Raw genomic sequence first — 60,948 nt, forward strand, 5'->3', positions numbered from 1 at the left:
ACCTCCCTGCAGGGAGTTGCAGACAGCAATGAGCTCTGCCCTGAGCCTCCTCTTCTGCAGGCTGCACACCCCCAGCTCCCTCAGCCTCTCCTCACAGGGCTCTGCTCCAGGCCCCTCCCCAGCCTTGCTGCCCTTCTCTGGGCACCTTCCAGCACCTCAACATCTCTCTTGAATTGAGGAGCCCAGACCTGGACACAGCACTCCAGGGGTGGCCTGAGCAGTGCTGAGCACAGGAGCAGAATAACCTCCCTTGTCCTGCTGCCCACACTGCTCCTGAGCCAGCCCAGGATGCCATTGGCTCTCTCTTCAGAGGAGTTGGCCTAGATGACTCCAAAGGTCCTTTCCAACCACAACAGGTCTGTGACTCTGTGGTTACATTTTTAAGAGGTTGCAAACTTCTTCAGAAAGCAGAGCCAGGACAACTTGAGCCTCTGAAAATATGCTGGTCACATCTTCAAGAAACTGTAATCTCTGTGTCTCTTATCCATATACAAGGCCAGCAGGAGCTTTGCTTCATCAGAAGCTGCACATGAATTGCTCCTGAGTGGCTACTCATCAGGGCAAATCCCTGGGACCTCTCTTTCTTGTTTCTTTTCTTGCCCTGGACAGCTTTTTTTCTAGCTCCCAGTCTCCAAGTGGATGACTTGAATTATTTCTAATGAGTCAAGGCAAACGATTTTAGACCTTCTAATGATTGTTGCTACCTACTGTATGTGGTGGAGGGCCACACAGGCCCAAATAGGCTTACATATGCCTGTGCTTGCCTGGCCATGCCTTCCACCCAGCCATGTGTTCTGCCCAAACCAGAGGCAAACACTGAACGGACACAAGGGGCACAGTAGCCCTGGTGCCACAGACTCTGGCCTGCCCAAGGCTATAGGATGTGGCTGCAAACAGGCTGCACAAGCCCACGGCTTAGCGTGTGCCCACCCATGCTCTCCCCATATCTGGGGGTACAGACGTGTGCACCCTTCCTGATGTGGTGTGTTTGGGCTGGCTGCCAGCAGCCTGTTGGACAATACTGTGGCCCAAGGACCATCCATCCCGGCCCACATCCCATAAACAGGGCGATCCAGGCACACGAGGGGCTCTTGCCGCCTCCTCCGCTGCCCTCTCCCTGCCTGCTGCCTGGGGCCACTACCTCTGCTCGCTGCCCGCGGCCCTTTGCTCCAGGGCACTCTGCGCTGAGCCCGCGGGCGATGGCAGGAGGCGCTCCCGGCCGCCGCCGCTCCAGCTCGCCGCAGCAGCCCCATCGTGCCCTGGCACCTGCTCGGGCAGCCTGCCCCAGCTCCAACTCAGCTATCAGCTCCAACTCAGCTATCAGCTCCAACTCAGCTATCAGCTCCACGGGAAGCAACCGCCTGGCGTTCGCTGTGTGTGTTTTGGGGAGCACAGATGCTGAGACTGCCAATCAGTGACCATTGGAGCTCTCTTCATCCGAGTTGCTAAGGAATTTCATTGACTTTACCATGGCACTTTATGCCACAAGACTCTGGCCAGGACATTTCTAAACCTCTACCCAGTTGCTTCATTGGGCTGTAAGCAGACATTCTGTAAAACAGTTTCACCAACCCTGTACAAAGAGTTTGTGTGGGTTGGCTGTACAGAAGTCGGGGGGAAATCACAGTATCACAGTGTCACAGTATCATCAGGGTTGGAAGAGACCTCACAGATCATCAAGTCCAACCCTTTACCACAGAGCTCAAGGCCAGACCATGGCACCAAGTGCCACGTCCAGTCCTGCCTTGAACAGCCCCAAGGACGGCGACTCCACCACCTCCCCGGGCAGCCCATTCCAGTGTCCAATGACTCTCTCAGGGAAGAACTTTCTCCTCACCTCCAGCCTAAATCTCCCCTGGCACAAGCCTGAGGCTGTGTCCTCTTGTTCTGGTGCTGGCCACCTGAGGGAAGAGAGCAACCTCCTCCTGGCCACAACCACCCCTCAGGTAGTTGTAGACAGCAATGAGGTCTGCCCTGAGCCTCCTCTTCTCCAGGCTAACCAACCCCAGCTCCCTCAGCCTCTCCTCGTAGGGCTGTGCTCAAGGCCTCTCCCCAGCCTCGTTGCCCTTCTCTGGACACGCTCAAGCATCTCAATGTCCCTCCTAAACTGGGGGGCCCAGAACTGAACACAGCACTCAAGGTGTGGTCTAACCAGTGCAGAGTACAGGGGCAGAATGACCTCCCTGCTCCTGCTGGCCACACAAATTCTCTTTGTATATATTAATAAATTGTTTAGTAACCTTCAAATCAGCCTCATCCCTCACCCCAAACATAGCCTCAAACCCCTCTATAGCACTGTACCATAGAATTCATCCATGTACCCCCTTTTTGGTCTGCTGCCAGTCAACCAGCGTTAAAGCACTGCCATATGGGTGTGGGATTCTTTGTCACCCTTAAAATAGGATCAATGACATTAAGGTTCGTCATGTAAATAGTAGAAATAAAGCAAAAAGACTTAAAAGCTATTTCTGGGCTGAGGATGACATCTGTAAGGTGGGTGGTAGTGGAATGAGAAGTAGAGAATTTCAGAGCTCTCCACAGCTGAATGAATTGCTTGAGCATCTATTTTTCAGTAGGTTAAGAAGCATTAATTCCCCAAAAGTCATGCATACGCTCTATGGACTAAGGATAAATCTGTGAACTGGCTGCACTGACCTGAGCCCACTTCACTGCTGCTTTTCCAGTCTCTCCCTTCTCTCTCTGGGCTTCTCTTTAGCAGACTTTTTGTTGAAACCTCTATTAAGAGAGCCAATGGCTGACTCAGGAGCAGTGTGGCCAGCGGGACAAGGGAGGTTCTTCTGCCCCTGTGCTCAGCACTGCTTAGGCCACCCCTTGAGTGCTGTGTCCAGTTCTGGGCCCCTCAATTTAAGAGAGATGTTGAGGTGCTGGAAGGTGTCCAGGGAAGGGCAAGGAAGCTGGGGAGGGGCCTGGAGCACAAACCCTACAAGGAAAGGCTGAGGGAGCTGGGGGTGTTTAGCCTAGAGAAGAGGAGGCTCAAGGGTTACCTCATTGCTGTCTACAACTACCTGAAGGGGCATTGTAGCCAGGTGGGCAGTGGCCTCTTCTGCCAGGTAACCAGCAATAGAACAAGGGGACACTTAGTGCCATGGTCTAGTTGACTGGATAGGGCTGGGGGATAGGTTGGACTGGATGAGCTTGGAGGTCTCTCCCAACCTGGTTGATTGTATGATTCTATGATTATTTGAGAAACCATCAGCTGATGAGTTAGCAGCTCACAGCAAAATGTTGCTCTTAGAATCATAGAATCATAGAATCAACCAGGTTGGAAGAAACCTCCAAGATCATCCAGTCCAACCTATCATAGAATCATAGGATGGTTTAGGTTGGAAGAGACCTCAGAGCTCATCCAGTTCCAACCCTCCCACCATAGGCAGGGACACCTCCCACTAGAACAGGTTGCTCAAGGCCTCATCCAACCTGGCCTTGAACACCTCCAGGGAGGGAGCAGCCACAGCCTCCCTGGACAACTCTTCTCAGGCTGCTCTGTGCTAGCTGAGCCTCTGCAGAGACTGAACAACCCTAATGGCCAGGATAACCTGCACTGGCAGTGCCCAGCTCCCTACCACAAATAAACAGAGAGGAAAGAGAAATACCCTCAGTCTGTTGCATTCCTGATGAGCATTTGCCAGCAGTGACTCACACTGGCATAGCACAGTGATAAGCACTGAGCAAACAGCAAGCTGCAGCTTCAGGAACGATGGCAGGAGGTTTCATGCATATGAAGTGTCACTGAGAAGCTGTCAAGAGGCAAGATGGAGAAGTACCATTCATTCACCTTCTGCTTCAAACAGGGTAAAGAACCTTGGGAAAAGAAAAAAAAAAGAGTGGATGTGGTGCTTGAGGCTGTGGCCTGGTGATGAAGGGTGCTGGAATGAAGGTTGGGCTGGATGATGCTGGTGGTCCTTTCCAACCATAGAGGTTGTGCTGAGGGATTTGGTTTAGTCAGGGACTTGTCAGTGTGAAACTAATGTCTTAGCATCAACAAGTTTGCAGATGACACCAAGCTAGGAGCAGCTGTGGAGCTGTTGGAAGGTAGGAGAGCCCTGCAGAGGGACCTGGCCAGGCTGGATGGGTGGGCAGAGGCCAATGGGATGAGACTGAACAAGGCCACCTGCAGGGTTCTGCACTTTGGCCACAACAACCCCAAGCAGCACTACAGGCTGGGGCAAGAGTGGCTGAGAGCAGCCAGGCAGAGAGGGAGCTGGGGGTGCTGGGAGAGAGGAGCTGAAGATGAGGCAGCAGTGTGCCCAGGTGGGCAGCAGAGCCAATGGCATCCTGGGCTGGCTCAGGAGCAGTGTGGGCAGCAGGACAAGGGAGATTCTTCTGCCCCTGTGCTCAGCACTGCTCAGGCCACCCCTTGAGTGCTGTGTCCAGTTCTGGGCTCCTCAATTGCAGAGAGATGTTGAGGTGCTGGAAGGTGTCCAGAGAAGGGCAGCAAGGCTCTGAGGAGGGTCCTGGAGCAGAGCCCTGTGAGGAGAGGCTGAGGGAGCTGGGGGTGTGCAGCTTGCAGCAGAGGAGGCTCAGGGCAGAGCTCATTGCTGTCTGCAGCTACCTGAAGGGAGGCTGTAGCCAGGTGGGGTTGGTCTCTTCTGCCAGGCAAGCAGCAACAGAACAAGGGGACAGAGTCTGAAGTTGTGCCAGGACAGATCTAGGCTGGATGTTGTTAGGAAGTTGTTGTCAGAGAGAGTGATTGGCATTGGAATGGGCTGCCCAGGGAGGTGGTGGAGTCACTGTGCCTGGAGGTGTTGAAGCCAAGCCTGGCTGGGGCACTTAGTGCCATGGTCTGGTTGATTATGTAGGCTGGGTGCTAGGTTGGACTGGCTGAGCTTGGAGGTCTCTCCCAACCTGGTTGATTCTATGATTCTATGATTGAACTTGATGGGCTTGAAGGGCTTTTCCAGTCTAGGAAATTCTGTGATCCTGTGATTCTTGGGTAAGTATGCAGGGCACAGACGGCATTTGGAAGTGAGGCCTGTCCTGGTGTTATAAACTGCTGCCCAGCACTTTTCCTCCAGAACAAAATATGATTAATCTCAGCAGCTCCTTTCCAGCACAGAATCCCAGAATCCCAGCACGGTGGTGTCCTAATTTCCAAAACACTGAAGCAGCCAGGGTATGGTATAGCCTACAAATAACCAGCAGGACTGAGAGCACCTCTAGGAATTTCACAGTAGATGTGCATGCAATTGGAGTGTCCAAGTGATATGGTGCAGAATAATTATTTAAATGACATGCTAATCATTGCTGGAAATTAGCAATACCATTTCAAGCAATGCAAATCACAAGCAATTACATAGCATTATCTGGTTACTTACACTGCAAACAGAAAAGTTAATTATTCCTACCCAAGACAGCAGCCACAGCTTCAGCAGGGCTTGGGCAGATTCACTGTGATAGGGGTCAAGAACTGTCTGGAGGGCTGAGCCCAGAGAGTGGTGGTGAATGGTGCCACATCCAGTTTATAGCTGCCACCAGTGGTGTGCCCCAGAGATCAGTACTGGGCCCAGTCCTGTTCAACATCTTTATTGATGATCTGGAGCAGGGGATTGAGTCCAGCATCAGTAAGTTTGCAGATGACACCAAGCTAGGAGCAGCTGTGGAGCTGTTGGAGGGTAGCAGAGCCCTGCAGAGGGACCTGGCCAGGCTGGATGGGTGGGCAGAGGCCAATGGGATGAGACTGAACAAGGCCAAGTGCAGGGTTCTGCACTTTGGCCACAACAACCCCAAGCAGCACTGCAGGCTGGGGCCAGAGTGGCTGAGAGCAGCCAGGCAGAGAGGGAGCTGGGGGTGCTGGGAGAGAGGAGCTGAAGATGAGGCAGCAGTGTGCCCAGGTGGGCAGCAGAGCCAATGGCATCCTGGGCTGGCTCAGGAGCAGTGTGGGCAGCAGGACAAGGGAGATTCTTCTGCCCCTGTGCTCAGCACTGCTCAGGCCACCCCTTGAGTGCTGTGTCCAGTTCTGGGCTCCTCAATTGCAGAGAGATGTTGAGGTGCTGGAAGGTGCCCAGAGAAGGGCAGCAAGGCTGAGGAGGGGCCTGGAGCAGAGCCCTGTGAGGAGAGGCTGAGGGACCTGGGGGTGTGCAGCCTGCAGCAGAGGAGGCTCAGGGCAGAGCTCATTGCTGTCTGCAGCTACCCGAAGGGAGGCTGTAGCCAGGTGGGGTTGGGCTCTGCTGCCAGGCAACCAGCAACAGAACAAGGGGACACAGTCTGAAGCTGTGGCAGGGGAGGTCTAGGCTGGGTGTTAGGAGGAAGTTGTTGTCAGAGAGAGTGATTGGCATTGGAATGGGCTGCCCAGGGAGGTGGTGGAGTTGCTGTCCCTGTAGGTGTTCAAGAAGAGACTGGATGAGGCACTTAGTGCCATGGTCTGGTTGATTGGCCAGGGCTGGGTGCTAGGTTGGACTGGCTGAGCTTGGAGCTCTCTTTTGATCCTACCTGATTCTATGAATCTATGATATCCCCTTGCTTGCTGTTTTTTGGGGGTTCCTTCATCTTTTGAAGCTCTAAAATTTACTTTACTTTTGTATTTACAGCCTTAAAATATGACCACATATGATAGGGATTCTATAATAAAATCATGTGAGAATTATAAAATCATGTCTCTGCAATTCCACTTTTCCCTCATGGATCTACAATTCCATTTTTGCCCATGGAAAAAAAGGTCATGGGAGTAGAGGAGCAGTTATGTCCTATGAAAATGATCAAAAGCCATCACTGAATTTTCCTCTCTGGAAGGTATTTTCTTCTCTGTCCACCTGGGCATTGAGATCCTGAAGAGTCTGCTCTGGGTCACCCTGCTTGAGCAGGAGGATTGGACTAGATGATGTCCAGAGGCCCCTTCCAACTGCAACCATCCTGTAATTCTGTGATTCTGTGTGTCCTAAACTGAACTGTTTTTCACTCCAGAAACTGCTCTATACTAGGAACATGACTTCACAAATCCCTTCATTTTCCTTAGCCAAGATGTTCTGTGATTGTCTGATTTTCCTTAGCAAAAAAAGGTCACATACTTCTCTCATCAGCTTGTGCATCACTTAGAATTGCTAATACTGAAGCACCTTTCCTCTCCAGGTGTTCCTACAGATCCCTTCTGCTGCATATTGAGCCAGCAGTGTGCCCAGGTGGCCAAGAGAGCCAGTGGCATCCTGGCCTGCATCAGGAATGGTGTGGCCAGCAGGAGCAGGGAGGTCATTCTGCCCCTGTACTCTGCACTGCTTAGACCACACCTTGAGTGCTGTGTTCAGTTCTGGGCCCCCCAGTTTAGGAGGGACATTGAGATGCTTGAGCGTGTCCAGAGAAGGGCGACGAGGCTGGGGAGAGGCCTTGAGCACAGCCCTACGAGGAGAGGCTGAGGGAGCTGGGATTGGTTAGCCTGGAGAAGAGGAGGCTCAGGGGAGACCTCATTGCTGTCTGCAACTACCTGAGGGGTGGCTGTGGCCAGGAGGAGGTTGCTCTCTTCTCTCATGTGGCCACCACCAGAACGAGAGGACACAGCCTCAGGCTGTGCCAGGGGAGATTTAGGCTGGAGGTGAGGAGAAAGTTCTTCCCTGAGAGAGTCATTGGACACTGGAATGGGCTGCCCGGGGAGGTGGTGGAGTCGCCGTCCCTGGAGCTGTTCAAGGCAGGACTGGACGTGGCACTTGGTGCCATGGTCTGGCCTTGAGCTCTGTGGTAAAGGGTTGGACTTGATGATCTGTGAGGTCTCTTCCATCCCTGATGATACAGTGTGTGATACTGTGTGATATTTGCAAGCACCTTCAACTCCAACCTAATTAGAGTCAGCTCATGGCTAAGCTAAAGAGGACAGGCACTGTCCTTTCCACACATAACTTTGCTTTGAAGAGGCGAAAGGTCACTGAAGTCTTGACTGAAGGGGTTCTGGGAGTGCCCTCAGATCTGGCACACTTCGAACCTGGCTTTGTTTTTGGGTTGTCCATGGGGTTGTTTTGATTTCTTTGGTTGGTTGATTTGGTTTTTTTTTTTAGTTTTTCTTTCTTCCTTTTTTTTTTTTCTTTTTTCCCCCTTTTCCCCTTTCCCTTTTTCCTTTTTTCTCTTTTCCTTTTCCCTTTTTCCTTTCAATGACACTGCAATTCTGGCTTTTCTTTTTGTCCCTTTCCACAGTGCTTTCTACCTGCCTGCTGAAGCCCTTGTAAGGAGGCTTGCTTATTCTGCTGTTCCCCCATTCATGTAGCAGCAGGGAGGTCTCAGATTTGGCTTTTGTCTTGGTCTGAGTATGAACAGAACTCATTCTGCTCAGAGATTTGACTTCTCAGCTCGATCTCTTCTCAGTGATGACACTTTCTGAAGTTCCCAGCATGTTCTCACAGACAGAGGCTGCTTCTAGCAGTGAGAATGCTGATGTTGAGAGGTGCTGCCAAGGGGTGGGGTGCAGAGAGGCTCTTGCTTATCCTTACTCTTGTGCAGACAAAGGTCACTGCTAAATCTTATGCTCCACGTTGGGCTGCATTAAGGAAGATTTGGCACCTGCAGGGAGGAGAGGACAGGATATGTGACCCCAAAATGACCAACAAGGAATTCTATTCCATGGATATCATATTCAATACAAAGCTGAGGGATCACCAGGGTCAAGCCCCTCCTTCAATGGGCAGTGTCCAGGCAAGACTGTCTGTTTTGCCTTCAATCCCAATCCATGCATTCCTGAATCCAGTTTCAATGTCCAGCTCCGTAATCCAGTTTCCATTTGCTGCTGAGTCTATTCTGGGATTTCCCCAACGGCTGCCCACAGCAGCAGTGGTGGCAGGGACATCATTGCCATCAGGAATTGTGTTGGGTATTGGTCTGGATCTATTTTGTGTCATTGTTGTTATTCCCATTAAAGCTGGTTTAGTTTCTTTCCCAACCCATCAGTCTCTCTCCCTTGCTCCCTTTCTCTCTGAGCAGGGAGAGGGGTTCATGCAGAGCATCTGCCACTTGTCTAGTGGCCAGCTCAGCCCTAACCCTTGACATGAATAAAGGAAATATGGGGATAACACTTCCCACAGTTTTCTGTGCATAAGTTCCTCTGCTAAAGCCACCCTACTATTGCAATCTGAAGTGACAGCTTCATTAACCTGCTGTCAACAAAATGGCATGTACATTTGCAAAGGCACATTGGCTCCCCACACTCCTTGGCTCTCTTGGAAGCCTTAGTTGGATAAAGACAACCCAAGAGCTGGAGCACTCAGGGACATGGACGAGGCAGATTAAAACTAACAATAGGTAGAAACTGCCCCCTGCTCTCTCTCATTTTTGTTCATTTTGGAGTCCCTGTTAAGTTTAGACTAAGTCTGGCAAAAAAGTTCTTTGTCATCCAGAGCTCTCATCAGCTGGATGCTGACATCCTCATTCAGGCACACTCCCACTAACCCAAGTGTTTGCCCAAAATAGGACCAGGTAGAAGCTGGCTATGAATTGTTGGTTCTATTTTAATACTTGGGCATCATTTTAATGACAAAGGGGAGACAGGTATGTGGGTAGATCAAATAAATATTGGCTTGTGGTTGACAAGATGTTTAAAAATACCTGCAGAGTGCTGGCCCTGGCTGTGCACTTTCGTTCCTGCTCTCCTGCTTTCTCCTGTGTCTCTGGATGAGATCCTATCTTGCTGGCACCAGCCCCAACACTCCCAGCAGCACTTGGAGTTAAAAACTCTTATGTCAGTCATCATGTAAGTGGAGAGAATAAAACTGAAAACATTTTGAAGGCTCTTTCTGTAACTCAGAGAAAATAACCATGAAGGAACTGTTGACCCAGCTCGTGCAGCTCTACTGAAGTCAGCCTGCATAGAGGGAATGAAGCAATATAAATGCAGTTTTTAATCAAAATCCCACACTTCTGAATGTCTCACTTATCAGAGAAACAAGAAAAAGAAGAGGAAAGCTACCCAGATATTTATGAGTGCACCTAATGGATTATACAGCCATTAAAAACCAAAACCAGAGTAAACCGTGAGTAATTCCTGCAAGTGAAAATACAGACACATAATGAAGGTGGAACAGGCAGCTTTGCTCCTCAGCCCACATGAACTGGTTCTGCCAACAAGCAAGCTGCAGCTCTGTCATCGCAGCCACGGATGAGTGTGTGAGCTCACTAGAAACATGATGTCACCTGGAGCTGTGGTTGGGCAAACCTTGAGGGATAGAAGATTACATTTCAAGAAGATAGAAGAAAGTGAATCACATAATACAATTACATGAGGTCTGTGGTGCCTGCTCTGAAATCAGGATGGGAGTGAAGCAGTCCTGTCCCTGTAGCTCCTGACAGAGGCTGTGCTGCCCATGGTCATGGAGGCAGCTTAGCTCGTGCTGAGGCTGGGTGGTGAGGTGACCCTGCCATCCCAAGAGAGCTGACCCTTGCAGAGGCTGGGTGGTGAGGTGACCCTGCCATCCCAAGAGAGCTGACCCTTGCAGAGGCTGGGTGGTGAGGTGACCCTGCCATCCCAAGAGAGCTGACCCTTGCAGAGGCTGGGTGGTGAGGTGACCCTGCCATCCCAAGAGAGATGACCCTTGCAGAGGCTGGGTGGTGAGGTGACCCTGCCGTCCCAAGAGAGCTGACCCTTGCAGAGGCTGGGTGGTGAGGTGACCCTGCCATCCCAAGAGAGCTGACCCTTGCAGAGGCTGGGTGGTGAGGTGACCCTGCCATCCCAAGAGAGCTGACCCTTGCAGAGGCTGGGTGGTGAGGTGACCCTGCCATCCCAAGAGAGATGACCCTTGCAGAGGCTGGGTGGTGAGGTGACCCTGCCGTCCCAAGAGAGCTGACCCTTGCAGAGGCTGGGTGGTGAGGTGACCCTGCCATCCCAAGAGAGCTGACCCTTGCAGAGGCTGGGTGGTGAGGTGACCCTGCCATCCCAAGAGAGATGACCCTTGCAGAGGCTGGGTGGTGAGGTGACCCTGCCGTCCCAAGAGAGCTGACCCTTGCAGAGGCTGGGTGGTGAGGTGACCCTGCCATCCCAAGAGAGCTGACCCTTGCAGAGGCTGGGTGGTGAGGTGACCCTGCCATCCCAAGAGAGCTGACCCTTGCAGAGGCTGGGTGGTGAGGTGACCCTGCCATCCCAAGAGAGCTGACCCTTGCAGAGGCTGGGTGGTGAGGTGACCCTGCCATCCCAAGAGAGCTGACCCTTGCAGAGGCTGGGTGGTGAGATGACCCTGCCATCCCAAGAGAGCTGACCCTTGCAGAGGCTGGGTGGTGAGGTGACCCTGCCATCCCAAGAGAGCTGACACTTGCAGAGTGTGAGCATCTCCCAGACAGTGTCACAGAGACAAACTGGCTTCCTAAAAAGTGGGGGCAGCACACCAAGGGGGTTCTGCCCATCTGCTACACTCTGTTGAGAGCTCACCTGCGTGGCTGTGTCCAGCTCTGGAGTCCATAGCACACAAGAGACATAGACTTGTTGGAGCGAGTCCAGCAGAGGCCACAAAACTGATCCGTGTCCTCACGCCTGCTGTGAGGACAGGCTGATAGAGTTTGGGTTATTCAGCCTGGAGAAGGCTCTGGGAAGACCTTATTGTGGCTTTTCAGAGTGTTAAAGAGGCCTCTCAGAAAAGATGGGGACAGACTTTTTGTCAGGACCTGTTGTGACAGGACAAGGGGTGATGGTTTTGAACTACAAGAGAGGAGCTCTAGACTAGATGTAAGAAGCTGAGGGTGGTGAAACAGTGTCCCAGGTTTCCCAGAGAGGTGGTAGATGCTGCATCCCTAGAAACGTTCCAGGTCAGGTTGCCTGGGGCTCTGAGCAATCTGATGTAGCTGAAGGTGTCTCCCTTAGCGCAGCGGATTGGACTAGACGGCCATTAAAAGGTCTCTTCCAAACCAAGCCAGTCTATGCATGAGCTTTTCAACGAGCGTTACCGCGGTGGGCAAGGTGGCCAGGGCCGGGGGCTTGCTGAGCGCTCTCTTGCCGCGGTGAGCAGCGGCCGCACCCCGAGCCGAACACCGAGGGGGCGCACGGCCCAGCCGGCAGGGGGCGCCCTCGGGCGGGACCCCGCACCTGTGCGGGGCGGGGCCGGGGGCGGGGCCCACCTGTGCGGGGCGGGGCCGGGGCGCACCTGCCCGCGGCCGCTGCGCCGGTCGGGGCTGCGCGGAGCGGCGTGGAGGCTGCTGGCAGCATGTCCCGCCTGCTAGGTACCCTGTGTGGTTCCCAGCCTGTGGCCCGCTTCCAGCGCTCCTGCGGGCTCTTCCCCGCCAGCGAAGAGGGCGGCTGCAGCAGCGAACCCTCCGCCGAGGGAGCCCGGGACCGCGGAGCCTGCAACGGCGCGGGCGCGCTGCGCAGCCTCTCAGCCACCGACCGCGGCTTCCCCAACTGGGTGCGGAGTGGCCGAGGCCCGAAGGTGAGTGCTGCGAGGGGCAGCGGGGCCCGGCCGTGACTCAGCAGAGCAGTTCTCCCCCCCTCCCCGCAGCCGTGAGCGCCGGGGCTCCCGGGGCGGGTTTCCCCCGCCGCATCCCGTCGCCGGCTCTGGAGGAGGGAGAGAGGGGCCGTGCTGTGCGGGCGTGAGGGGAGAGCGGGGCGGTGCCGCAGCCCGGGGAGGCGTTTCGGGGTTCTCTCTTTTCCTCTCTCATCACTGGCGCACCAGAAGTGATGTGCTGGGCGTCAGGGGGTTCTGCCTGCAGAGATGCCGGAGGAGCTCTGCAGCCTCACCTCTCGATGCGGGTGTTCCCGAGGGCACCGTCTGGGAAGGCAGTTCCGTCCATTCGAACGACACCTGCTGCCCCACGGCTTGTTGCTCTCTCACACGGGATGGGGCTTGAAGCCTGCCCATGCCGGTACCACCGCTGCTGCCCCGGCCCGCGCTGGTCCAGCGCTGCCCCTTGTAGCTGGGACTCTTGATGGAGATAGCTGAGCTGTCCGTGCTTCCCTCTGGCCAAGCAGGTCATGGCATTCCGTGGCATCGGCTGTAATTTCCTTGTGTATCCCAAGGGAATAGGGAAGGGCATGACGCAACCCTTGTGTGCAGGTTGGATGACCTGCTTTTCCTCCTACTGTTATGACTGGAATTCATTAGCAGATCACTTTGTGGTGCCTTTTGGAAAGGAGGTGTGATGATAATGGTCTTCCCAACTCCACCTGCAAAATAAACACGGACTAGCTGTTACCACTCCAACTCTAACACTCCTCCTCTCTTGGACTGCTTTACCCTCCTCTGTTCTACATCTACTGCTTGGATTCCCATTTCAAGCATCTAAAGATCTTCATCAGTCTCTACTTGCCTCTTTCTCAACTAGAAGGTGAGGAAAATTGGGGTATCTCTTCAGTCTGCTCACTTCTGAACAGAGTAAATTCTGTTTTCAGTTAACTATGGAGGTAATTCACTAAGAGAATTGTCTTCTCCACTTGCGTTTTGAACAGCAAGGTAATTAATGTGATGATACTAAAATCCTGTCCAAGTGAATCCTTCACGAATGGAGGCACGGATCTAGAGCAGTTGTTTGGGGTTCCCCTTATCTGAGGGGTAGGTGTTTCCTGTCTGGGACTGTGTGAGCCCTGGATATAGAAGCTCACTTCTGAAACGTGGAAGCTGGAATCAAACCCAAATGAAGTGGCTTAAAGGGATAGAGTTATAGTCAGGCTCTATGAAAAATCTGTTTCACAAGGAGGGTCCAGAGAAGGGCAACAAAGCTGGTGGAGGATCTGAAGAATAGGTCTTCTGAGGAATGGATGATAAACAGGAGTAGTTTAGCCTCCAGCAAAGAAGGCTGAAGGGAGACTTTTTTTACTCTCCACAGCTAGCTGAAAGGAGCTTGGAGACAGGTGGAGATCAGTCTCTTCTCCCAAGTAGCAAGTGATAGGACAAGAGGAAACAGCCTCAGGTTGTGATGAGGGAGGTTTAGGGTGACTATTAGGAAAAAAAACCTCTTCACTGAATGGGTTATGAGACACTGGAACAGGATCCCCAGGGAGGTGGTTGAATTGCCATCTCTGGAAGCACTTAAAAGATGCAGAAATGTGGTGCTGAGGGATGTGATTTAGCGTCAGACGTGGTAGGGTTAGGCTTGATCTTAAAGGTCTTCTCCATCCAAAGTGATGCTATGATTTTTCAGCCTACCAGGAGATGCTACAACCCATGCTTGTTGCTCCACTGATAAATGAACTGGTGCATCTGCTAACGAGTGGCTTGAGGGGTCCAACACCCACTGAAGAGTCCTCTGCCATAAAATCTTGTTGGACAGAGGCATTTTCTTGTGGCTGTGGGCATTTGCAGAAAGGTGCTAAACACTGGCCCCAGGTCTCAGTCCTAGCAATCTTGAGTGGCTCTGTGCTCAGCTTCAGCATCCATCCCATCCTGAAGCCTAGGACATTCAGTGTCCCTTTTTATCAGAGCAGAAGGTTTCTGTGAGGTAGTAACTTCCACACTTAGTGACATGGTCTGGTTGACTGGATCGGGCTGGGGGATAGGTTGGACTGGATGATCTTGGAGGTGTCTTCCAACCTGGTTGATTCTATGATCTTACTTTGTCTTTACTGCTACAGTCTTAAAGGTTTTCAGGTTCTCCTATGCTCTCCTATGTAAGTTGTCAGACAACCTGTGGAAACAAAGCATGTTGCCTGCTTGAGTGATGATGACATGAGTGGTTGGCCAGACACTGGCGCTGCCAAAGCTCCATCTCTCCAGGGTATTCATTCACCCTTTCTCCTCTGCCAGTTCTGATGTATCATCTGGCATGGGCTGGATCACGTGCCAAGGTGGCCTAGCTGGAGGGACTCTGCGATGGGAGGTGAGGGTCAGGAGCTGGTGGTGGTTTGGAAGGTGATGGACACACCTGGTGGGGATGGATGCCATAGTGCATGGAGAGAAGGGATGGTCCTTTCAGGGGGTAAGGAGACAGGGCAGCTCTTCTCCTGAGAGGAGGAGTCTCATTTTTGTCATGCATTTGTGGCCAGCAGTGCTACTTGTGATACCTCAGCATCTTCTTTTACATATAACCTGTAGATTACTGAGGGTTGGGCTGGATGACCTTTAAAGGTCCCTTGCAACCCCAACCACTCTATGATTCTATGTGTGGGTTGCTTGGTTTGTTAACAATGAAGCCATCAGAGTGGTCAGCAGCTGAAGGAATGGCTGTATTGCTGCTGCATTTTTGTAGTTCAGTCCCATCCACCCCACTGGAGTTGCCTTCAGGTTAGGGGACAAGGACTGAACTTCTTGGATGTACCAGCGAGGGCTGCCTGTGCTCCTTAAATATTGAATCAGTTGCTTAGCCTGTGGTCTTCATGTTCTCTTGGCCACCAGAGCAGGCAGAAACACTCTTTAATATCTCAGGTGAAAACCCAGGGGCCTGAGGATGACACAAACTGGTGTTGGTCCAACATTAGCTGGATTTCTGCCCTGCCTGGGACTTCATATTTGATCTCTGGACTTCTAGTGAAGGAGCTGATGGCTTTTATTATCACAGAAGACAAGGCAGTAACTTCTTGTAATTATCCTGTCTTCAGCTAATATTTCTTTGATCTATGTGCTCCTTTCTAATAGCAGTTTGATTTGCAGGCAATTTATTCCTGCAGCTGCTTCAAAGGTGTCTTCTCCCAGTGCTCTGTTACAGAGGCCTTGAACTGGGCACTTGAAAATACCAACTAACTTTATGAAGGCTTCTCTGTTGGTTTAGTGAGTTACCAAATAAGTCTTAGAATCATTTTGGTTGGAAGAGACTCCTGGGATCAAGTCGAACACTGACAGATCACCACTGAACCACGTCAGTCAGCAGCACATCTTAGCTCTCTCCAGAGATGGTGACCCCACCAGGTCCCTGGGAAGGCTGTTCCAGGGCTTGGCAACCCCTTTGGGGAAGAAGCTGTCCCTATCCTGGCCTGCATCAGGAACAGTGTGGCCAGTAGGAGCAGGGAGGTTATTCTTCCCCTGTACTCAGCACTGGTCAGACCACACCTTGAGTGCTGTGTCCAGTTCTGGGCCCCTCAATTCAAGAGAGATGTTGAGGTGCTGGAACATGTCCAGAGAAGGGCAACAAAGCTGGTGAGGGGCCTGGAGCACAAATCTTATGAGGAGAGGCTGAGGGAGCTGGGGGTGTTTAGCCTGGAGAAGAGGAGGCTCAGGGGTGATCTTATTACTGTCTACAACTACCTGAAGGGACATTGTAGCCAGGTGGGGGGTGGCCTCTTCTCCCAGGTAACCAGCAATAGAACAAGGGGACACAGTCTCAAGTTGTGCCAGGGTAGGTCTAGGCTGGATGTTAGGAAGAAGTTCTTCCCAGAGAGAGTGATTGGCATTGGAATGGGCTGCCCAGGGAGGTGGTGGAGGCACCGTCCCTGGGGGTCTTCAAGAAAAGACTGGATGAGGCACTTAGTGCCATGGTCTGGTTGACTGGCTAGGGCTGGGTGCTAGGTTGGACTGGATGAGCTTGGAGGTCTCTTCCAACCTGCTTGATTCTATGATAATGTCCACACTAGTGCAACCTGAGGCCATTTCCTCCTGTCTTACGTGCTGCATGTATTTCAAAGGCAGAGCTCTGCTTATCTCTAACCTCCTGATGGACTTCTGCTCCTGCCGTTGATAGCCCAAATTAAAGTGAACAAAGAAGAACAATAATCTCTTGTCTGACGCTTTCTCTAGATATGCGTTTGGTTTTCTCCCCTCTTCCTTTCCCCAGATGCTTTATCTTCTATTGAGATCTGTCTTTCTGCCTTTGAAAGAGTTCAGTTTGTGTTTACTCTGTAGTTACACCTTAACTTTTAGGACTGCTCTAAACTGGTGCGATGTTTACAAGCTGTCTGATCACCTGTAAGTGCTCATGTAGCTCATGCCTTAGGTGAGGAGCTAACAAGCAGGAAGGTGATGGGACAATCAGGATGACAGCAAAGTGATCTAACAGAGAGAGTCTAAGTTGATAAAAGCAGCACACCTATTCTGAGTGCATTGTCAGTGTCACCTATCTCTTGCACTGGTCAGCTACAGCACTGCCAGCGCTGTGGTCAGCTCTCTGCTAACTTGAAGGAGACTTAGTCTAGAGCTTGAGACAAGGTCTTTCTTCTGTGGTGTTCCCTTCCAATGGATTTTTGCAGCAGCTTCAGGGTCATTCTTCTCCTTTTTAGATCATATTTCTGACTTCCTTGTTTTTGTGTAGAGATGGGTTCAGTGGGTGAGACAAAAAGCCCACAGGAGCTAGGAGATCTGGCAGCAAGGCGTTTCTGCCTCGTGTCAGTGATGTGTCCTTCTACAGAATAGAACTGAACTTTGGGAGTTCCTCACTTTGGAGCTGCAGCTGGAGGAAGATGAGAACCAGTTTCTTATTTCAATGGGCTGAGCACAAAGCTCACGTTCCTCGGCACTGCTGCCGCTGCTCTGCAGCTTCATGCTCCCCCCTGCCCAGCGTGGCTGTTAGCAAAGCTTTCCTCTCTTGCATGTCTGATTCGAGGTCTGCAACACTTCTGTGAGGATAGGATGAGAGAGCTTGGATTGACCAGCCTGGAGAAGAGAATGCTTTGGGGGAGATCTTATTATGGCCATTCAGTACTTAAAGGGGCCCTACTGGGCCTTTAGCAGGGCTCGTTGGAACAGGACAAGGGGAGATGGCTTTAAACTAAACAAGAGGAGATTTGGACTAGATAGAAAGAAGACTTTTTTTACACTGAGGGTGGTGAGACACTGGCCCTGATTGCTCAGAGACGTGGTAGGTATCCCATCCCTGGAACCACTTCAGATCAGGTGCCTGGGCTCTGAGCAGCCTGCTTTATTTGATGTCCCTGCTGACTGTAGAGAAGTTGGATTAGATGATTAAAAGTTCCTTTCAACCCTAATCAGCCTCTGATTCTATGACTTTTGTTTGAAGGTTCCTATGGGAGGCAGCTGGTAAGGGATGGGTGTTACTCAGTGTGAGCAAGGTGTTTCACTGGCAGCTTCTGTCCAGCCCAGTGAGTGAAGGTCCTTTGGAAGATGACAGCACTCTTGTGTCCAAGAGAAGCAGCATAGAATCACAGAACCAAGCACGTTGGGAGAGAGCTCCAAGCTCAGCCAGTCCAACCTAGCCCTGGCCAATCAACCAGACCATGGCACTAAGTGCCCCAGCCAGGCTTGGCTTCAACACCTCCAGGCACAGTGACTCCACCACCTCCCTGGGCAGCCCATTCCAATGCCAATCACTCTCTCTGACAACAACTTCCTCCTCACAGCCAGCCTAGACCTCCCCTGCCACAACTTGAGGCTGTGTCCCCTTGTTCTGTTGCTGGTTGTCTGGGAGAAGAGACCAACCCCACCTGGCTACAGCCTCCCTTCAGGGAGCTGTAGACAGCAATGAGCTCTGCCCTGAGCCTCCTCTGCTGCAGGCTGCACACCCCCAGCTCCCTCAGCCTCTCCTCACAGGGCTCTGCTCCAGGCCCCTCCCCAGCCTTGCTGCCCTTCTCTGGACACCTTCCAGCACCTCAACATCTCTCTGGAATTGAGGAGCCCAGAACTGGACACAGCATTCCAGGTGTGGCCTGAGCAGTGCTGAGCACAGGGGCACAAGAACCTCCCTTGTCCTGCTGCCCACACTGCTCCTGAGCCAGCCCAGGATGCCATTGGCTCTGCTGCCCACCTGGGCACACTGCTGCCTCATCTGTAGCTCCTCTCTCCCAGCACCCCCAGCTCCCTCTGCCTGGCTGCTCTCAGCCACTCTGGCCCCAGCCTGTAGTGCTGCATGTGCCAAGCCTGCACAGACCCCAGTGTGGGGGCTGCTGCCCCTCAGCAGGACCAGCAGTGTGCCCTTGAACAAGCAGCCAAGCCAGGCACTTGCCATTTGTTGCTTTATTCTAGCTCTTGCTGCAGAAGCAGCTGATGCTGCCGAGAGCCTGTGGAGCTTCCCTCTCTGCTGTGGTGGGTATCCTGTGTGGCTGTGCAGTGCTGAGGGAGGTGAGTGGTGGCACAGGGGCCGTGTGAAGGGACCCTCTGTCTTTACACTGATGATTGGGTGCTTCGTGACGGCACTTCTCAGCTTGCAGCCTGAGTCATCTTTTTGGAGGCCATTGGACCTCATAACAGGGAGCTGTCAGGATGCTGGGATTAATTCCATTGCTTGGAGGTGAGCCACTTACTGTTTTAGAATTCTGCTGAATGTCTTAGGCCATTAGTTCAGATATCAGTCAGAAGAATAAAAGCTCCTCTGCTATCATTTTTCTCATCTGGCTCTCTGGAGAACACAGGTTCAAATGGGCAAAGAGCCAGAGAAAATTTGTTCTCCCTGGAAAATTCCTTTGAACAGCCAGTTCCTTTGCTTCACCTCATGTGTATGATCTGCAGGGAATGTTTATGGGTCATCTGGGCAATGGAGGGTGACAGTGGATTGCTATAGCAGGTAAATGACCTGGAGAAGCTTGAGGGGCAGGCTCATGTGGACCTCGTGAGGTTCAGCAAAGCCAAGAGCAAGGTGCTGCACCTACGTTGGGGCAATCAATACAGGCTGGGGGATGAGGGGATGGAGAGCAGCCCTGAAGAGGAGCACTTAGGGGTGCTGGTGGGAGAAAATCTGGACATGAGCTGGTAACCACCAGCCGTGGTGGCATGGCTTGCCACCCAGAAGCCCTTTGTATTTCAGGCTGCATCCCCAGCAGCATATGGGGGTGGCAAGCTGAGGGAGGGGATTCTGTCCCTCTGCTCTACATGGGCATCTAGCAGCCAGGCAGGACCTAGCAATGCTCTGACTCATGTGTTTTGGCAGGAAGTCAAAAACATGAGATGGTGGTGCTCTCTGGGAGCTGGCATGTGGGCAGGGTGGCCATCTAATGCTGTGCAGCTGCATTGGTGTGACACCATCCTTCTACCCAAAACCACGTCTAGCACTACTCAACTGCTGGAGGTAGGAGAGATAGTTGAGTTTCAGAGGAGACAGAGTCAAGTTCAACTTTGAAACTGCAGTCCTTGTCCTTCTGAGTTGATTTTATTTCCTCTAAGTTACTTTCTCTGGTTCTCCACTCATATTTTCTTCCTCCCTCTACCTGAAGACATTGCAGCTGCCTAAACCTTACAGTGACTTCTTCAGGAGCTTTTGGGCACAGGCTCCATGGTGCACCTCACTAAATTGCAACCTAATGCTTGCAAATTAAAATGCAATTAAACAAACCTGTTCTTCCACTGTGAAACAAGGAGGAAGGAAGGCTGCTCCTTTTGCCCTTCCTTCTTGTGCCTCTCCTGTGTTTTTCTTTCCTTATTGCACAAATCAGCCAGTCCTGCTTGGAACGTAGGCAGGTGGAAGCGTGTGGGAAGCGCACCCAATGCTCTTGTTGCGGCACCTGGAGGAGCCATGTCCAACCTGCCTAACCTCTGGCTTGCAAGGCAGGGCTGAGAGAATCAAAGAGGTGAGCCACCTTCGTGGTGCTCATCAAAGAGATGCACACAGCCCTACTTAGGCTGGTGTTGTGTGGCTTTCTTGGCAGGAAGCTGCTGTTGACACCCATCAGTGATTACAGCAAAGGCATAAGAAGTGGATGTCTGAGGGGTTACTTGGGCCACTGCCATGGCCATAAGGAGGGCAATGTTCAATAAACAGCATGCAAAGAAACAAAGGTGTTGCACTCCGTGCCAGGTGTGTGTCCAAAGGCTGAAGATCATGGGTTCCTCTATACTGGAAGAGAAGGGCTGAAACAGTTCTGGTACCATAGAATCAGCCAACTTGGAAGAGACCTCCAAGATCAGCCAGTCCAACCTAGCACCCAGCCCTATCCAATCAACCAGACCATGGCACTAAGTGTCCCAGCCAGGCTTGGCTTCAACACCTCCAGGGACAGCAACTCCACCACCTCCCTGGGCAGCCCATTCCAATGCCAATCACTCTCTCTGACAACAACTTCCTCCTCACAGCCAGCCTAGACCTCCCCTGCCACAGCTTGAGACTGTGTCCCCTTCTTCTGTTGCTGCTTGCCTGGCAGAAGAGCCCAACCCCACCTGTCTACAGCCTCCCTTCAGGTAGCTGTAGACAGCAATGAGGTCTGCCCTGAGCCTCCTCTTCTGCAGGCTGCACACCCCCAGCTCCCTCGGCCTCTCCTCACAGGGCTCTGCTCCAGGCCCCTCACCACTGCATGGAGAAGATCAGTCTTTCCTTTTTATTAGCAGCTAGTATAAGCTGCAAAACACATGAGCTGTTAGGTTTGGGGAGTTGGACTAAGTGACCTTTTAAAGATGCCTTCCAAACCTCTCTGATTCTATGGTCCATGTATCTGCTGAGAAAGGAAGAGATGAATTTAATGTCCTGTGAGTTTGAGTGCCATGCAGAGCACCTTTTGATGGAGAGCATGAAAACAGAGGCTTCTCAGAAGAGGTTTCATCAACCTATGAAGTGTGTGGAAGTAACTAGCTGGAAAGGTAGGTGTGAGAGTCATCCTTTGAGATAAATCTAGGAGGAGCTGCAGGTAGGCTGGAGGCTGAAAACAGAAATGAAATAGTCTTGTCAAGCTGAAGTTGTGGTTGAAAATTGACTTCAAGAGGTGCAGATACCTACTGAATGAGCAGGTGTAATAAATGCTCAACAGCAGAATGGAAAACACTTGGCTTGGTAGTGCTCTCAATGAGGGGGGAAGTGTTCAGAGGAGATGACAGGTTGCATTTGGTACACTGGTGCCATGCTGTGCTGGAAGCAGCCTGCAAAATGAGGTCATGCAGGACTGTTCCTTCAGCATGACTGAGTTGTGTCTGATCCTTGGGCACTGTAATTCAGGACAAGTGCATTAAGTGCTGTCTGGAAGACACTAAATATCTTCTGTAAGAAGGACCAGGCATTTAGGCAGTGAAAGAGAGGACAGTTACATCCTGTTTGAACACTTGGAGCAAGCTTCTCCCATATCAGCCTCCAGAGGAAGGGAACAATCTGTTCCTTGTCTGCAGTAGATAAGAAAATAGTCACAGGTTTGGGTTTCAGATGAGGTGGAAGAAGAGGAAAACACTTGGAGAATGTCTGGAGGAAGCATTGAAGTTCCACCACTGGTGTGCATAAGGACAGGTTTGGCTATTCTTCAATGATAAGAGGTGCAAACTCTCCATCCTTGGTGGACAAGGATGGAGATTAGACATTGGATCTGCTCTCTTTCAGGTAATATATGTCTCTCCCTCCAGCAAGCAGGGTCCTCCACAAGCCATCTCTGTCTCCTTAGCAGCCACTCTGCTATGTCTCTGTAAGCAGAGACTTAGGGGTTGCTTCCCCCTGTTCCTTCTCCCCCCTTCTCCCTTATTTTATTAGGAAAGCTTTCTTTTAGAGAAGTGATGAACCCAATTTTCCCCTTCACTGATTCTTCCTATTAATTGCTTAAACAAGTTCTCTGTCAGCTCTGTCTTATTTTGCTCCACATTTTGTTTCAAGGCCTTGGCAGGTTGCTGCATCTACCTGTGTTCTCCCAGCAGAAGAAAGGGTGGCTGATTGGGTTACTCCAAGAGCTGTCAATGTGAACATAACCTGTAACCCAGCCTCTCAAGCACTCCTCAGAGTGGAAGGGAAAATCTGAAGATTCAGATGAAATCTTCAGGAGTAAACCAACCTGTCTTACCTGGCTGCTGGCCCAGCCCAGCTGTGGTGTGCTGGCTATGTGCATCTGTCACAGCTGGGCACCCTTTGCAGACTGAAGGGACAACTCTGCATGAAGATGGGATGGTGTGAGGGATGTTGCTTGGCTGAACATTGCACCCCATGGGGTGGTGCTGGCGGGAGCCCTGGGCATACCTGTCCCACTTCCTTCTTCATGGCTCTCTCCTTTGGTCCTGCAAAGTGCAGCCCTGTGACATAGGTTGGACTGGATGATCTTGGAGGCCTCTTCCAACCTGGTTGATTCTATGATCTTGGGAGTTACCCACGCCCCCACTCTTATGAGCTCACCCAGACTGGACTCAGCCAGATGCAAGTGAAGGAATGAAGCTTTATATTCACAGCCTATCACTATATACAAGCATATATTGGCAATATATTGTGATGGTTTGAGAGTTACCTGCACCCTCACTCTTATGAGCTCACCCAGGCTAGACTCAGCTGAGGTGGAAGTGAAGGAATGAAGCTTTATATTCACAGCTTAGCACAATGTACAAGCAGATATTGACAATGCATTGTGATGGTTTGGGAGTTACCTGCACCCCCACTCTTATGAGCTCACCCAGGCTAGACTCATCCATCTGGAAGTGAAGAAATGAAGCTTTATATTCACAGCTTAGCATAACGTGCAAGCAGGTATGGACAATATATTGTGGTGGTTTGGGAGTTACCCATCCCCCCACTCCTATGAGCTCACCCAGACTTGACTCAGCCAGCTGGAAGTTAAGGAATGAAGCTTTATATTCACAGCCTAGCACAGTATACAAGCTGATAGTTACAATGACTGCAGCTATAGACAGAAATGGACAAGTTAAAAGTAATACAGAAACACAGCAGCCCTCCCAGAAACCAGAGTCCCCAGGAGGGGCTCCCAACCACACTTCCACCTCTTTACCTTATCCCAGAGTTTGCCTTATGTGCAAGGTGAGGATCTGCAAGGGGGGTTAGGAAACAGAGTTAGTTGGGTTACACAGGGAGAAAAGCACAGGCACCAACTGTGACAGGCACACACACACTGACTGTCTCCCACTGTCTTATCTGTGTTTGTGTTCTTGTTTTCATGCCTCTCAGCCAGCCTGTGAGTGCAGCAGACATCACCCCTGTTGCCTTATCACAGCCTAGCATCTCATTGCTCTCATTAAAATATTCCAGTTAGCCTCAAACTAGCACAGGCCTTTTCCAGCCTGACAACTTCCAGCTGTTTCCATGGACCTCTTCATGGGCCAAGGTATGGAGTGGACTTCCTGAGGTCAGAATGCTTTGGGGTCACATTGATTGCATATAGCTCTGGCTGCCCAGGGAGGTGATGGAGTCACCATCCCTGCAGGTGTTCAAGCAAAGCCTGGATGAGGCACTTAGTGCCATGGTCTGGTTGACTGGCTAGGGCTGGGTGCTAGGTTGGACTGGATGATCTTGGAGGTCTCTTCCAGCCTGGTTGATTCTATTCTACTCTACTACTGTCTAAAATCAAGAGGGGTGGTTCTGCATGCCTCACGTGTGGCTCTGTTATCACCCTGTGTTGCAGGCATGAGCTGCTTGTCTCCTGCCTCACATGTTGGGCTGCCCCCAACTGTTGGAGTGTTTAAAAGTAAGTGGTTGGGGTTTTAACAATCAACAGACTCCAAACAAATCTGGGATGATTCCTGATAGAAAAGGCAAACTTAAAAAAACCCAACACTTCAGTTTCCTTTGATCACTTCCAGCCTTCCACCTGGAACTGTTTAATTCCAGAGTTCTTTTAGAACCTGAAAGTTATTCCCCACCTCCCCCCCCCTCCCCCCCAGATTACTGAAATTAGAGAATGTTATCTCTCATCCCATGAGGTTACAAGTATTAAAGTGTTACCTTTATTAGACACATCCCTAAGGTAATGCTTTGACTATCTTTGATCTAAACCACACAATGCCTAATTTGATGGAGATTGATGCTTAACTGGGGAGATTAGTAACACCAAGAGAGGGCTTTCTCTCTGGTATCTCATTATGTGTGACCTAAGAGAGTTTCAGGATCTTGGGCAGAAGCATTGGAGTTGCCAATTGCACTGAGAGTATTTTCCAAGTCTTTATTGATCTGGAGCAGAGGTTTGAGTCCAGCACCAATAAATTTGCAGATTACAAGAAGCTAGGAGCAGCTGTGGAGCTGTTGGAGGGAGGGTAAGATAGCCCTGCAGAGGGACCTGGACAGGCTGGATGGGTGGGCAGAGGCCAATGGGATGAGATTGAACAAGGCCAACTGCAGGGTTCTGCACTTTGGCCACAACAACCCCAAGCAGCACTACAGGCTGGGGACAGAGTGGCTGAGAGCAGCCAGGCAGAGAGGGAGCTGGGGGTGCTGGGAGAGAGGAGCTGAAGATGAGGCAGCAGTGCCCAGGTGGGCAGCAGAGCCAATGGCATCCTGGGCTGGCTCAGGAGCAGTGTGGGCAGCAGGACAAGGGAGGTTCTTGTGCCCCTGTGCTCAGCACTGCTCAGGCCACAGCTTGAGTGCTGTGTCCAGTTCTGGGCTCCTCAATTCAAGAGAGATGTTGAGGTGCTGAAAGGTGTCCAGAGAAGGGTAACGAAGCTGGTGAGGGGCCTGGAACACAAACCCTGTGAGGAGAGGCTGAGGGAGCTGGGAGTGTGCAGCCTGCAGCAGAGGAGGCTCAGGGCAGAGCTCATTGCTGTCTGCAACTACCTGAAGGGAGGCTGTAGCCAGGTGGGGTTGGGCTCTGCTGCCAGGCAAGCAGCAACATAAGGGGACAGAGTCTGAAGTTGTGGCAGGGCAGGTCTAGGCTGGATGTGAGGAAGAAGTTGTTGTCAGAGAGAGTGATTGGCATTGGAATGGGCTGCCCAGGGAGGTGGTGGAGTCACTGTGGCTGGAGGTGTTGAAGCCAAGCCTGGCTGGGGCACTTAGTGCCATGGTCTGGTTGCTTGGCTAGGGCTGGGTGCTAGGTTGGACTGGATGATCTTGGAGGTCTCTTCCAACCTGCTTGATTCTATGATTCTATATGTGTGGTTAGAAAGCCATGACTCAGAGAGGGACTTAGGAGTTCTGGTGGACAGTCAACTGAATATGAGTCAGTGGTGTGCCCAGGTGGCCAAGACAGCCAATGGCATCCTGGCTTGGATTAGAAACACTGTGGCCAGCAGGGACAGGGAGGTGATCACCCCCCTGTGCTCAGCACTGCTGAGGACACACCTTGAGTATTGTGTTCAGTTCTGGGCCCTTCACTATAGGAAGGATATCGAGGTGCTGGAGCGTGTCCAGAGAAGGGCAGTGAGGTTGGTGAGGGGCTTGGAGCACCTGGCCTACAAGGAGCATCTGAGGGAGCTGGGCTTGTTCAGACTGCAGAAGAGGAGGCTGAGGTGAGACCTCGTTGCTCTCTACAGCTGAAGGGAGACTGGAGTGAGGCACGGGGGCAGCCTCTTCCCCTTGGTGGCAAGTGGCAGGAAGAGGAAATGGTTTCAAGCTGTGCCAGGGGAGGCTCCAGCTGGACACTAGGAAATGTTTCTTCACAGAGAGGGTTGGCAAATGTTGGAACGGTCTGCCCAGGGCTGTGGCAGGGGAGGTCTAGGCTGGATGTTAGGAGGAAGTTGCTGGCAGAGAGAGTGATTGGCATTAGAATGGGCTGCCCAGGGAGGTGGTGGAGTCACTGTGCCTGGAGGTGTTGAAGCCAAGCCTGGCTGAGGCACTTAGTGCCATGGTCTGGTTGACTGGATAGGGCTGGGTGCTAGGTTGGACTGGCTGAGCTTGGAGGTCTCTTCCAACCTGGTTGATTCTATGATCATCTGTGGGGTGTTCAAGCAGTGTGTGCATGTGGTGCTTAGGTACATAGTTTAGTGCTGACTCTTCAGCCTTGGCCAAGGGTTGGATGATCTTTAAGGTCTCTTCCAACCAGATGCATTTTGTGATGCTGGTGTGTCTGTGCTTAAACCTTTCTGATCCCTCCCACTTCTCATCTTTAGGAAGTTCTTCCATTGCCTATTTATGTAGACAGCTTCCATATTGTATCTTTTTCCTTTTTGAGGGGATGGAAAAGCTGCTAGGATGGTTCCCTACCCCCAAATAAAAAGTGATTTTCATATATATCTCATTTTTCTTTCTGATATGTGTTTATCAAAAGTCTGCTTCACTTCCACAGTGCTCCTGCTAGCAGAATCAGAAGCTCCTACTGCTGCACTAGTCCCAAACAGCAGCAACAGCAAATGCAAGTGACCAAAGTCATGACCTTAACAATAGGCACTGTTGTGTGGCTTTCCAGCTGGGGTGGCCTGGGTGCAGCTGTTTAGGAGAGAAAAGAAGCTCATGTTAGATGGGGTGCATCTAGTGAAATCATCTGTGGAGCACCTCTGCTGTGAGGACAGGCTGAGAGAGTTATAGTTGTTCAGCTTGGAGAAGAGAGGGCTCTGGGGTGACTTTGTTGTGGCCTTTCAGTACTTAAAGTGGCCTCTCAGAGAGATGGGGACAGACATTTTAGCAGGGCCTGTTGTGACAGGGCAAGTAGAGAGGGCATTTAGACTAGATAGAGGAAATACTTTATGCTGAGGGTGGTGAGACACTGACCCAGGTTGCCCAGAGGGGTGGCAAATGCCCCATTAAACTCAAAGAGAGGGCACTGAGACTAGGTAGAAGAAATACTCTATCCTGAGGGTGGTGAGACACTGGCCCAGGTTGCCCAGAGGGGTGGCAAATGCCCCATTAAACTCAAAGAGAGGGCATTTAGACTAGATAGAAGAAATACTCTATCCTGAGGGTGGTGAGACACTGGCCCAGATTGCCCAGAGGGGTGGTAGATGCCCCATTGCTGGGACATTTAATTGAAGATGTCCCTCTTAAGTGCAGGTGGGCAGGACTAGGTGGCTTTTAAAGGTCCCTTCCAACCCAGTCTGTTTGGGATTCTATGAGGAGCAGCTGTGGAGCTATTGGAAGGTAGGAGAGCCCTGCAGAGGGACCTGGCCAGGCTGGATGAGTGGGCAGAGGCCAATGGGATGAGACTGAACAAGGCCAAGTGCAGGGTTCTGCACTTTGCCCACGACAATCCCAAGCAGCACTACAGGCTGGGGACTGAGTGGCTGAGAGCAGCCAGGCAGAGAGGGAGCTGGGGGTACTGATAGATAGTAGCTGAACATGAGCCAGCAGTGTGCCCAGGTGGCCAAGAGAGCCAATGGCATCCTGGCTTGCATCAGGAACAGTGTGGCCAGTAGGACAAGGGAGGTTATTCTTCCCCTGTACTCAGCACTGCTCAGGCCACACCTGGAATGCTGTGTCCAGTTCTGGGCCCCTCAATTCAAGAGAGATGTTGAGGTGCTGGAACATGTCCAGAGAAGGGCAACGAAGCTGGTGAGGGGCCTGGAGCACAAATCCTATGAGGAGAGGCTGAGGGAGCTGGGCCTGTTTAGCCTGGAGAAGAGGAGGCTCAGGGGTGATCTTATTACTGTCTACAACTACCTGAAGGGACATTGTAGCCAGGTGGGGGGTGGCCTCTTCTCCCAGGTAACCAGCAATAAAACAAGGGGACACAGTCTCAAGTTGTGCCAGGGTAGGTCTAGGCTGGATGTTAGGAAGAAGTTCTTCACAGAGAGAGTGATTGGCATTGGAATGGGCTGCCCAGGGAGGTGGTGGAGGCACCGTCCCTGGGGGTCTTCAAGAAATGCCTGGATGAGGCACTTAGTGCCATGGTCTGGTTGACTGGATAGGGCTGGGTGCTAGGTTGGGCTGGATGATCTTGGAGGTCTCTTCCAAGCTGGTTGATTCTATGATTCTATGTAGCTGCTAAATTCAGAAGGGCAAAACCCAAACCTCTACCCTAAAAGAAAAACCCAAAGGTGAAGTACTAAACAGTCACCTGATGCATGTTGCAATATATCCATTGGTAGTTTTTACAGAGAGAGTCTTAAAGATACTGGCATAAAATCTGGTGGTGATCTGGGCAGCTCTTCCCTCTGCCCACTCTCAGCCCTCTTCTCTCCTGGATCTGCGCATGCAGCTGCAACCAAGCTAAGGCACATGCCAAGGGCTGCAGCTAGCAGCTGTGGCACCAACACATCACTACTCTGCTATTAAATACACTTGATTTTCCTGGAGGAAAGATTGATCCCATCTCTGGAAAGCCTTTGTCAATTAGACTTTAGTTTGGATAGATTCCTGATCTGCAGGCAGTGTAGTTGAGCTGTTGCTGTAGTCTCTATTTTAGAGCAAAAACTTCATTTCTTGATGCTTATTCCACCAAAGTATTTGGGTTAGGGGCTGGGAACAGCATCAGCTTAAATATCTTCAATGTTTGCTGTCATGTAGCTAACTGACAAGAGCCTTCCAAACTTCTCTCATTTCCAGGGCTGCACACAGAAGTATATTGTGAAGAACTACTTCTACTACTACTTGTTCAAGTTCTCAGCTGCTTTGGGTGAAGAGATCTTTTATATCACTTTCCTTCCATTTACCTACTGGAACATAGATCACTCTGTGTCCAGGAGGATGATCATCGTTTGGTCTGTAAGTATCTCACTGACCTGTTCTAAAGAGTGGCTGTGAATTCTGTAGCTGTGGCAAATAACCTTCAGCCACCACAACCCCTGCAAACAAGAGCCAGTGTTGTTTGTATGAGTAACTGCTCTTACATCACAGCACCTCTCTTGCACCACAGTGCTGTGGGAGGTGGCATAGTCTTTCTGTCCATCGCTGTTTCATCTTGGACTGACCTATTTCTTTTTGACCTGGGCAGGCTGGACAGAACCTCATGAAGTTCAGCAAGGGCAAGTGTAGAGTCTTGCATCTGGGGACAAATAACCATGCAGCAGTACAAGGTTAGGGGTTGACCTATTGGAATGCAGCTCTGCAGAGAATGACCTGGGAGCCCTGGTAGACGACAACCTCCCCACGAGCCAGGAATGTGCTCTTGTGGCCAAGAAAGCCAATGGCCTCCAGGAATGGGACCACCACCACATCACTGTGCAGCCTGTTCCAGGGCTTGACAACCCTTTTGAGAGAGAAGTTGTTCCTAATGGCCAACCTAAACCTGCCCTGATGCAACTTGAGGCCATTTCCTATTGCTTGTTCCTTGGGAGAAGAGACCAACCCCCACCTCCCTACAACCCTCTTTCAGGTGGTTGTAGAAAGCAAGAGAAGGTTGTGGAAAGCTCAGAGAAGACTCTGAGCCTCCTGTTCTCCAGGCTAAACAAGCCCAGTTCCCTCAGCCATTCCTCAGAGACTTCTGTTCTAGACTCTGTGCAATGTGATTCCTACCTTTGTTCCTTTGCAGCAAAGCAGGTCCTTAGTCAGTTCTGCTGAATAACAATACCTCTTTTGTCCAAATAACATGAGAAATTGGAAAATGACTCTGAATTGGGTCCCACACTTTGAAGGCACTCAGGCTGGGGCAGAAGGCAGCAGCTGCTCTGTGCCAGTAACCTTTGTCTGCACGACTTACAAAGAGAACATGACAAATATCTTGCAGATGAAACGTAGAAGTGGGTGGACACTGTTTAACTAGAGCTGGCTTTTGGCCAGGAGCACACCTACTGCTACTGGTAACATGGCACAGAAGATGGTAATTGGTAGCTGCTGCCTTCTAGATCTGCATATTGCTTCAAAAGTGCCTCTGCAGAGCTGCTTGTGTGCCCTTCTGCCTTGCCTTTACCTTGGGAGGAGACCACCTGAGCACTGGCCAGACGCAGGCTGCGTTGGACTGTTCAGCATTGGAGGTTATGATTGTTAATGTTTTTTGGTGTAGGGAGCTGTGGAGTCACATTCTGTACTCAAAAGAAGCTGTTGACAGACTGTGGCAATCTGTAGTTTCCAAAAGCTTTTAATGATGTTCAATTGTAAAATGGCTACAAGTGTCTGTGCAGGCTGTGTGGCTGACGTGGTGAGCTCAGCTGGGTGGCTTGCTTGCTGGTGGGGAGCAGGAATCCACGTTCCTGGTGCTGAAAGTGGTGGCTGTCTGTCTTGGACCACCTCAGTCAAGGACAAAACGTCAGAAGTGGCTTAGTTCCATGGGAGATATGCTGATTGGATAGGGCTGGGGGATAGATTGGGCCAGATGAGCTTGGAGGTTTCTTCCAACCTGGGCGAATCTATGATTCTGTGACCTGTTCAAGGTGGCAAAGCTGGGCTTTTAACTTCTCTGAGGGTTTTGGCAAGGGCACCAGAGGGATGTCTGTCTGGTGGCACTGTGGTAAGCACAGGAGGGTAGACCAGAAAGCCATTTAGTTTGGAGACCTTTAAGTCCAGCTATTAACCCAGCACTGCCAAGTTGCTACTAAACCATGTCCCTCAGCACCACAGCTACATAGCTTTAAAACCCTCCCAGGGATGGTGACTCCACCTCTTCCTTGGGCAGCCTGTTCTAGGGCTTGACAACACTTTCAGGGAAGAGATTCTTTCCTAATGTCCAACCTAAACCTGCTCTAAACCTTGAGCTTGAGGCCATTTCTTCTTCCACTGTTTGTTCCGTGGGAGGGGAGACCAACGTCCAGCTCACTATAACCTCCATCCAGGGAGCTGAAGAGAGTGAGAAGATCTTCCTTCTTTTCTCCACTCTAAGCAACCTCAGCCATTCCCCAGCAGACTCGTGCCCTAGACCACTCTCCAGCCCTTCTTTGGCAGCCTATCTGCAGTCCAGAGCTCTAAGGAAATGCTTCCACTTCTGCACAGCTGATGACAGGATGCTGAGAACAGCCAAGTTAGTTGAAAGTAAGAATCCAGGTAGCCGACTATTGCCAGTGGAAGGCTGGGAAGAGCACAGAGGGGCAAGCTGAGCACCCAGGCACAGTTATCTGAAGGCACTTACCCAGCTGGAGCAAAGCATTGGTGTGGAACAGAGCACCCTAAGAAGACAAGAGAAGGTCCCCTGTAACACTCTTTGGCATAAGGGGAGGTTGTTAGTGAAGCTCTTCATCAGGGAGAGAAACAGTGGACCAGCAATGACCTCCTCATGAGCAGACAGCTGTGTTGGGACCACATGCTGGTGAAGCATGGTCAGCAGGGGTGGTGGTGAGGAAGAGCATGAGATGGCCATGTAGGAGAGGTGGGGTGCAGAGTGTGCTACTTGATTTGTGTGCTGCAGGGGACCTGAACCTGAGAGTTTCTGCTGCAAGTGGGAAATGAGAGAGCCCGTGTCCCTGGATGAATGATGGCAACATCTCCCCTCAAGGATTAAAGCAGCAGGAGTGCTGTTTACAAGGCTGCCTGCCACCTTATCTGCGACAGCTTCTGCGGAGCCAGGCACCCACAGCCGAGGGAGAGAAATTGGAACTGGGGTGGAGCCAGGGATGGTTAGGGAGCAGGCTGTTTTCTGACCAGAGACTGAAAGCATAGATAAGTCCCTAACAAAATAAAGTTGGAGAGAGAATGGGGCTGGCTGTAAATGCAGGAGCTGCTCAATTCGCAAGTAGAAGCATGAGGAACTCGCACAAGACAGCTGTAAATTAAGGCGAAGCAACTCTAAAGGGCAAAGGGCAGTAAGAAAAATCATTAAGAGAGCTTATTCCAGCAGCAGCAGAGGAATGCTCTGGGATGTATTCTCTAGTCCTTGCTCTCCCAACCTGGCTTAGGAGTTTCCCAGAGCTGTGGGAAACACTAGCTGTGGTCACATCCATTGCTTTGGGAGCTTAAAGCAGCACCTTGCGTGTCCATGATGTCTTTCCTCTGAGGACTCACAGCATACCTGTAGGCTTTCCCTTTATGGAAGACAAGGGAAATAACTGCCTGAAGCAAGATGCAGAGCTGGTGCTGAAGACACTCTGGTGCCTTTGAATCTCTTCTCCAACAGTGTCAACTCCACGCTCTGGAATCTGCAAAGACAAGGTTTTGATCCTGTGCCTCCTGCTACTCCAAGCAGGAAGCACAAGGATGAAAATTGACTTCACGTGAGCCAGCCCCTAAAGTTTACTGTAAATGTACTGCAAAATGTACTCCAAATTTACTATGTCTTGACTGCAGAGGTGAAAGCTCAGCTTGTATTTGCTGTCTCTGCACCCCATAGGGGTTGAAGGCTCTATTTTGGTGTGGAGTTTCAGTCTGGGAAAAAGTGGTTATGATACAATGCTACACTATTAATCCAAGCAGGACAGCATTGAATCAGCCAGGTTGGAAGAGACCTCCAAGCTCAGTCCAACCTAGCACCCAGCCCTAGACAATCAACCAGACCATGGCACTAAGTGCCCCAGCCAGGCTTGGCTTCAGCACCTTCAGGGACGGTGACTCCACCACCTCCCTGGGCAGCCCATTCCAATGCCAATCACTCTCTCTGACAACAACTTCCTCCTAACATCCAGCCTAGACCTTCCCTGCCACAGCTTCAAACTGTGTCCCCTTCTTCTGTTGCTGCTTGCCTGGCAGAAGAGACCAACCCCACCTGGCTACAGCCTCCCTTCAGGTAGCTGTAGACCACCATGAGGTCACCCCTGACCAGGGCAGGTGTGGAAGCTACTGGTGTGTAAAAGCCATAAGCTGCTGCCTCAGCTCAAGGTGGCATCTCAGAAAGGTGGCAGGGTTTGGGTGGGGATGCCAGGAGGGCACCTACTCAGCTTCTCAAGTGGTGCTGGGTTCAGCTTCATCAGGTCTGAGGAGATCCTGGTCTGAATCCATGGTTTAGTTTCCCAACTTGCTTTTCAAAGGAGTAATTTTCCAAAAGCTGTCAGCATTTAATCTCTTGGGGATGATGAGCTCTGACCTCAGGCTCTCAGGTAAGCAGGAGTTTAATAACCAGCAGGAATCTGCCTGCGTGATGATCCCACTGACACGACTGAATCCCTGCATACTGCTTTCAAAATGCAGTTTGCAGTGAGATTTGTGTTTAGTGGTTCTTGGGCATTTGCTTTTGCAGCATCTCACCAAAATGAGCTTGGAAGAGCTCATAAACATGGTCCCTCCAAAGTCAAGCCCTTCCCATCCCCCTGCACTGCATGCTGTGACACCAGGTCAGACTGTGTTGGGGCACCTTAAATAACTGCAGTATTCCAGAACACAAAACCAGGGGGTCCATAAGAGAAAATGCTCTCTGCAAGATGCTGAAGTGTTGACTGAGAGGGAGCTTTGGATGTGCTGGTGGTGCACTCAAACCTGGAAGAAAAAGTGCCAGTTAGGCTTTCACAACTGAGACCAACCAGGAGTAAGGTTGGAAGCCTGTTCTATGTCACTGGGACTCTGCAGGGTTTCCCATTTTCAGGTGTTAGATGATAAACCAGATCCATGTGCCAACACTTTTCCCTGTTTCCAAGAGACTGTGGGCCTGGTTTCAGCTCTCAAACACATCACAAGATAGTCAACTCCCTGAAGGTTTTAGCTGAACCATTCCTCTAGAGAGAACGCCCCTGGATGTTGGTTGGTTATACTGCTGGAGGCATGAGGCTCTCTCGGTCCTCTTCTGCTGGTTTTGTTGTTCTGAATTCCGACCTGAGAGCTCCAAACCTCTGCTCATATACTGTAAGAAGCTGTCTCTTGTCCCTCCCCTGCTGCCCACTCTTGCCATGACACATTGACCTGCTTGTACTGGCCCTGTGGATGTGCTCCTCGTGCCAAAGCTGGGACAGCTCCAGTGTTTGAGTGTCCTGCCAGCTTGATGTGACTTTGAACATCTCATCACACCTAACCAAGAAGGTGATGGGGGGCAGCATATGATGAGAAGGTGACTCAAAGCTTCCCAAGCTAGGGCTGCCTAGGGCTTCTCTGCTCTGCAGAGCTTCCTCCACCTGGGCTTCTGCTGGGGCAACAGGTCAGCAGTGATGCTTGGCAACTTTCATGGTGGGTTTTCCAGGAGCCAACCCTTAGTTTTTTGGCATTGGCTTGGGGACAGAAGAAGAGTATGCATGGAAATGTGCTCTTCCTTGCCCCACTCCTCTCTCACTGTGAACCAAGTGGTGCTGGAGGGGCACAGTCACAGCTGCTATCTGGTGCAATGTTTATCTTCTCACTTAGCTGGGGGATGCTGAGAACAGAAGCTGCGAGCACTGCAGGCTGGATGCTTGGTTTAATTTTGATGTGGTGAATCAAAGTCATGCCTGCCTTGACAACCACAAATAATCTTTGCTCTTCCTTGACTAATCTCCTGCTAATGCCAGTTTATTAATATAGAGCATCCTTATTTTTCCTTCTCTCTCCAGTTCACCATGTGCTCTGTTGCTCCTACCAGGACACAGTGGTTATGACAGAAACAAAAGCATGATGCTTTTTAAACTGTGCATTTCCTTTCAGGGAAGATGACAAAGCTCTCACAGAGTTTCTAGAGCCATGTTCCAGGGTTTCTGTTTTGGAGCCAAGCCAGCAGAATCAAAGTCAGGCTGAAGAAGAATTCACCAATGCTATTTGACTCCATGTCTCTCTAGAATTTCCTTTTGTCCTTTTACTGGATCAATGGCACAGACAGGAGAGCTGCAAAACCACAGGAGAAAATAAACATGCCCCAGTCACCTTTGCTTGCTGCAAAGACAGAGTACAAAAGTGAGTGATCTTCTAGTGTCTGTGGGATGGTCACTTGTGCCCCTTGTCCAGCTGCTGGGCACCACTGGAAAGTCTGGTCCCACTCAGAAAGAGTGGCTGTCAGTGGCTCTATGTCAAAGTGGAGACCAGTGACAAGCAGAGTTCCTCAGGGATCAGTCCTGGGACCAGTCTTATTCAACATCTCTGTGGGTGCCATGGACAGAGGCAGTGAGTGCAGCTTCAGCAAGTTTGCTGACCACACCAAGCTGTGTGGTGCAGCAGCCAGGCTGGAGGGCAGGATCCATCCAGAGGGACCTGGACAGGCTGCAGAGGTGGGCACAAGCCAAGCTCAGGAGATTTAACAAGACCAAGTGCAAGGTCCTGCAGCTGGGTTGAGGCAATGCCAAGCACAAATCCAGGCTGGGCAGGGAGTGGCTGCAGAGCAGCCCTGAGGAGAGGGACTTGGGGGTACTGGTGGAGGAGAAGCTCAGCAGGAGCCAGCAGTGTGCACTTGCAGCCCAGAAAGACAACCAGAGCCTGGGCTGCAGCAGCAGCAGTGTGGCCAGCAGGGCCAGGGAGGGGATTCTCCCCCTCTGCTCTGCTCTGCTGAGACCCCACCTGGAGTACTGCATCCAGCTCTGGAGCCCCTGGGACAGGAGGGATGTGGAGATGCTGGAGTGTGTCCAGAGCAGGGCCAGGAGGATGCTCAGAGGCTGCAGCAGCTCTGCTGTGAGCACAGACTGAAAGAGTTGGGGCTGTGCAGGCTGGAGAAGAGGAGGCTCCCAGGTGACCTTCTTGTGGCCTTCCAGCATCTGAAGGGGGCTACAAAAATGCTGGGGAGGGACTTTTTAGGCTGTCAGGGAGTGAGAGGACTGGGGGGAATGGAGCAAAGCTGGAGGTGGGGAGAGTCAGGCTGGAGGTGAGGAGGAAGTTGTTGAGCAGGAGAGTGGTGAGAGGCTGGAATGGGTTGCCCAGGGAGGTGGTTGAGGCCCCATGGCTGGAGGTGTTTGAGGCCAGGCTGGCTGAGGCTGTGGGCAGCCTGCTCTAGGGTAGGGTGTCCCTGGGCATGGCAGGGGGGTTGGAACTGGCTGCTCCTTGTGGTCCCTTCCAACCCTGTCTGATTCTATGATCCTCTTGCCCCCTGCCCCTTAGATGTTAATAAGCATTGAGAAGTTGCTCTCTCAGTCTTCTCCAGGCTAAATGGCCTCAGGCCTCTCAGTCTTTCCTCCTCAGAGAGATGCTCCATTCCCCTTAGCATCTTGGTAGCCTCCCCTGGGTTCTCTCCAGTTGTTTCCTGTATCTTTTAAAATGAAGAGCACAGAACTGAGCCAAACACTCCACATGTGGCTTCAGCAGGGCAGAATAGTGGGGGAGGAGACCCTCCCTTGACTTGCTGGTCACACTCTCCTTCATGCACCCCAGGATACCATCAGCCTTCTTGGCCGCAAGGTCACACCGGTGGCTCATGGCAAAGCACTCATAACAGAGCACTCCAGACAGGCAAAAAATGTCAGCAACATAAGGAAGAAGCAAAGGTCAGTAAAGAACAAAGAAACTATTAGCTTCGAGAGTTCTCTTCTTTGCCATGTCTTTAAGACAGCAAATGATGTCTGCTTGCTCTGCATTCAAGTGCATGTTCCCTCTTCTCTCCAACATTCAGCCTGGGGCTTTGGGACCCCTTGGGTGGAAGCATACATGGGCATGTAGAGACATTTGAGGTGAGCATGGGTTTAGTCTGTCCTACACTTCCAAACTCTTCCCAGCCCTTGTGGAGAAAAAGGCACTGGGTGAAGCCCAGCACTGTCAGCCCTCTTTTAGGCTTGGAAATGCATCAGCCTGCTGCCTAGCAGCTGCTACAAGGGGACACGTTTCTGGGTCAAGTCTGAATTTCCCTGTCCCTGTTTGTCTGTCCAAAGCCTTCATCAGCACGTTGTTGGCTTCCCCAGGTTAGACTGGAAGGCACAGTACAGTTGCTCAGTCCTGAAGACCGAAGCAATCAGTCCCCAGCTACTTGCTGGTCTAGACTGGGGGTAGCCTCTGCCCATGCTCAGGACCATCAATGATTTTTGAGTGCAGGTAAGGCTTAGCCTGTCCCCCAGCTCTCCATTATCCTTTCTCCTCTTTGGTGTTTCCATCAATGATTTTTGAGTGCAGGTAAAGCTTAGCCTGTCCCCAGCTCTCCATTATCCTTTCTCCTCTTTGGTGTTTCCATCAATGATTTTTGAGTGCAGGTAAGGCTTAGCCTGCCCCCAGCTCTCCATATCCTTTCTCCTCTTTGGTGTTTCCACCAATGATTTTTGAGTGTAGGTAAGGCTTAGCCTGTCCCCCAGCTCTCCATACCCTTTCTCCTCTTTGGTGTTTCCACCAATGATTTTTGAGTGCAGGTAAGGCTTAGCCTGTCCCCCAGCTCTCCATTATCCTTTCTCCTCTTTGGTGTTTCCACCAATGATTTTTGAGTGCAGGTAAGGCTTAGCCTGCCCCCAGCTCTCCATTATCCTTTCTCCTCTTTGGTGTTTCCACCAATGATTTTTGAGTGTAGGTAAGGCTTAGCCTGTCCCCCAGCTCTCCATACCCTTTCTCCTCTTTGGTGTTTCCATCAATGATTTTTGAGTGTAGGTAAGGCTTAGCCTGTCCCCCAGCTCTCCATTATCCTTTCTCCTCTTTGGTGTTTCCACCAATGATTTTTGAGTGTAGGTAAGGCTTAGCCTGTCCCCCAGCTCTCCATTATCCTTTCTCCTCTTTGGTGTTTCCACCAATGATTTTTGAGTGTAGGTAAGGCTTAGCCTGTCCCCCAGCTCTCCATACCCTTTCTCCTCTTTGGTGTTTCCACCAATGATTTTTGAGTGCAGGTAAGGCTTAGCCTGTCCCCCAGCTCTCCATTATCCTTTCTCCTCTTTGGTGTTTCCATCAATGATTTTTGAGTGCAGGTAAGGCTTAGCCTGTCCCCCAGCTCTCCATATCCTTTCTCCTCTTTGGTGTTTCCATCAATGATTTTTGAGTGCAGGTAAGGCTTAGCCTGTCCCCAGCTCTCCATTATCCTTTCTCCTCTTTGGTGTTTCCACCAATGATTTTTGAGTGCAGGTAAGGCTTAGCCTGCCCCCAGCTCTCCATTATCCTTTCTCCTCTTTGGTGTTTCCACCAATGATTTTTGAGTGTAGGTAAGGCTTAGCCTGTCCCCCAGCTCTCCATTATCCTTTCTCCTCTTTGGTGTTTCCATCAATGATTTTTGAGTGTAGGTAAGGCTTAGCCTGTCCCCCAGCTCTCCATATCCTTTCTCCTCTTTGGTGTTTCCACCAATGATTTTTGAGTGCAGGTAAGGCTTAGCCTGTCCCCCAGCTCTCCATATCCTTTCTCCTCTTTGGTGTTTCCATGGCCATGGTTTGCAGCATTTATTAATGGAGTTTTCTCATCTGTTGTGTTGAAAAAAGCCAACAATGGGAAAAGCTTTCAGGCTGCTTGTTGCTTTCCTGAGGTGGAGAAGTAAGGCCAGGACAATATATGGCTTAAATGAGAGTGTGCTGCTTAACTGGGGCAGGTGCCTGCCACCCACAGAGGATGCAAGTGTGCAAGCAGGATATATCTTGCCATGAAATATCATACTCTAAGTGCCTGTCTGCAAAACCCTTGTCAGAGGCCACCATGGATGTGGTCTCTAGTACTTGTTGAGGACTTTGGCTTTGTGCTTGTTCCTTGGGGTTGTTAAAATGCTCTGTGGCTGGGCTCTGGCTGGAGCCCTGGGATCCTCAAGCCACTTGCAACTAGCATGTGGGGAGACAACAACCTGAGCAGCACCTGTGTTGGGTGGCTTTTAGCACAGTGAGCTTGTCATCTTCCACCTTCCTGGGGGAATCCTGCCACTTCCACAGGTGGGGGATGTTTTACTGTGCCCACAACTGCTGCTTCTGCCAAACAACCTGGGATGCTGTGTGCAAAACCACGTGTGCAGCACCCAGGTAGGCTGAAGGCAAAGGTCTGGTCCTTCAGAGATCAGCCAGGAAGTATTCTAGACTCCTCTTCATATTTTAGAGAGGTTGTCTCACCTCTCTTCACTGCACCTATCTATCCTATATGTATTTTTAAACACTAGGAGGGTCAGAATTTAACCTGGAATGGCAGGTTGTGAAGCTGCCTGGTGGTGCTGCTTGCCCATACCACCTCCACTGTTCAGCCTGTTTTTCACCATCAGAACAGTGCCAGCACAGCCTTCATGTCAAAGATGACTCATTTCCTTTCTGCTGGAGCTCTTGCCTACTGCAGCTAATAATACTGCAACAGGTGGAAGTCGTTATTACAGAGGACTGCTGATGAACTGGCTGCTCCTACCTTGCCTCCCAGATGGTATCACAAGTGGTAGCCTCAATGCTTTATCAGAGAATCATAGAATCAACCAGGCTGGAAGAGACCTCCAAGCTCAGCCAGTCCAACCTAGCACCCAGCCCTGGCCAACCAAGCAGACCATGGCACTAAGTGTCCCAGCCAGGCTTGGCTTCAACACCTCCAGGGACAGCAACTCCACCACCTCCCTGGGCAGCCCATTCCAATGCCAATCACTCTCTCTGACAACAACTTCCTCCTCACATCCAGCCTAGACCTCCCCTGCCACAACTTGAGACTGTGTCCCCTTGTTCTGATGCTGCTTGCCTGGCAGAAGAGCCCAACCCCACCTGCCTACAGCCTCCCTTCAGGTAGTTGTAGACAGCAATGAGGTCTGCCCTGAGCCTCCTCTTCTGCAGGCTGCACACCCCCAGCTCCCTCAGCCTCTCCTCACAGGAGTGTGCTCCAGGCCCCTCCCCAGCCTTGCTGCCCTTCTCTGGACACCTTCCAGCACCTCAACATCTCTCTTGAATTGAGGAGTCCAGAACTGGACACAGCACTGAAGGTGTGGCCTGAGCAGTGCTGAGCACAGGGGCAGAAGAACCTCCCTTGTCCTGCTGCCCACACTGCTCCTGAGCCAGCCCAGGATGTCATTGGCTCTGCTGCCCACCTGGGCACTGCTGCCTCATCTTCAGCTCCTCTCTCCCAGCACCCCCAGGTCCCTCTCTGCCTGGCTGCTCTCAGCCACTCTGGCCCCAGCCTGTAGCACTGCCTGGAGCTGTTGTTGCCAAAGTGCAGAACCCTGCACTTAGCCTTGTTCAATCTCATCTCATTGGCCTCTGCCCACCCATCCAGCCTGGCCAGGTCCCTCTGCAGGGCTCTCCTACCTTCCAACAGCTCCACACTGCTCCTAGCTTGGTGTCATCTGCAAACTTACTGATGCTGGACTCAATCCCCTGGTCCAGACCATGAATGTAGATACTGATCAGGACTGTGCCCAGCACTGATCCCTGGGGCACAGCACTGGTGACAGCTGCCAGCTGGATGTGACACCATTCACCACCCTCTGGGCCTGGCCAGGTTCTGTTGGAGTGAGTAATTTTGCTTTCAACCTTGGAATTGAATTAACTTCCAAAGACACATCTGCAGCCGTATGGGACCGGGTAGCAGGAGGCAAGCAAACCCAGGCGGTGGCTTCTTTAAGGCACTGGAGCCTTTGTCTGCAGCGCAGGGTGCGGGGCACGGCGCTTGCTGCCTGCCCTATGCCCGGTGCGGCAGAGCACGGTGGGAGCGGCCAGGCATGGCTGATAACGAGGTGGTTATGCCACTCACGGGGTGAGGAATGCAAGGGCGGCAGCAGGCACTTTGCCAAGCTCTGGGGCACCCTTCACCCTGGAGAGGGGGGGTGATGGACCCTGATAATCTGGCTCTTTCCTGAATCCTGATGTCTGTCTTTTAACATGAAGTAGTTGTTCAAGTGGCTGGTGGGGGAGAAAGAGAGAGAAGGATGCGATGTGGCTGGTGACAAATGTGGCAGTGGAGGGTTGTGCTGCTGTCCTGGCATATGGTGAACACCAGCATGGGCAGGATGTTATTTTAAGACCCCTCCTTTGCTAGTGGGGGCGTGAGAAGCAGAGCAGCCAGCCGTCTCACACGGCGAGGGAGCTTGAGTGACAGATGCCAGTTAACCTGGGTCTTTGTATTGCAACAGAGCAAAAAGGTTGGCTTTGATTTGCAGCCCTTTCTTTGCACTCTGTCTGTCTGGGGAGGGACCTGGAGCACAGCCCTGTGAGGAGAGGCTGAGGGAGCTGGGGGTTGTATAGGGTTAACACTGCAGGGGGAGTAACCCTGAACCTGACCCTAGGGGTCTTGACCCCTCCCCAGGGGTGGTGGGTGTGCAGCCTGCAGAAGAGGAGGCTCAGGGCAGAGCTCATTGCTATCTGCAGCTACCTGAAGGGAGGCTTTAGCCAGGTGGGGCTGAGCTCTTCTGCCAGGCAAGCAGCAACAGAGGGTAGCAATAGAAAGGAAATAGATCATCCAGGACAGCCTTGGGTGGCTCTGGATCATCAGTTTTCCCCTGTGGATACTCAGAGCTCGCTGGCTTTGGGAAGAGGGTGCTGAGCATATCAGCACAGTGGGTGCCCCAGGAGCTGTTGGATGGGTTGCATCCTATCTGCATGCTCTGGTGTAAGTGATCTTTCTCTGGCAGGGGAGCATGAACTGGATGATCTTTTGAGATCCCTTTGAGCCCCTAACCTCCAGTGATCTCAAATGCCCTGAGTGCTGTTGGGTGCTGTCCATTTTTACATCTTGGCTCTGCTTCCTGTAGTTTCTGTTCTCAGTGAGCTGTGTGTGCCACATTTTCCCCCAGATGACTGTGTTGTGGTGCTTAGAAGCTAATTACACCTTAATTGGCTTAGACCTCTGGTGTCCCAAGCAGTGCCCAAAAGCCTTTTCTTGCTGGGGAGTTAAGCAGGAGAACCTGCACCTTGTGTTGCTCATCCACTTTTCTCTCTGCTACTTCCCTAAGGATGCCAAGTTATTAATAACAGCCATGCCAGTCTGTCCTTTAATAGCCACACCACTGGGTTATTGAATAACCACAGCAGTGGTGTGTCCCAGCAGGGCTCTTTGGGTGCTGGGAGGATTGGGCAATGCTGGGAATAGGTAATCTGGTGCTATCCCCAGGGAGCTGCTGTGGAGCAGGGAGGGATGCAGCTGGGCAAGGCAGCGGTTTGAAGGTAGTGGTGTAAGAATGTCTCTTAGGGCTGTTTGCTTTGCAAAAGAGGTGTTGTAAAGGATAGGAAGGAAACTTCAACTCCTCTTGCACAGGGTGGGAACCAGCTGTCTGTGTCACACCAGCTTGTGTTACTGCATCTCATCAGGGAGCTCTCCTCTGGGTCCTGCTTCTGGTTGGGTTACAAGGTGGGGGCAGACAAACCACAGTTGGCTTTGCTGACCAGGATAATGGAAACCCCTTTAATAATTCAGGGGGTAAATTCTGCTCTTGGGGTGGTGCTGGGAAATAGATTCTTGGGTGAGCTGAGTAGGGATCGCCTGAGCTGACTGACGGCCTGGTGGCCTTTTTCTCTCCCCAGATAGTGATGTACATAGGGCAGGTCTCCAAGGACCTCCTCAAGTGGCCTCGGCCCCTCTCACCACCTGTCGTTAAGCTGGAAATGAGGACAGTTGCAGAGTATGGGATGCCTTCTACCCATGCCATGGCAGCCACTGCCATCTCCTTCTCCTTCTTCATCGCAACCATGAACCAGTACAAGGTAAGGGTACAAAGAGAAAGAAAAAGGAGAAAAAGAGATGGATATGTCTGTTTCCAGCAAGCTGCACAAAACCAGCAAGCCTAAGCTGGTGCCACTTTCAGAGGAGCTCTGTATTTGCATTCACAGATGAGTACTTTGCCTTCTTGTTGACCACAACTGGCTAATACATTTATTTCTATATCTGTCATCACAGACTGGTTTGGGTTGGAAGGGAGCTTCAAAGATCATCTAGTCCAAAACCCCTGCAGTGAGCAAGGAGACCTTCAACTCCAGAGTCCTCTCCAACCTGACCTGGAAGGTTTCCAGGGATGGGGTATCTACTACTTCCCAAGGCAACCTGCACTGTGAGCCCTTTTGGCTACAAGTGTTTGCCTTTGAAATACACTTGGGAGAGCTGAGAAACATGCTTGAGTGTGAAGATTCCAGGAGATTATTATTGCTACAGTACAGGAAATGTGTATCTGGATTCATAAAATGGCACAAAAGTAAATCACCATGGAGAAATGGGCTCTGGGTAGTAAACCTTTCAGAGAAATAAAGTGCCCAAGGTGGGGAAAGTAATGCAGAGATATATGCAAGCATCCTATAGTTCCAAGTGCATGAACCTGCTGCTGTTGTATGAATGAAATCATAGAATCATAGAATCAACCAGGTTGGAAGAGACCTCCAAGCTCAGCCAGCCCAACCTAGCACGCAGCCCTAGACAATCAACCAGACCATGGCACTAAGTGCCTCAGCCAGTGTCTTCCTGAACAACTCCAGGGACGGTGACTCCACCACCTCCCTGTCAGCCCATTCCAATGCCAATCACTCTCTCTTACAACAACTTCCTCCTAACATCCAGCCTAGACCTGCCCTGGCACAACTTCAGACTGTCTCCCCTTGTTCTGTTGCTGCTTGCCTGGCAGAAGAGCCCAACCCCACCTGGCTACAGCCTCCCTTCAGGTAGCTGCAGACAGCAATGGTGTATGCTGGTAGCCCAACACTGGGCAGAGCCAGGGGTGCTTTCCTTACCTCACAAAAACCTAAGTGCCATAAAGCTCTTGTAGAGGGGTTGGACTAAATGACCTTTAAATGTCCATTCCAACCCAAACCATTCTGTGAGTCTATGATTCTACGGTCAGCAGGTCCTTGGGTGTCCTCCTTGCAGTGCTAAAGTGTGTGCAGAGACAAACGGTGCCCACCTAATTGATGTGTCCTGGGGTTGTAACTGATGGAAATGGAGATCTCTGAGTGACACTGAGATCTTGGGATCAGTTTAATCTCTCTGCCTGTCTGGTCCTAGCCATGGAGCAGTGGGCTTTGCTCCTGCCTGCAGCACACGAATGACTGAGGATGTCATTGGTGCCCAAAGCTGGGGCCAGCCTTAGGGCCAGGAGGATGCTCAGAGGCTGCAGCAGCTCTGCTGTGAGCACAGACTGAAAGAGTTGGGGCTGTGCAGGCTGCAGCAGAGGAGGCTCCCAGGTGACCTTCTTGTGGCCTGCCAGCATCTGAAGGGGGCTACAAAAAATCTGGGGAGGGACTTCTGAGGCTGTCAGGGAGTGACAGGACTGGGGGGAATGGAGCACAGCTGGAGGTGGAGAGAGTGAGGCTGGAGGTGAGGAGGAAGTTGTTGAGCATGAGAGTGGTGAGAGGCTGGACTGGGTTGCCCAGGGAGGTCGTTGAGGCCCCATGGCTGGAGGTGTTTGAGGCCAGGCTGGCTGAGGCTGTGTGCAGCCTGCTCTAGGGTAGGGTGTCCCTGGGCATGGCAGGGGGGTTGGAACTGGCTGCTCCTTGTGGTCCCTTCCAACCCTGACTGATTCTATGATTCTATGATCCTCTTGCCCCCTGCCCCTTAGATGTTGACAAGCATTGAGAAGTTGCAGTCTCAGCCTTCTCCAGGCTAAATGGCCTCAGGCCTTTCAGTCTTTCCTCCTCAGAGAGATGCTCCATGGCTGATTCTGTGATTCCATGACATGGCTTAATGATTATGGCATAAAGAGAAAAGTGTGGCCAGAAAGTTGAGGGAGGTTCTTGTGCCCCTTTACTCTGCCCTAGGGAGGCCACATTTGGAGTACTGTGTCCAGTTCTGGGCTCCCTGGTTCAAGTGAGACAGATGATCCTTGACCACAAAGATCCAACCCTGACTGAATCTATGACTCTATGACTGCCAATCTGGTAATAGGTAACTGTTTGGAGCAGCCTGGGAGCTAGGTGAGGATGGGGAGAAGGAGCCATAGGGTAGGATATTTATCAGTCCTGCCTGGAGGGTCAAATCCATCGCACGGATCAGAGCTGCAGTGGTCAGCAGTGCTTCACTCTCAATTGCTAAGCTCCTAGTGAGGCTCACAGCTCTTTCTGTTCTGTCTTGAGCCTCTTGGAGACTACTCCGAGCCAATAAGGCTGTTGTACAATAATGAATGATTCAGTTGCTTCTACTAAGAAAGAACACTCTAGCAGTGCATTTTGCTGCTCCCTTTGCAAGCTGCTCTGCTCAGCAATTACTGATCTGAGCTGGCTCCCGGGCTGCCTGCTGAGAGGGGAGTAAAATGGGTGTAAATCCTCCGGGGGCTTAGAGAAGTGAGGGGGTAAAGAGCGTTTTATGAAGTGGGAGTGACATCTGCAGCCGGGGCCAAGCTGGCTACTCCGGAGGATGCCCTGGGGAGAAAGGGCGAGAAGTGAGTTGTTGTGCTTCACATTTCCACAGCAGCACCTTTGTGCTGACCTGTGCCCCCCTGCTCAGCCATCAGCCTTTCAGCAGTGGGTGAAGACTTTGTGTCAAACCGGGTGAATTAGTTCAATTCACTTAGATTTGGGGTTGGGAAAAGTCTCTGGATGGATGGAAAGGAGCCCATCAGCCTGCTCAGCTCCAGTAGTTGAACGAATAGATTAAGGGCTGATATGTTAAGCTTATTCTTCATCAAGACTGTGTTTCATTTGGGTTTGTTTTTTTGGGGGCTGTTTACTCTTTTTTTCTGTGGTTGTTTGGCTTCCCCCCCTCCTTTGTAAGTGTTATTTCAATGCTTCTTTCTGTGTTTGTAGGTAACTCAGAGAGGGAACTAAGCAAACCCAGCTTCATCAGAAGATGACTACATTTTATGTGTCACAAGAAAGAGTGGTCCTGTCTAACCTATTAACTGGACTGTGGTTTCAGCCCAGACATTGACTTTTCCCTCCCAGCCTGCTGCCGAGGACTATTGATCAGTCTACTGGCCAGGCTCTGGCCATCACAGCCCTTGGGTGGGCTGAGCTTGTAGTCCAGTCTCGAGTGGTGCTTGTGCAACATAGAATCATAGAAACATATAATCAACCAGGTTGGAAGAGACCTCCAAGCTCAGCCAGTCCAACCTAGCACCCAGCCCTATCCAATCAACCAGACCATGGCACTAAGTGCCTCATCCAGGCTTTTCTTGAAGACCCCCAGGGACGGTGCCTCCACCACCTCCCTGGGCAGCCCATTCCAATGCCAATCACTCTCTCTGGGAAGAACTTCTTCCTAACATCCAGCCTATACCTACCCTGGCACAACTTGAGACTGTGTCCCCTTGTTCTATTGCTGGTTGCCTGGGAGAAGAGGCCACCCCCCACCTGGCTACAATGCCCCTTCAGGTAGTTGTAGACAGTAATAAGCTCACCCCTGAGCCTCCTCTTCTCCAGGCTAAACAGGCCCAGCTCCCTCAGCCTCTCCTCATAGGGTTTGTGCTCCAGGCCCTCACCAGCTTTGTTGCCTTTCTTAGGGTCTTTAGCACCAACCTGGATTAAGCAGGTAGATATCACAGAGGAAAGCTCTTCAAATGCCATCTGTTTCCCAAGTTTCCCTACACTGAGGCTAGGCTTCTGCAAGGGCAGTGATCAGGAGGTGACCTTCTGGCCAAAACCTGCACTTTGGCTCACGTGAGGTCTGGTCTTGGATCCAGCTAATCTCTTTGAGGCAGTACAGAGTCCCAGAATGATCTGGAATGGAGGAGAACTTTAAAAGATAGTTCAGTCTCCTGCAGTCATCAGGGACACCTTCAACTAAAGCAGGTTGCTCAGAGCCCCATCCAACCTGGTCTAGAGTGTTTCCAGGGCTGGGGCACCTACCACCTTTCCTTCAGAAGCTCAGGAGGCGCTTTGCAGTGTGGCACCCTGAGCCTGGGTGCTTGGATTCATGTGTAGCCGTGTTTCAGAGCTGTGGGTGCTAAAAGAGACAAGGGTGTAATGGGTCTGCTTCTGCTTTTCTTCCTTTTCCACAGTACCCCTTTGAGCTCGGTCTGGCAGCAGCATTTGTGTTCTCCACGCTGGTGTGCCTCAGCAGGCTCTACACGGGGATGCACACGGTCCTGGTAAGGATGCCCTGCAGCGGTCGTGAGCCCACCTCTGCTTGCCTCCTTCCATCCCCAGCTCCCACTCCTCAAGTGATGTAGGTGCTGCCTTGGCTGTGCCACCCCAGGAAGATGCAGGGGAGCAGTAAATTTCAGGCTGCCTGTTGAAAGGCAGCGGTGAGGAAGCCCTCAGGCTATTGCTATTTAAGTCTGGAAGGGCATTACGGAGCTGATTAGAGCAGCAGCGGTGTGCGGGGGCCGAGCAGCTGGGTGAGGTCGAGGTGGCCTCTCAACTGGAGAGCTCTGTTTGGTAATTCTAATTGTGTGGAATGCACTTGGGCAACTGCTGCTGCTCCCCAGCTCAGCCTTTGTGCAATAGTATCACTGTTGTCAGCGGGATGCATTCAGGCTGGTTCAGCCTGGGAGTGTCAGGCTAGGAATAGCAGGTGGGTGAGTCACGCCTGGACCAAGAGAGGGTCAGCCCTGACAAGGGAGCTGCCCCCGGGGGACAGCAAGCCCGTGTGACCCTGCAGGGACGTGGCACTTGATGCTGTGGTGAGCTGCTTGTTTTCAACGGGGAGGAAATTCATTGGTGAGGGGCTGAGACCTGCAAATGCTCCAAAAGTAGTCCTATCTCTGGCTTCATATGGCAGAGTTGGGCAGGGCTATTGAGAGGTGACAGCCCTGCTTTGAGCACAGGTTTCAGCTTAGCTTTGATTATACATAGCTGGTATTGATCTGTCACATAGAATGGTTGGAGGGGTGGCTCAGCTTCCCAAGGCTGGACAGCAATGCCTGGCAGCTTCCTCACAGGAGCTCGGTATGGATCATAGAATCAACCAGGTTGGAAGAGACCTCCAAGCTCAGCCAGCCCAACCTAGCACCCAGCCCTAGACAATCAACCAGACCATGGCACTAAGTGCCCCATCCATGGCACTAAGTGCCCCAGCCAGGCTTGGCTTCAACACCTCTAGGGATGGCAACTCCACCACCTCCCTGGGCAGCCCATTCCAATGCCAATCACTCTCTCTGACAACAACTTCCTCCTAACAGCCAGCCTAGACCTCCCCTGCCACAATTTGAGGCTGTGTCCCCTTGTTCTGTTGCTGCTTGCCTGGCAGCAGAGCCCAACCCCACCCAGCTACAGCCTCCCTTCACATAGTTGTAGGCAGCAATGAGGTCTACCCTGAGCCTCCTCTTCTGCAGGCTGCACACCCCCAGCTCCCTCAGCCTCTCCTCACAGGGTTTGTGTTCCAGGCCTTTCACCAGCTTCGTTGCTCTTCTCTGGACTCCTTCCACCATCTGAACTGTTGGTGGGTTGCATCTGCATAAACAACTGTGTTTTTTCCACTCCATAATAATTATGTTCGTAATAAGGAGGCTTGCTGGCTCTAGGAAAGGGAGCCCTTATGAGATTAAGGTTATATTTAAAATACAGCTTGACCTTTCCCTCCAGCTGTAGTGGATGTAACCAATATCTGCAATCAAAGTCAGAGACACCCTTTCTTGGCTAGTGACCTTAAGTCTGTCAGTAAAAATTCTTTGCATGCTTCCCTTGCTGGTCCATCACAATGAAAGACTCTTCTAAATTGAGATGGGTTTTTATGGTGAAGAAGAAGTTCTTTGTGCCTTTGACATGATAAAAACAGGGCAGCTCCTCAGCTAAGTGTGAGCAGTGCTGCCTGGCAGAAGCATAAATCTGCTTCACTGGGCTCTTCTCCTGCGTCTTGTGGCGAGGGTGGACCTGGTCACAGTTGCCCAGAGGCAACCCCTGGGAGTAGCATCCCTCTGGAGTGACAAGTTCTGATGTTCCACTGCCACTGGCAGGTTCTTTGGGAAAGCAGTGTGATTCAGATCTATTTTCCACACTTTGAGGGATTCTTCAGACCCTGAGCTGCCTAAGATGCCATGGGGCCAGTGTGTAGCAGCCACCCAGCCAAGCCACCACCCAAAAATCCTAAAGAGTTTGTAACTGAGGTCTTAGAAAATTTATACTGCCAGGACACATACTCATAGAATGGGTTGGGTTGGAAAAGGCCTGCAGAGGTCATTTAGTCCAATCCCCCTGCAGTGAGCAGGGACAGCTTCAGGGTCCACCTTACATCAATCACAGAATCATGGAGCGGCTTAGGTTGGAAGAGACCTTAGAGATCATCTACTCTGACCTCCCCACCATGGGCAGGGATGCCTGTCAACTAGATTCAGCTGCTCGAGGCCTCATCCAGCCTGGCTTTAAGCACCTGCAGGGAGGAACCATCCACAGCCTCCCTGGGCAGCCTGTTGCAGAGTCCCACTACACTCATGTTGGAGATCCTCTAAAGCAAGTGAAGTGCAAGGTACGCCCACTGAGTTACTGCAACTGAATTTGTGCCTTTGGAGGACTGGAAGAAGAGCAGCAAGGAGGTTGCACTGTGCTTTGCTAAAGCACTAACTGAAGCTACAGTGCTCAACTTTCATAGTTTTCCCTCTACAAATACAGCCTGTGTTTGGCTGTGGCTGGTGGTGCTTTTGGATCAAAGGTGGCCTCAGAAAGCACAGCCATGTCAGTTCTAGAAGAGGTGTGATGACCTTCTGGAGAGGCAGTCAGCTGGTATGAGACCTCATCTTTAATACTGCCTTCAGTCTTGGGCTCCCCAGTTGAAGAGGGACAGGGATCTGCTGGAGAAGGTTCAGCAGAGGGCTACAAGGATGATGGAGCACTGCCTGATGAGGAGAGGCTGAGGGACCTGGGGCTGTTTAGTCTGGAGAAGGGAAGAGTGAGAGGGGATTTAATAAGTGTCTATAAATATCTGAGGGCTGGGGGTCAGGAGATGGGGGACAGGCTCTGCTCACTGCTCCCAGGGATAGGACAAGGAGCAGTGGGTGTAAGCTGCAGCACAGGAGGTTCCAGCTCAACACAAGGGGGAACTTCTTTCCTGTAAGGGTCCCAGAGCACTGGCACAGGCTGCTCAGAGAGGTTGTGGAGTCTCCTTCCCTGGAGCCTTTCAAGGCCTGTCTGGATGTGTTCCTCTGTGATCTGTGCTAGATTGTGTGGCCCTGCTCTGGCAGGGAGTTGGACTCGATGATCTCCTTGGGTCCCTTCCAACCCCTAACATCCTAGAATCACAGAATCAGTCAGGGTTGGAAGGACCACAAAGATCAGCCAGTTCCAACCCCCTGCCATGGCCAGGGACACCCTACCCTAGAGCAGGCTGCACACAGCCTCAGCCAGCCTGGCCTGAAACACCTCCAGCCATGGGGCCTCAACCACCTCCCTGGGCAACCCATTCCAGCCTCTCACCACACTCCTGCTCAACAACTTCCTCCTCACCTCCACTGACTCTCTCCACCTCCAGCTTCGCTCCATCCCCCCCAGTCCTAGCACTCCCTGAGAGCCTAAAAAGTCTCTCCCCAGCTTTTTTGTAGGCCCCCTCCAGATTATGGAAGGCCACAAGAAGGTCACCTGGGAGCCTGTGAGAGCCATCTGCATCACTGGCTGGAATAATTGCTGTACCTGGGGAAAAGGGAACAAATACCTGCTGCCTGGGCTGCTTCTGCAGAGCATGACAGGGTGAAAGCAATGAACTTGCACTGCAGAGACATAATGTAATTACAACAACCCACCTTTGCCACCTCAACATCAGAGCATCCTCTGTGTGTAGAGAAGCAGGTCTTAGATGATGGAGTCCGAGGCACCAGCAAAGAGGGATTATGGAGTTGTGTGGAAAGGGCAAAGCAGAAGTTTGGACACATTTTGAAGCTTAATTCTGAGGAACCCAAGATCATTTGAGATAGCAGAACTGGTTGGAGGTTGTTTTTTGCTGCTTTGCTTTTTTCCCTAAGAGAGTTGTACTTCAGAAAGCAACCCTTTGCTGTCCCTCTTAAACCTTTGCCCCACTTTTCAGTCCCTGACTCAGCCCAGTGATGAAGTTTTCCTGTCTCTCTTCCTGGAGCACATCTGAGTGGTTTGAACCAGTGACTGATGGTGTCTGTGCCAGTGCACCATGTTCCAAAGAGGTGCCAGCAGGAGCACTGCCAGTCGTATAGGGAGGAACTTCATCAGCTCCCAAAGCAGGGGCAAGAGGGAGGCTTTTAGCAGTCTTTTAACCTTTTCAGGGCCATCAGTATGGATTTCTCTATTTGACTCAGTGGTTTGGATTGGAAGGGGTATTAAATGCCATCTCTACTGTCACCAGGGACATCTTCAACTAAATCAGTTTTTTCAGAGCCCTGTTCACCCTCACCTGGAATGGATCTATATGTGGGGCTCCTATCACCTCTCTGGGCAACCTGAAACAGTGTCTCACCACCCTCAATGTGTCATATTTCTGCCTTCTATCCAGTCTAAATCTCACTTATTTTAGTTTAAAACCATCACCCCCTGCCCTGTCCTAGCAGACCCTGCTAGAGTCTGTGCTCATTGTTCTTGTCAGCCCCTTAAGTACCAAAAGGCTTCCTCTTCCCCTGGAGGCTTCCTCTTCCCCTGGAGGCTTCCTCTTCCCCTGGAGGCTTCCTCTTCTCCTGGAGGCTTCCTCTTCCCCTGGAGGCTTCCTCTTCTCCTGGAGGCTTCCTCTTCCCCTGGAGGCTTCCTCTTCTCCTGGAGGCTTCCTCTTCCCCTGGAGGCTTCCTCTTCTCCTGGAGGCTTCCTCTTCTAGAGGCTTCCTCCTCTCCAGACTGAGCAACCTGAGTTCTCTCAGCTTGTCATAGAATTATAGAATCAACCAGGGTGGAAGAGACCTCCAAGCTCAGCCAGTCCAACCTAGCACCCAGCCTACACAATCAACCAGACCATGGCACTGAGTGCCCCAGCCAGGTTTTGCTTCAACATCTCCAGGGACAGCAACTCCAGCACCTCCCTGGGCAGCCCATTCCAATGCCAATCACTCTCTCTGACAATAACTTCCTCCTCACATCCAGCCTAGACCTACCCCAACACAACTTGAGACTGTGTCCCCTTGTTCTGTTGCTGCTTGCCTGGCAGCAGAGCCCAACCCCACCTGGCTACAGCCTCCCTTCAGGTACCTGCAGACAGCAATGAGGTCTGCCCTGAGCCTCCTCTTCTGCAGGCTGCACACCCCCAGCTCCCTCAGCCTCTCCTCACAGGGCTCTGCTCCAGGCTTTTCACCCTTCTTGGACACGTTCTTCATAGCAGAGGGGTTGCAGCCTTTGGGTCACTTCTTGTGGCCTCTTCTGGACCTGCTCCAACAGGTCCATGCCCCTCTCGTGCTTATGACCGCAAAGCTGAACCCAGCACTGCAGGTGAAGGTCTCACCAGCGTGGCAAAGAGGAGCAGAGTCCCCCTGCTCCAGCGCTGCTGCGGATGCAGCGCAGGCTCGCTGGGCTCCCGCTGTGGCCCCGCACGCCGAGCGCCTCCCGCAGCCCTGCCTGTGCCGAGGGCGGTGGAGCACCCGGCAGGGGAGCAGGAGGCTTTCAGCCCTTGCAGTGGTGCTGCACCTTGAGCAAAATTCGTGGCTGGCCTCATTTAAAAATTCCTGTGTAATTGCGGGTCTGGCAGGAAGGTTAATCTGTTTACACAGGCAAGAATGTGCTTCCTGGGAGTGCTCCCCGCAGCTGCGGAGAGAGAAGGTCCCACTCCGGGAGCGCAGATGGCAGTCTGGAAAGCAAGCTCTTCTCCGAAATCAAAGCCATCCCTCCTCTGCCCATCATCATCTTAGTTTAAAAAGCAAGAGGGGGAAAACCGTGAAGGCTGTGCTGCTAAGCCTCTCCAGAAGGTGTTGGGTTAGAACTTAGCCACCTCCTCGCAGCGCTCCGGGGGCCACACCCAAAGGGAGTTGCTGGGGATGGCCATGGCTAGGGATGGCTCCGGCTCCCCTCTAGAGTCTCCCAGACACGCCCAGATAGTGGTAGAGCTTCTTGTTCACAAGAGCACGTTCCTGGCTCACAGGGAATTTCTTGCCCACCACCACTCCCGGGCCCTTCTCCACAGAGCTGCTTTCCAGCAGGTCAGCTTGTGCTGGGGGTTCCTCCTCCCCAGGGGCAGGGCTCTACACTTGCCCATGTTGAACTTGATTTGATTGCCCTCTGCCCAACTCTGCAGCCCGTCCAGGTCTCTGGATAGCAGCAGTCTGCTGGCATTGTCAGCTGTCCTTCCAGCTTGGTATCATCAGTGGGCTGGATGGATGCTGCCTGTGCCACGGCCAGGAGCAGTCAAGCAGATAAACCTGACCCAAGCCTTTGTCAGGGGAAGGTTCATGTTTGATTAGAAGTCTGTAGCTGAGAGAGAAAAACCACATGAGCAATGTTTGAGCTTTCCTCCTTAATCACATGTGGAGGTGTACTGGGACATCAGGGCTCTTTCTTCTAAGGTGGTGTGGGAAATGCAGGTAGCAGTGGTGACAGTTCTGGAGCCCCTGTGACAAGAGGGCTGTGGAGACGCTGGAGCATGGCCAGAGCAGGGCCAGGAGGATGCTCAGAGGCTGCATCAGCTCTGCTGTGAGCACAGACTGAAAGAGTTGGGGCTGTGCAGGCTGGAGAAGGGGAGGCTCCCAGGTTACCTTCTTGTGGCCTTCCACATCTGAAGGGAGCCTACAAAAAAGCTGGGGAGGGACTTTTGAGGCTCACAGGAAGTGACAGGACTGGGGGGAATGGAGCAGAGCTGGAGGGGGGGAGAGTCAGCCTGGAGGTGAGGAGGAAGTTGTTGAGCATGAGAGTGGTAAGAGGCTGGAATGGGTTGCCCAGGGAGGTGGTTGAGGCCCCATGGCTGGAGGTGTTTGAGGCCAGGCTGGCTGAGGCTGTGTGCAGCCTGCTCTAGGGTAGGGTGTCCCTGGGCATGGCAGGGGGGTTGGAACTGGCTGATCCTGGTGGTCCCTTCCAACCCTGACTGATTCTAGGACTTTTGAGCAGCAGTGCTGGGAGCAATGTCCAGCTTTTCCGTGTTGATGCAGCTCCCTGGGTTTGGGCCAAAACATGCCCTTGTGTGTCAAGTTACAATCTGCAAATCACTATCAAAATATGGGTTATGGTGAAACATTGATGCCTGGAGGTATTTTACAATGAACAACTTCCTGCTGTATCTGTGGATTCCCTCATGCCATGGGGGAGGGAGAAAATGTGAGTGGGAATTTGTGTTAGGAACATGCGAAATGGCTCTGGGAGCTGCTTAAAACCAGATGGGCTGTGAACCTACTGCCTGGAAGTTACAAACAGCTCAAGCTCAGCCATACTGGAGAGTCATTAAATACTTGTGTGGTGAAAAAGTCCACTTGGTCCTGCCTAACTCTTAACTTCTCATAAATAATTCATTTGAGGCTGTGACTCTGGTAGCAGTCAACTGCCAGGACTTGGCAGCAGGGAAACAGTCTTGAGGATATTTCTGCCTGTGTATAGCTTCAGCTTTTGCAGAGCATCTAATGGTCAAACCCTGCTGCCTCCTGAGTGAGCAGCACAGGTGAAAAGGTTCTCTTGCTTTTATCAGCTCATGTGCAGGTGGCTTTTGTTAGGGCTTACCTCTCATCTCCTTTCCCAGCCTTGTGGTTGACAGCAACCAAGTTTCCAGAGTGCCTACTCCCCTCTGTTAATAAATTAGGCTTTAACTACGAGCTCACCTTTACTTCAAGCTGGATTTCAGAGACCTGTGCAATAAATTTCTTCTGGATGTATTCCTGCCCAAAGTTTGCCTTTACAGGACAGGCACCACAACCCACAGCTCTGGCCACTGCTTCCCCAGAGCTTCTATCCCTGAGCTGGGAGCTTGTCTCTAACAGAAGAGGTCATCTGCCCATCTATGCAAAGCAAGAAGTGCTAATCCTGCTGATAAGATGAAATTACTTGCAGGGTTCTGAGAGGGAAAGGGGTTGTATAGAGGTTGTATGTGATAGCATGCCTGAGGTTACAAGATCCCAGCATGGTGGGGTTTGGAAAGGACCAGTCCAACTGCACTGCTAAAACAGGATCACCCAGAACAGGTTGCCCAGGAATATGTCCAGCTGGTTTTGGAGCCTTTCTAGAGAAGGAGACTCCACAACCTCTCTGGTCAGCCTGCTCCAGGAAAGAAGCTTTTCCTTGTGTGCCTTTGCCATTGAGGTGGAGGATGGGCTGAAAATGTGAAAGCAGGAAGAATCTCACTTGTTCAGAGAAAAAATACGGGTCAGTAGATACATCCACATGGACAGGGCTAAGGATGAGTCTAGCACAAGGTTTGGGTTGTCTCTGCAGGTGGACAGTGACATCACTGGCTCCAGGCTCTTCCTCTGTTGCTGTGCACCCACCAAGAGTCTCTTATCACAGTGTCACAGTATCACAGTATCATCAGGATTGGAAGAGACCTCACAGATCATCAAGTCCAACCCTTTACCACAGAGCTCAAGGCCAGACCATGGCACCAAGTGCCACGTCCAGTCCTGCCTTGAACAGCTCCAGGGACGGCGACTCCACCACCTCCCCGGGCAGCCCATTCCAGTGTCCAATGACTCTCTCAGGGAAGAACTTTCTCCTCACCTCCAGCCTAAATTTCCCCTGGTGCAGCCTGAGGCTGTGTCCTCTTGTTCTGGTGCTGGCCACCTGAGAGAAGAGAGCAACCTCCTCCTGGCCACAACCTCCCCTCAGGTAGTTGCAGACAGCAATGAGGTCTGCCCTGAGCCTCCTCTTCTCCAGGCTAACCAATCCCAGCTCCCTCAGCCTCTCCTCGTAGGGCTGTGCTCAAGGCCTCTCCCCAGCCTCGTTGCCCTTCTCTGGACATGCTCAAGCATCTCAATGTCCCTCCTAAACTGGGGGGCCCAGAACTGAACACAGCACTCAAGGTGTGGTCTAACCAGTGCAGAGTACAGGGGCAGAATGACCTCCCTGCTCCTGCTGGCCACACCATTCCTGATGCAGGCCAGGATGCCACTGGCTCTCTTGGCCACCTGGGCACACTGCTGGCTCATGTTCAGGTGGGTATCAATCAGCACCCCCAGATCCCTCTCTGTCTGGCTGCTCTCAGCCACTCTGACCCCAGCCTGTATCTCTGCATGGGGTTGCTGTGGCCAAAGTGCAGCATCCTGCACTTGGAGCTATTGAAGCCATCCCCTTGGACTCTGCCCATCTGTGCAGGCGGTCAAGGTCCTGCTGCAGAGCCCTTCTGCCCTCCAACCCAGCCACATCTGCCCCCAGCTTGGTGTCATCTGCAAACTTGCTGATGACTGACTCCATGCCCTCATCCAGATCATCTATGAAGATGTTAAAGAGGATGGGGCCCAGCACTGATCCCTGAGGGACACCACTAGTGACAGCTGCCAGCTGGATGTGGCACCATTCACCACCACTCTCTGGGCTCATCCCTCCAGCCAGTTCCTAACGCAGCACAGAGTGTTGCCATCCAAGCCATGGGCTGACAGCTTAGCCAGCAGTTTGCTGTGGGGGACATCATCACCTGTATGCTGGTTTGGGTGTTCCCCACCCCCACACACTTTAGAAATCACCCAGACTAGACTCAGCAGCTCTGGCAATTGAATGAAGCTTATATTTACAGCTGGCACAATAGACAAGCAGACATTTACAGTATATACAGTTATAGACAGAAATAGACAAGGGAAAAGGGAATACAGAAACACAACTCCCCTCCCAGAAACCTGAGTGCCCAGGAGGGGCTCCCAACCACCCCTGCACCTTCCCCCTGCCCCTCTCAACCTTACCCCAGTCCCAAGGAAGAATGGAGGTTTGGCCAGGGGGTTAGGAAGCAAAGTGGCTTAGTCAGAGAAATGGCAGAGAGAGGCTAGAGAGAGATGCAGCTCGGGCAGTGCCCCAGCAGGAGTGCCCTATCTGTGTTTTGATTCTTATTCTTACACATCTCAGCAAGCCAAGGAGGGAGGTCGACATCACCCTTGTTTTCCTTCCACAGCCTGTACTCTAATTCTTCTCACCAGAACGTTCTAGCTGGGCTCAAAGCAGCACAACCTGACGAGCTGTGTTTTGCTTTCCAGGTGTCACAAAGCTTTCAAACCCTTTCTCCTTACAGGATGTGATTGGCGGAGCGCTGATCTCGGCGGTGCTGCTCGTGCTCCTGTACCCTGCATGGGACACCATAGACCACTTGTTGTTGACCAGCCCCTTCTGCCCACTGGTTTCCATCACCCTGCCTCTTGTCCTGTGCTACAACTACCCCAAGCTGGACTTCTACAGCCCTACCAGAGGAGACACCACTACCATCTTAGGAGCAGGAGCAGGAGCAACTGTGGGATTTTGGTTAAACAATCAGTTTGCTGCAGCCGCCTACGCTGGGGACGGCTTTCAGCTCAGACTTCCCCTGCTCACCAGTCGAGTGGTGGCGGTGATGTTGGCCAGGTTCTTCGTAGGGATCCTGTTTGTTCTGCTGACACGCTGGCTCATGAAGAGCCTGGTCCTTGGCGTGCTGGGCTACCACTACAAGTTCCCCGTGGCCGACCTGGAAGCCCGGAGACGACCAGAAGTGGAAGTGCCCTACAAATTCATCACCTACTCCTCGGTCGGCTTCAGTGCCACTGTCATCGTGCCGCTGCTGCACCAGCTGCTAGGACTGCTCTGAGCCCAGCACCCTCCTTACAGAGCAGTGCTCAGCACCACCATTTCACAGATAAGTGGATCAAGGGTGGTAGCTCAACCAAAAAGTGTTTTGTGCCTTTCTGTGCTGGTGAGGTGAGTTAACTCTGGCTGGATGCCCACCAAAGCTTCTCTGCCACCGCCCTTCCCATCTGGAAAGGGGAGGGAAAATACAACGGAAGGGTTGAGATAAGGACAGGGGGAGATCACTCACCAGTTACTATCATGGGCAAAATGGACTCCACTTCAGGAAAATTAATTTATTACCACTCAAATTAGAGTAACAAGCAATGAAACTGCATCTTGAGGCACCTTACCTTACCCTTCTCCTTGAGGTTGCCTTCAGCCTCGAGGTTCTCCACCTCCTCCCTCTCAGCAGTCCAGAAAGATGAGGAATGGGGGTTGCAGTCAGTTCATACCTTGTCTCTGCCTCTTCCTCTGCCCTACCATGGGGAGGCCCTTCACAGGAGACAGTTCATCATTAGCTTCTTCAGTGTGAGTCCTTCCTATGAGCTGCACTCTTCACAAACTGCCTCAAGGTGGGTCCCTTCCATAGGATAGAGTCCTTCTGGAACACACTGCTCCGGTGTAGGTCCCCTGTTGGGTCACAAGTTCTGCAGCAAACCTGCTCCAGCATGGACTCCTCTCTCCATGGGGCCGTGGGTCTGCCAGGAGTCGGCTCCAGCCCAGGTTCTCCACCTACTTCAGTGCAGAGCTCTCCTTGGGCTGTAGAGGGACAGTCAGCCTTACCATGGGCTTCACTGCAGGCTGCAGGGGAATCTCTGCTCTGGCTGAAGCTGCCCTTCTGCAGTATTATTTCTCTTTAACTATGTTATCCCTGAGGTGCCACCAACATTGCTGATGGGCTCAGACTTGAGCAATGGTCAGCCTGTCTCGGAGCCAACTGCCATTGGCTCTACTGGGCACAGGGGAAGCTTCTGGTGGCGTCTCACAGAAGGCTACTGAAAACTTGCCACACAAGCCCAGTACAAGTGGCCTATAATACCCAGTTTGGAACTGTCACAGGAAGTAACCTTGGGTTAGAAATTGCTTATGCCATAATTGGAGGTCCCTGTCTCAGATGACTAAAGATAAGCACAGACTACAGAACCAAAATCCCTGCCCGAGCGGAGCAGTGGCTGGTTTGCCCCAGGGCCAGGGATGCTGTGGAGCATGACTGGCCCTGTGGGGCACGAGCCTCATGGCACCCTGGGCTCCAAACCCACCTGCCTGGCTGTGGGGTTGCTCCTGCTGAAGCAGAAGAGCATGCCTGCTTGTCTTCTGGGCTGCAAGGACAGCTAACCTGTAGAAAGTAAAGGAGGTGCTTTGCTGGCAGCTGAGCACCTGGATAAATACAAGTCCCAAAACATTGCTGGGAGTTCTGTGTGAGGAGCAGGTTTGTGGCATGATAAAGTGAGTGGCTGCTGGGGTGGGGAAAGAGACAGTGAAACCTTGTTCATGAGGCAGGCAGAGCTCTGCCCATGCCCTGCTATCCCCCTGGAGCCCAGGGATAGAGGAAGAGTGGCTGATGATGGGAAGATGATGCAGAGGTGGAGGCTTTTCAAGCACTGTACCTTCCTGCTGTTTGGCTTCAGAGGGAGCACCCTACTGGCCGGGAAGGTTGGTTTCTCCAGCGTCCAGCCTCAGCAGAGATCAGAGGGCCACACTTGGGGACAGCTGAGTGTTTCCCTGAAAGCAACCTGAAACATCCCGATGGTTATTGTAGCCGCCGCTTGTCGTAGTGTCTTCTGAGGGCGCTGCCAGACCTGGCTAGCTCTGCCTGTAAGGCTTTGCTCACTGCAGTCACTCAAAGCCCTCCCCAAGTAAAACAGACTTTAAAAAGCAAATCCAGCACAAAACATCTGTGGTGATTTGTGACAGATTTATCTTGCCTTGTAATAGAAGCACCTCTGGTGGGAGACCCTTTGCTTCACCACCACCAAGCAGAGTTGCTCCCACAGCGTTGAGGCTTCTGTTCAAACTAGCTCTGATTTAACTTCTCTGGATGGGACAAAGTCCTTCCTGCCATGCAGTGGTGACAAGCAGTGTCCTTGAGCTGTGTGGTGGAAGGAGCTGAGCAGTGGCTACAATGAGCAGATGCCATCATTCCCTGGTGCTGTGCAGCATTAGGGTTGGGCTTCCGTGCGTCTCGCAACACCCTGCAGGTCCTCGCAGAGGAGCTTTCCCAGGGGTGTGCTTTGCTGTCAGGCTGCTTATCGTGAAGAGATACCTGCTGGACCAAGGAGCTGTTGAGAAATACAGTGGTGAATGTGGTCTGCTTGGCTAGGAAAAACGTGCTGTGAGCTGCAAGCACGGCCCCTGTGCCTTGCCTGGTGAAAGCCAGCTGCCTGACTGTGCCCGCCTGTCTTCTAGGCTGCCACAACTAACCTGGGCTCCAAACCCCCCTGCCTGGCTGCGGGGTTGCTCCTGCTGAAGCAGAAGAGCATGCCTGCTTGTCCTCTGGGCTGCAAGGGCAGCTAACCTGTAGAAAGCAAAGGCGGTGCTTTGCTGGCAGCTGAGCACCCGGATAAACACGGCAAGTCCCCAGACATTGCTGGGAGCTCTGCGTGAGGAGCAGGGAGTTGTGCGTGATGGAGCTGGGTGCTGTTAAACCAGCTTGGTGGTCTCCAGAAGGGAAGCAAGCAGAAGTTTTAGCCGTGTTTAGGTTTGCCCAGGATAAACTGGTTTGAATCAGGCTGAGAGGATTTTACATGTGCACACAAACAGCTTCAAGGAGTCTTTCAGCAGTGCCCACTCACATATACCCTCTGGCGGGACCGGATTTGAGCTGTTAAAGCCACTGGGTCCCATCCTCAGTCTCCCTCCCCCACATCACAAGCTTTGAAAGACTTCAAAAACTTCTGCTGTTAGGAGTGCTTCCTGACTGGCAGCTTCGTGGCCAAGCTGAAGCCCTTTGAAGGGGCCACGTCGGAGTGCACGGGACCAAAAGCTGGGGTGGGGGGAAGTGGTTAAAGTGTGAGGTGGAATTAGTCCCAAGAAAGGCAGGTTTGGACAGGGAGGTTCATGCAGCTTTCTGTGTGCAATCTCCGTGCTCAATCACAGCTGGTTTCTGCCCTTAAGAGTTTCTAAATCCTATCCAAATGCTTGGATTTAGCTTTCCCGGTGTTCCCCTGCATGTCCTTCCTGTGACACGTGCAAGCTGTCTTTGGTTCACACCTAAAAATACATTTATTTTGCAACATTCTGCTGCTTGGTTCGTTCTGTGCCCTCTGCTGCCACTTGTAAATGGTTGATGTAAGGGGAATGAGCTGTGGTGCTAGCAGCTTCCCAGCCCACCTCGCTTCACAAGGTGGTCCCTTGTCCCTAGCTCAGTCTTCCTGCGAGATTTGGCTCCTCTGGGCTCAGCAGCAACATTTGCCCATGAAAATATGCAAGTTATCTTGTCATCATTGACAAGTTTGGGTTGGAAGAACCCTTGGAGGGTCATCTAGTCCAACCCTCCTGCAGTCAACAGAGATATCTTCAACTGGAGCAGGCTGCTCAGAGCCCTGTTCAACCTGACCTGGAGTATTTCCAGGGATGAGGCATCTGCCACCTCTCTGGGCAACCAGGGCCAGTGTCTCACCACCCTTACAGTGAAGAATTTCTTCCTGTTGGTAGTGCTGGGGGACACTTGGGCACCTGGAACATCCTTCCCCTCTAATAGACTGAACAGTTAATTT

General features: G+C 51.8%; 1 protein-coding gene across 1 annotated transcript; it reads left to right on the plus strand.

Moving 5' to 3' along the window:
• Positions 1-12,058: 12,058 nt before the first annotated feature.
• Positions 12,059-60,468, plus strand: SGPP2 (sphingosine-1-phosphate phosphatase 2). The gene is made up of 5 exons (XM_064152786.1): positions 12,059-12,341; positions 28,813-28,971; positions 42,309-42,488; positions 46,703-46,792; positions 56,706-60,468. Exons 1-5 carry the CDS (start codon positions 12,120-12,122, stop codon positions 57,249-57,251), a joined length of 1,197 nt encoding a protein of 398 aa, XP_064008856.1. The 5' UTR covers positions 12,059-12,119; the 3' UTR covers positions 57,252-60,468.
• Positions 60,469-60,948: the final 480 nt, after the last annotated feature.

The sequence above is a fragment of the Pogoniulus pusillus genome, chromosome 13 (genome assembly GCF_015220805.1).
Source record: "Pogoniulus pusillus isolate bPogPus1 chromosome 13, bPogPus1.pri, whole genome shotgun sequence".
Lineage (NCBI taxonomy): Eukaryota > Metazoa > Chordata > Aves > Piciformes > Lybiidae > Pogoniulus > Pogoniulus pusillus.

Coding starts and splice junctions, on each gene's coding strand:
- SGPP2 (XM_064152786.1), top strand. CDS start 12,120: ATGTCCCGCCTGCTAGGTACCCTGTGTGGTTCCCAGCCTGTGGCCCGC. Junction 28,972..42,308: donor GGATGATCATCGTTTGGTCT/GTAAGTATCTCA, acceptor TTCTCTCCCCAG/ATAGTGATGTACATAGGGCA. Junction 46,793..56,705: donor CGGGGATGCACACGGTCCTG/GTAAGGATGCCC, acceptor TTCTCCTTACAG/GATGTGATTGGCGGAGCGCT.